This window comes from Lotus japonicus, chromosome 6 (assembly GCF_012489685.1).
Source record: "Lotus japonicus ecotype B-129 chromosome 6, LjGifu_v1.2".
NCBI lineage: Eukaryota > Viridiplantae > Streptophyta > Magnoliopsida > Fabales > Fabaceae > Lotus > Lotus japonicus.
The window spans coordinates 37,953,640-38,025,728 of NC_080046.1; the positions used below are offsets into that span (position 1 = coordinate 37,953,640).

At 38.0% G+C, this 72,089-nt stretch overlaps 4 protein-coding genes, 1 long non-coding RNA gene and 1 pseudogene across 6 annotated transcripts in view; 1 reads left to right on the forward strand and 5 right to left on the reverse strand.

Moving 5' to 3' along the window:
- The window catches only part of LOC130725262 (uncharacterized), a 678-nt gene extending 268 nt beyond the window's left edge, over positions 1–410 (reverse strand). The window contains exons 1-2 of the mRNA XM_057576508.1: positions 336–410; positions 1–156 (exon numbers count right to left, since the gene is read on the reverse strand). The exon at positions 1–156 is cut by the window's left edge and continues 104 nt beyond it. Of these exons, the coding sequence (XP_057432491.1) occupies positions 1–156; positions 336–410 (231 nt within the window). The remainder of the gene's footprint in view (positions 157–335) is intronic.
- Positions 411–4,214: 3,804 nt separating this feature from the next.
- LOC130726723 (uncharacterized) lies at positions 4,215–6,915 on the reverse strand. The gene is made up of 3 exons (XM_057578020.1): positions 5,956–6,915; positions 5,718–5,806; positions 4,215–4,507 (listed from the first exon to the last, which is right to left on the reverse strand). The coding sequence occupies exons 1-2, from the start codon at positions 6,858–6,860 to the stop codon at positions 5,728–5,730; spliced, it is 984 nt and encodes a 327-aa protein (XP_057434003.1). The 5' UTR covers positions 6,861–6,915; the 3' UTR covers positions 4,215–4,507; positions 5,718–5,727.
- A 4,731-nt stretch (positions 6,916–11,646) lies between these two features.
- Positions 11,647–16,427, reverse strand: LOC130724293 (uncharacterized). The gene is made up of 3 exons (XR_009014478.1): positions 15,377–16,427; positions 13,580–13,702; positions 11,647–12,227 (listed from the first exon to the last, which is right to left on the reverse strand). It is a non-coding gene; the product is annotated as an uncharacterized LOC130724293 (long non-coding RNA).
- A 34,613-nt stretch (positions 16,428–51,040) lies between these two features.
- LOC130724724 (uncharacterized) lies at positions 51,041–52,371 on the reverse strand. Its single transcript, XM_057576013.1, has one exon. The coding sequence runs from the start codon at positions 52,295–52,297 to the stop codon at positions 51,719–51,721; it is 579 nt and encodes a 192-aa protein (XP_057431996.1). The 5' UTR covers positions 52,298–52,371; the 3' UTR covers positions 51,041–51,718.
- A 4,841-nt stretch (positions 52,372–57,212) lies between these two features.
- Positions 57,213–57,791, forward strand: LOC130725263 (uncharacterized; annotated as a pseudogene).
- A 6,149-nt stretch (positions 57,792–63,940) lies between these two features.
- Positions 63,941–67,683, reverse strand: LOC130726307 (uncharacterized). Of its 2 annotated transcripts, none has more exons than XM_057577548.1 (2): positions 67,600–67,677; positions 63,941–65,529 (listed from the first exon to the last, which is right to left on the reverse strand). In XM_057577548.1, exon 2 carries the CDS (start codon positions 65,485–65,487, stop codon positions 64,396–64,398), a length of 1,092 nt encoding a protein of 363 aa, XP_057433531.1. In that variant the 5' UTR covers positions 65,488–65,529; positions 67,600–67,677; the 3' UTR covers positions 63,941–64,395. The 2 variants fall into 2 exon arrangements, with proteins under 2 accessions (XP_057433531.1, XP_057433530.1); XM_057577547.1 differs by having other exon boundaries at positions 63,942–65,533; positions 67,600–67,683.
- Positions 67,684–72,089: the final 4,406 nt, after the last annotated feature.

Genomic DNA, 72,089 nt, shown 5'->3' on the forward strand with positions numbered 1-72,089 from the left:
CTCAAAGATTATCTTGTGAGGATGAGACGTTGTACGAAAATCAAGAGCGTTATCACCAACAGTGAAATATGATAGCATGTATACACGACCCTCAACCAACAAAGGATTAAACTTATAAACATGAGTCCTTCGCACTGTGCCATGGATCTTGTCACCCTGTAGATTGAAAACAGGTAAGTGAGCGTGATAGACTTAGAAAATTTAAACCAACGTCGAGTGGAATAGATATATCCATTTTAAAACAACACGAAAGTCGAACCTTTGCATCTATTAAAATCAACTCCATTGAGTTAGGTTATACGATCGAAACGTGGAATCAACCACTTCCGCACCACCTTCACAATAACCCTCCACACATCCTTTTCCTTTGACATGGAAGGGAAATCGTCAACAGTAAGACTAAGAGCCATGATAATTTTTAGATGGAATTGTGATGGATGGATTGTGAAGACACATGAGGAATTTATAGAAGAAGTGTCATTGAAGGTAGTTATTTTTTTTACGGTTGAAAAGAAGTTTTTGGAACATGATGGGGAGCTTATACATCGTGGGTGGTTTTCAAAGTAGAAAGACATGGTGGAAGTTACATGAGTAGGTGGTTATTTCCTTTAACATGGTGGGAGGTTTAGTCTTTTTAGAAGGAAAAAATCTAATAAGAGGGTTCTACACTTTAAGTATTAAAAAAAGTGTCTATGGTAACAACACTTCTAGCTATTAAAATCCGTAATATCAATATACCATGTTTTCAATATTAAAAAAAAATATTTGTTAAAGTTAGGGTATATTTCCCTATTAACTTATATATTTTAAAATTATGTTCATGAGATCGATATGTGATCTTACATGAAATTAAGTGGCAAAAATATTGAAATTTATAGAAATGTGTGTTGTGAAAAACAAATTTAAAGCATAGAAGTTAGTGGGGTGTAGGAAATGATAGTTTGATCGTTCAATATTTACCACATCAATAAACCAAAGCAAGAGAGATGTGATCTTTGATGAGAGTGGGTGAGAAGTTAGAGTAGAAGTTATTTTTTTAATGGGTCTGAAGTTATATTTGAAGTGGGTGGGAACTTAATGGATAGGAATGATAACCGTTTCGTAAGAGAATGACACGTGGCTTGAAATCTCCTAAATTCACTCTCGTAGCAGAATCGTTGTGGTGTTGACACGTGGCAAAATAATTCTTGGAGTGATTTTGCTTTATATTATATATAGATTACAAAATTACAAAATAATGATAATGATTTTTATTTCTCTGAAAAATACTATATTTTTTTTTTAGATTTTTATGAAGAGTTTAAGTTGATCTGTTTTTGAAAATATTAATTAAATTCATTCTTTTTTTATCATTTTCTCTTTGTTATCACGATAGCTTTGCTAGTCATTTCAAACTAATTTAAAAATAATTTTTAATTAAAAAATGGTTTTTTATTAAAAAAACTAAAATAAGTGAACTCTTAAATAAGTTTTTTCCACTGTTCTTTAAAATAATAATTAGTTTTAAAAGTTGTGATAAACACACGTAAGAAAAAATGAAAAAAACTTATTTTAGAAGCATTTTATTAAGAGAGGATAAAAACGAGAAAAAACTACTACACTAAAACCACCAAGCAAACCGAAGCTATCATGGACGATGGAGGAAGCCCCCAAACACGATGAAGGGTACCTTCCCAAGATGGTGAATGTCTCTGACCACGAAACCTACTGCTGGTTTCCACATCATCTTCAGCTTCTCACAGAGTATTCCATATCCAATCGGTTTGCTCAGTAGCTTCACCACTAGGCACTGCTCCCATGGCTTACAAATTCGTTCGTAAACAGCCTCATCAGTGAAATCAAAATTGTGAAAGAAACAGTTATTTTCATTCTTTTTTTATCATTTTCTCTTTGTTTTTTTTTTTTTGATGATAACATTAGAACTTCAGTCAGTAGAAGACATTCACGATAGCTTTGCTAGTCATTTCAACTAATTTAAAAATAATTTTTAATTAAAATATATTTGTTTATTAAAAAAACTAAAATAAGTGAACTCTTAAATAAGTTTTTTTCAGTGTTCTTTAAAATAATAATTAGTTTTAAAAGTTGTGATAAACACATAAGAATTTTCTTCTTGTAACAAAAAAAACACACGTAAGAAAAAAATGAAAAAAAAAACTGATTTTAGAAGCATTTTATTAAGAGGAGGACAAAAAAGAGAAAAACTACTACACTAAAACCAGCAAGCAAACCGAAGCTATAATGGACGATGGAGGAAACCCCCAAACACGATGAAGGGTACCTTCCCAAGGTGCTCGATGAGTCAAGAAACTTGTCATATTATTCCCCTCACGAGAGATATGAACCGCCGAAGCATGTCAATCCCAAGTGAGTAACATCCTAACGCGCAAGAAAGTATACTTATCCCAAGATGTTGAGACATCGACGTTGTCCTGAACGACTTCAACTACTTGTAAGCAATTTGAGGCACAACTAATGGCCCTATAGCCATTATTCCAAGCATGCTTCAAGCTCATCTCTATGGCTAGTAATTCAGCGAGGACAACGCTACCATTATCATAGCTGTTGCAGGCACTAAAAATCCACATACTAGAGCATTCCCATAGAATCGTGTCGCAACTCATACGACGATGGGTTTCCATCGAAATACAATAGTGCTTGGGGAGTTCTCGGCGGCCTAAGGGTCATCCTCGTAAATCTGAGAGTGTGGAAGGCTTGGTGTCTTGCTAAAAATCCACAACGTTTGAGGGTTGGCCGCAGTTATTTATTTTTTTTGAAAAATAAAGGATCGTATATTATTGTCCACAAAAAACCCCTAAGGACAAACCCTTAGGGAGCAAGGAAAACCCATAAAAAAAAACGAGGCATCCCGTCGAACACAAAAAAAAAAAAAAAACCCCAATACGCCGCAAAACCCCCATCCAGGGCAAAAGCAAGGGCACCCTAAGACTACCCAACCACACCCGAGAGAAACAAACAAAAAATCAAGTTTTGAAATGTTCCTCATAAACCTTCTCCAACCCTTGAATATATAGCTTCAAAATCGCTTCCCTTAAATTCTAACCCCAAGACTTTTCCAACTAGCCACGTCTTTTTTGATCGCGTGAAGTAGCGCTTTTAAAGAGAATTTTTCTTCTAGGTGTTAGGAAGGTTGCGCTTTTCTCTTTTGGGTGGTTGTTTTTTGTTTCTTTGATGACTTGGTGTTTTTATTTCTCCCTCTTTTTGGGATGTTCCCTCTTTTGATTATTAATGAATAATCTTTTTTTTTTCTCTAAAAGAAAATTCTATTGTTTCTAGCATTCAATACCATGGAAGCAAAACTTATACATAGCCAAAATCAATCAACTATTTGATCTTCAACATGTTTAAATCAACTCCCTTTTTTCTCATAATCAATTATGATTCCAAAAGCTATTCACATAAGTTTCTTTCTAAAATTAATTGAATTGAATCAACTGTTTAAAGATTTACAAACATGTACTAAAAAACTTTAGGAAATTATTTGAATTTTATAATTTTCTTCTAAATAGTTATAATATTTGAGAATAATAGGAATTGGAGTGATTTGTGGTATATTTCTTCTAGTTAAATATAATAATAATGATAAAATATCTCTGCTTTATTTACTTTATTATTGTATTAGGTTATGAAAGTTAAAAATGCCATATAAATATATATATCCTTTGATGAGGACGTATCTTATGAGAATGATGTTTTTATGTGAGAAAATGAGAATAAATCACGACCGTTAGATCTAATTATGAATGGTTTAGATTAAAAGATTTAAATAGTCATGTGATAGTCACGTGATCACTTAAAAATGTCACATGACTTAATGTTTTAATCGGGACCGTTCATGATTAGATCTAACGGTCGGTGATTTATTCTCATGTTCTCACATAACATGACCTTTCTCATAAGATACATCCCCTCCTTTGATAAGCTTTATTTGAAACCTCCTGTGATAAGCTTACAGTCATCTTTGTTATTGGTTTGATGATAAAATATATTAGCTATGATTTGAGAAAGTAGACCGATGGTTTAAATTTCGTAATCTAATATAAGGTTAACTTCATTGTTTTATCATAAAAAATGATATTTTATCTTAAGTCAAACAAAAGTTTGAATTTAAACTAAGACAGTAAAAATGAAAAAAGGTAACATTAATGGAGTAATTTTTTAATTTATCTTTTTTTTATAAGAAGGGAATAAGCCTGAAAATGAAAATTACATGCGGGTAGAGCAAGGAGAACGACACTCCCAAAACATCAAACAAAATTTTGTTTGCATTTATATTTTGCTGATATCATTTGCACCAAAGATATCATTTGCACCAAAAACGGTTCCAAAGTCTGATAGACATTTAAGCCCATTCATTGTCATACAGCTAAAAACTGTACAAAAAGAAAAAATAGTTTCATTGTGACTAAATACACCTTCTGTTAACCAAAAAACGAATAATAGACCTTCTGAATGTCGCCACACGAACTTCCAACTATTCTGCCACCTGTTATAAGCATAGCATATTTCAATTAGAATCAGTTTAAAACATGAAGAAATTGAATCACCAAAACAGAGTTTCATTGTTGCAAACTCGTTGTTATAATGTCAATGGTTACTAAAGCCTGTTTGGAAGAGCTTATTTGATCTAAATTGATTTAATCTATAATATAAACGTTTACGTAAGTGTTTGAGAGGACTTACGTAAATAGCTTATGGCATAGGTTAGCTTATTTTCATAAGTTGTTTACATTAATAAGAGATTATGCTTACCTACAACTTATTTTTCTATTATTTCAATAACTAATCTCAAATTAGCTTATAAATAGATGCTTATTTTCATAAGTCCTTATTTAAGTTGTTGACCTAAATACACCTTAAATCATTATAATCAATAATGAAAAAACAAAATGCTTTGGATAAATACTCATGGAAATCATATTAATACTACTAGCCATGAATGGTAGTTGAATTGAATTTTACCAACTGTTCCTGCCAGCTCCATCGATGGAATTCAGTGGTAATTTCATTAATTTAACAGGAACTGCATTGGTAAAAAAAGAGCGAAAACTAGTACTTATAAGGAGGAATAGTTATTCATGGAAAACATTGGGATGGTGGTGAGAAGCAGCAAACAAAAAGATGAAATGTCACCTGAAAATAAGGAAAGCCTCAGCCATAAAAACGGCCAACCTATCAGCTACTATCACCACATACCATAATTTCCCTGTTCTGCTACTCAGATTCTATTTCCCCTCTTCCATTTCCCCTCACCTGATTACTTGCTATCTCTTTCTAGAATGACAAATCATGAGATATATAGGTGCCTAATTAACAAGTTTTTTTTATGCTACAGCTTATCAATGCCAAATAATGTCTATTGCCAAGTTTCCATAAACACCAAGACAATTATACAAACTACACTTTCTTTCTTTTCATTTACATGAGATCAGATGTGTAGCATAATTGGAAATTCAAACCCTATATGAAACTTGAAATCTCATTAATGACCAAATTAGCCATGGTCATACATGACAATTATATAAGAAATGCATACACAGCTACTGACCTACCATATAGATCTCAAGAATTTGGTGTATGAAAATACAAAAAGGAATATCTTATCCTAGAGAATTGATAATTGCAAATCTTTCATTTTTGACCATATTGATTATCAACCAAAATTTCAGTTATGTATGTCAAGAGTTCCAAGCTACCTGTGAAATCTTATGTGGAATTATGTTTATCACATATATGTCCATGCTTCCAATCCTTGCCACATTCGTAACAGAAGTTGCATCCACACCTGTAAAGAGAAAATGAGGAAACAAGCATAACCAGTTAATCACTCATACTTTCATTAATTATTACCAATCATTAATGAAATGCATCAATTGAAAGACAAGAGATACAAAAAAATGATTAAGGATCAGTAAGATTAAAGGTCACAAGTACCTGCATTTCATGTGTTCACATCCACTTCTTCTTTGGACATAGAAGCTGCATTTGGGACACCTCTGCCACTTTTTTCTTTTAGCCAACTTCAGAAACTTCTTCTCTAAATCTTCTTCACCTTTTACCCTTCCAGACTTCTGAAATTCCTCACAATTCATCCCTGCATGCCAAGGAACCATACATTGTGCACAGAACAGCCTGTGGCAAGAAGGGCACTCAGCATTGGTCACAATTTCACCCCCATCATCCACCATCAAAACTGAGCAATTCTTAAAGGGGCAATAACTCTTTTGCAACCCAGCAATCAAAGACTCACACCTCAATGATTCCCATCTAAAAACAACTTCTTTAGGCAAAATCAGGTTCAAATGTTCCGGCCCCAATTCGACGTCGCAATTAGGGTTTGGACAATTCACCTTGAGATTATTTTGCTGAATTTGAGCAGCGACATGCTTAGAAATGCAATCAGAGCAAAAGGGGTGTTCGCACTTGCTCCCTCTGAACATTTCAGAATCTTTCTTGTAATCGAAGCATATACCGCATAAGCAACGGTTGTTGAAATTTACGACGCCGTTGCTGTTGTTTTCTTCCGCCTTGATCACGTGTCTGTTCTTGCCTCCGTTCTGTTTCTCTGGCTTCACGACGACGCCAGAAGCTTCTTCTTCCGTCTCTATCACAGTGCCTGTTTTCTTCTTCTTGTTTTCATCACGATCGTTGGAACGAGATTTTCTCTTCGTCATCTTTTTCGCGGGTCCAGTCATTTCAATTGCATTCTTCTTCTGAAGACGTTCGCGGAGGGCAATTTGGTGGCGGTTGTTGCCGGCGACGGTTTGGTTTCTCCGAAGATGAGGAGGTCTTGGTGTTGTGTGTTTTGGAGGGTTTACGGTGTTTGAAGTGACTATCATGGTGAGCGGTGAAGCTCGTACACAGAGCAGAGCAGAGGGCACATCGATTATGGAAATGAATTAAATAAATTATTTAAAGATGTTAAAATGGGTCGGGTTTTTGTTGGTCCGGGGATATAAGGGTATTTTTGTCGGTCTATTATTTTATTTTTTAATTTATTTTCTAAGTTTTAATTAATTTTTATGGTATTTTTATATAATTTTTAATTAATTTAGGATTTTATAAGCTTTTATTTTAATTTGTTGGATTTTAGTAGTTTTTATCTTATTATTAATTAGTACTTTTTAAATTATAGATTTAGTTAGGATTTAGGTTGTTTATTTTTGGATTGTTATCTTTCTAGTATTTTATTTTGATATTTTTATTATATTTTATTTAAGATTTTCAGAATAAAAAGAAAAGAGAAAATCAGGAAAAGAGAGCTGTTCCGGCGCTGAGGGTCTACGGAAATAACCATGCACCCGCAGGAGATAAGATGGCTGTTGTTTTCCTCCATGCCACATGGCTCAACCACGCAAGAGGTCCACCATAAGGTTGTGAAGCGCGAAACGCTAGATTACTCACTTTAAAGCTTGGACTAATGGTAGCACGACACGTGGCAGTGGATGGGACGGAATTTGGCTTTTTCAAAGCCCGTGCATACGGAAAAGCAGATGAAGGAAAATATCTAATATATATACTAGTATGTATACCTGTGTCGATGCACGGGACATATTTCTGAACATATTAAAAATTGTTTTTAATATATGAATTATTTTTTTATATAAATTCAAATATAATTCTATGTTTAATTAATATGATTATGATATAAAAATTGAATATGTAATAAATTGCATGATTTTTATTTTTTTATTTCGTTTTTCTCATATCTAAATAATCTACACAATTTATAACATGTAAAAGATGTGATATTATTGGTACATCAGACTAATAAATTGAATCATTCAGGAATTGATCTCTGGACCTCTCCCGCTCAACCCATAAACTTATAATAAAATTTGTTCTTTTCTTATTTTTAATTGAAAATATTTTAATGTGAATGTTATTCCCCCATCGGATTCTATATCCACAATCAAATTGTAATGCTTCTGTATATCTGTTCCTAAAAATATTTAAAAAGTCTAGAAAAAGTTTAAAAATTATATTAAAACATTTTCAATTAGTTTCAACTTTAAGGTATTTTCATGCTAAATGTTCCCCATCGTATCAGTTTTTTACTATGTAACCTAAACATCAACAAATATACACTATATATTTTCAATCCTCGTGTGACAAATAGTTTCAAAGGTATTTTCATGCTAAATATTCATCATCGTATCAGCTTTTTACTATGTCACATAAACATAAACAAATATAGACTATATATTTTCAATTCCCTTGTGACAAATTGTTTTCTCTCTCTCTCTCTCTCTCTCTCATGTATAAATGACTTGTTTATTATTTTCAACTTGAAAATATTTTAATATAAATGTTCTTTACCGTGGAATCCTTATTTTCACCATCAAATTAAAATGGTTATGTATATACACTCTTAAAATTAAAATAGTTGGGCTGTTTAATTCATTATGGAATGAAGAGATCATTTCCCATGACAAAAGGATTAGAGGATAGTCTTTGATTTCAAAGCGTAAATCGTGCAACACAACTTAAAGTGTGCCCTCTCCAGCTTTTCACTCTGTTTTCAAAATTTAGTTTCCAAAAAAATTAGTAACCCTATAACTGATAATGTGTTAAATTAAGTAGTAGTTAATAAATTTCCCTAGAATAGTGGGAGTAATTGACTATATATATATATTCAATGCTCAAAAGTTTAAATTTACTTTTTTCAATCGAAACTTTAACATTAAAAAAAAAAATAAACAAACAGTTATTAACTTATTATTGAATTAGAGATTTCTTATCGTGATGGTCAAAATAGACCACATGTATAATTTCACACATCAGAAATTATTTGTTAGTAGCATCAGTAGTACTCCCTCCGTTCCTAAATATAAGACCTATTCCAAAAAATTGCGCTTATTAAGAAAGCACTTAATGTGACTAATTAGTGTATTGATTTTTTAAAAATGCATACATTCTTCCCTATTTACCCTTTGTCATTTTCTCCCACTAATAATCATTGCATTTATATCAAAAGTCATAGTTAGTTGGATTAGTAGTAATTAATGGTAGGTGGTAACTTTGGAATTGAAAACATACAATTAATGTGAGGGGGTAAATATGGAAGAATACAAAACCTTTTGCTAGATTATTGTAAGAGGTCTTATATTTAGGAACATGAAAATTTTAAAACTAGGTCTTATAATTAGGAACGGAGGAAGTATTATTTTAAATAAATAAAAAACAATTCATGAATCAAAGAATAATCAAAAAATAAATGTACAGTGTATTCAAAAAAAATTGCGGAGCAAGTTCAAGATAGAAACGTAAGTTTAAGTAATCAATCAGGTGAACAACGGGTTAGTATTAAAAGAATTAAGAGTTACAATTTTATTCCCAAATGATTCATCATAAAATTAAGAGAATTGAATTATTCCAAATGAAGCTTTTTTTTTTCTGCATTGGAAAAACTACAAAAGGGCTAAGGAATAAAAGCATAATCACTCAGCATAAGAGTCATAATCTCCAGCTGAGGATTGTCCCATACGTGAACACCGGGTTGCAAACTTTCCGCACCCAAACGAGCCAGACGGTCTGCCACCCTGTTGGCAATCCTGTTAACAGGTTGCAGCACCACAATCCAGTCTCTAAGAAGCCAATTGTTGATGTCCTGAAGCACTGGCATGAACCGGGTCCTCTCTTGGTCGCCAAGGGATGAGATCAACTCTTGACAATCAACCTCACATATGAGGTTTCTGAAGCCACGCTGCCACCCACACCACACTCCAATCCATCACGGAGCTTGGTAGACACAGAAGTAAGAAGGAAAAAAGTCATAAAACTGAGAATAAAATGAACACGAAAATAAATTACAAACTTTTAAAATTAATGATCTCAATTAACAAAAACACATTGACAGAGATGCCTCAACCAAACTTGGGGATCCAGTAATATCAATTATAGAGCCGAGTTTGAAAAGTTGGGGGTGTTTTTTGTAGCCACTGCGCGCCCTGCTTGAATGCCTTTATCAATCATGAACAATGGTCACATTATTTTCATTTAGTGCTGCACTGGAGTAGAGTTGTTAGTTTTGTAACAGCCTTTCCTTAGCTGTCTTCTCCATTTTTTGTTTCTTCTTGTACAGTCTTTTGGTTGAGGTATCCTTTAATACCTCCTATTAATATTATTATTTTGGCTTACAAAAAAAAAAATGGTCACATTATTTTCTGTCACAATACCATCTCTGCCTCAGGGGAGCATTTCAAGCGAAGCAGGAATTGAAGCACATGCAGACGCAGTGTGAGAATTCCTCTTTCAAAATGAACAGTAAAAGAACGCATTAAAATCATTCTATTCCCTAAGCCAGGTTAGAATTGACCGCCAAGAATCAACAGAAAGAAACATTATGGAAGAAAAACCAAATTATGATAATAGACTAAAAGGTCAACAATTTAAGAAGTCTTTTAAGATGTGTAGTCTATTTGAAGAAGTCTTTCAAACACTTCATCCTCAAACCTGTACAATTTTTTTCTGATTCATATTTTTATTGATTCTTTGATGTCCTTCATGTGCCTAACTTGCACGAACCACTAATATATGGATTGAATAATTATAATCTTCTTTAAAATGAAGTAAGACAATCATAGAATGAAAAGAATAGTCCATGCAAGTAAACTTCTTACATAGAAATAGTATTCAAAAGAACAAATATGGTCATCATGACATCATTGCAAGTATGAACTAATACAGTCACCAAATGACCACAAGACCAAAAAATAGAAGTGATACTTTATTGCTCTCCAACACCTTCATAATTAGAAAGGGTGAAATAGAAAGTTTGACCTAAGCATTCATAGCAAATGAAAGAATAAGTTACCTAGAATTGTGGCGATAATTAAGAAGAATCCTCCTTCTTTAATTTGAAGACAATTTCAGTATTTATCTATCTTATGTTGATCAAACCAAGAAATATAAGTAACGTTTTAAAACTTAAGTCAGTAATCCACCATTCTTGTCATCTTTCTAATTGAGGGGCTTAAATGACATACACGGATAGATTCCACTTCCTACAAAATTCAAGCTGTTACTAACAGGAAAAGATAGCAAATCTGCAATTTCATAAAAAGAAAAGGAAATTAAAGCCCCTAAGGCTGCTCAAATCACATGGTAACCATAACCAATGTCCCTCAAATTATTAAATGGCAGTTATGCCACTTGCTGAAGATACTGATTTGAGAATATAACAACCCACTCCAACTCTCCTGTGCATAAAATAGATTTTCAATCTGCCTCATCATTGCAGAAGTATCAACCAACTACATTCTTCACTTCTCTATGCTATTTTTAATCAGAGTTGAGAAACAGTGAAAATATAGGGAAGGAGAAGACACATAACGAACTAAGCAGGTATGTGAGGTTGATGATTAAAGTTGCATGTATGAGTCCATAATTTATAGAAACAAATTAAAGAGCAATGAAATTAAAGGCTCACACCTGTATTTAACTGCAATGACAGAGTCCAAGAACCTTCTCAACAATACCGACGATGAAACATTTCAAATTTCAAATATGGTGATGATGACCTTGCGCATGGAGTAATTCAATCTTGCAAGTAAAGGAAAATGTCTGTAACACCCCACATTTTCGGGTGCCACGGTAGTAACATGTTAAAGTAAATATGCAATCTTTTCCAAAAGGGATTTATAAATGTGAGTATTTATTTTTTTTTCCTTTTCGAAGTGTTTCTAAAATATGTAATGCATACTCCCAACCGTAAATAATTTACATCTGGCCTCGATCAAGGCACAGCATAGAGTACATGACAAATAAACTAAGATCCAACAACGGACTCACTATGCAATGACTCCATAAATCCGATATACTCCCTATGATTTCCACACTGAGTAACCATAGGAAAGCAATGCACCGGAACCTACCCGAAACCTTAAATACAAATCATAAAATGATCCTGCAAGCTTAAATCAATAACGGTAAGCTTTTCTACCCAAAGGCTCTAGCCCTACACCCGACTCTATTCTTCGAGTCTTCTATAGATCTTCCAAGTGGAGTAGCATCTGCTCACATCACCTCCTTTCGTCGTCGTCCACGCTCGTCAGTCCGGTCCTCCATGACCCTTCCCCGATACGTCGCCCGGTGACCAGCAACATCGATCACCCAAGCGGTGGGGCATCCCGATCCTGCAGCTCATATCTGATCCCCCCCCCCCCCGAGGGAGAGACCACCGAGAACCAGTCGGCCATCGACATCTGGCAGCAGGCCGACCGCCCAAACACAAACATACAAACAAAGCCAAGGCGCTAGGGTCAACTCACAGCAATAAGTACATATACACTCAGCATGTGACAGGGTATATATATATAAGTTGTTATATAAGCATATAAGTAATCCTAGCATGTTATGGCTCTAACATTGCTTCAATAAACAAACAGCACACAATCTCAGTCAGCATGAATGTATGCGTGAAATGCACAATATGAATCCGGATTTGTGACGCGTTCCCGTTCGCCACAAGTGAAGCATTCCCGTTCTTCACTATGGATGGACCATTCCCGTTATCCATCCTGGATGAAATCCATCCTGGATGAACCATTCCCGTTATTCATCCTTGGTGAACCATTCCCGTTATTCACCATATGATGAACCATTCCCGTTATTCATCATTTATGCAAGGTGAACCATTCCCGTTATTCACCATGATATGCACAGGTGAACCATTCCCGTTATTCACCCGATTGAATGCAACGTGGTTAGCCAAACAACGAATCGCCCTTACCACGAAAGTGTTTAGCTCACAACCCAATCTCAACAAACCCATGAGTTAGTGTCGGTTAATACAACACAACTCGGAGTAAGTGTCGGTCAATACAACACAGCTCCACCAACAAGAATACACAAGGGTCTAGTGTCGGTCAATACAACACAGCCCAAACAACAAGAGCGCTAAGTGTCGGTCAATACAACACCGCTCCAACAACAAGAGAACCCAAGGGATTAGTGTCGGTCAATACAACACAACCCCATCAACAAGAGTACGTAAAGTACTCGGTGACTTTCAATCATCACCATAGCTCACCTTAGTGGCTTTCCCCAATTCCAATAACTCACAACAAAGGTCGACTTTTCCCCGTCTTTCGTAAATATTTTCCCCTTCAGTTTTCCTATACTTAAACGTTAATAAAAATGATTTCAATTCAGATTAGTCAGGTTATGAGTTTATTTCTCAAAATCTAGGTTTCCCAAGTCTTTAGTTTTCGAAATTCTAATCCTTCTACGTTTTCCGAAAACCAACCACCCAAAAGAAGTTTCCCGGGAAAAGTCTAAGTAAACCAACAAATACCAACCAGGCTAGGTCTCAAACCCCTCATTTGGACTTGCCTAGGGTTGCTCATCCAACCCAAAATATCAAAGATCACCAGATCAATGAATCTCCACTCCGAAGTCGCGTCAAAACGCACAATCCAACAAAAGCACAACATCACAAGTTATGGAAAAGTATCATAACATCAACTCAACATCATAAACAACATCAGATAAAGCATAAGTCGAATTTATCGACGCCTATCATGCAATCATAGCTGATATAGTAAGTTGCCCTAACCTTAGGCGCTTTCCTTACTAAGTTGCGACTCCAATCAAATCCAGTCATATCTTTGCTTTCCCGTGTTGGCTCACTTCCGTCTGTTCTTTGGCTTCATCGTCAAGCGCTTCCGTTATTCATACCCTTCATAAGTACACATAACATAATCACTAATTGAGCTACCTACTTTCCAAGTCTAAAGCTACACTCTCAAGCAATTGACTCGGCGAAATCACAAGTTAAACTCAATCTCCTTAATGGTTATAAACCATCAAGATCAACCTCAGAAATTAAGATAAGTCATCATAATGACAACAAAGCAATAACAAAGCTTCAAAATCTTATGACTTAGTAAATCAACTTTAAAACCAAATACTCATATGCTTGTCAAAATAGATAAGTACACATTACTAGTACTTACTCCTCTCATTTTCCTTAGAGATCTCAGTCTCTAATAGGATACTCATTGAGGTATTTTCGCAATACTACACACCACTTCCCGTTAAAGCAATTAACACAACATCTGCAATAGCATTCTCCTATCATCCTCCTTAAGTAATCTCTTCCCGTTTTCTATTCCATAATCCTCTTTATCCTCAATACTTACTTATCAAGTCACCTACAACAACTTAATGTCTCAACTCGCTCTCACGATCTATTCCTCAAGCCAACGTTGTATCATTATCAATTCTTATCAAAACCACTAACTCTTATCAAGTAATCCATAAACCATAGTTAACTTCCAAGGCAACCAACTCTTCTTATCTAATGATTATGTACTTATTCATGACTCATAAGCTCCTTCAAAACGATCGAATCATTTCTCTTAAACTTAAACTCGCGATATCTCATTAGAAACACAACCCTAGTCTCTTCGAAACTCCACTTTGGTTCTACAAAAATCCCAACTTATAGATAAGTCATCAATCTCTAAGAAATAACTTCTAGTCCTCAATCAATCCCTTAATCACTTCTAAGTCCTTGAACTTCCAAAGTTTCAAATCTAGACCTTCTAGAACCAAGTATTTATAGTAAAGCTCATAGACTTCTTGGAATTCAAGATTCAATCCTAAGTCATCTTCCAACATCAAGATTGCAATCATAACTTAATCCATTCTAATTAATACCTTTCGGAGTCTAATTCCTCACTCGGAAATCCAAACTTAATTGCTCTCTATCCAATCTTTTTATTCCTAAGCATCCATCGACTAGCGAGATAGTATCAATACGCTTATTCCCTAACACTCCGACAACTTGTTCGACTTTCAAAACTTTTCGCAAAAGCTTTTCAAGCACATTAAGGCTTAAAACAAAATCCTTAAAACCCCCAAAACCACTTAACTCAAAGGAAACAACTTTTTAGAAAACTTAATACATTAACATAAAACTCTACTCAACCACTCAACCTTCGTAAAGAGATTAGTAAAACATATTACATTAGAAATATATATTTTCTTCAGCCAATTAGCAGTAGAAAGAGTTTCAAATGTGTTTTATATTAAAGTAGACTCTTGGGGCTTTCTAAAAAGTGATCATACACCTAAAACGGATAAAAGATGAGAGAGTTATGCAATTTTCAAGTTGGAGAACCGAAACAGGGAATTGTCCCCTGCAGGTTCTGTTAGTGACGGAAAAACAGAGCTTTGTGACGGAAAAACTGATGTTTGTGACGGACTTCATAACAGAACGTGGTTTTGAAATTTCCAACATGTTCTCAGCACCATAACACTATCTCAAACCATTTTGATTCATCTAAACCCCAGATAAATTTAGAAATCAAATATACAAACATACTAATCAAGAAATTAAGGCTTTTACCAAGGAAAATGAGAAGATGATGTGCCGGTGGCGTCCTCTGCGTGGTGGAGCTCACGGTGGTGGTGCTTGGGTCCTTTCATGGGGGTCTCCATTCAAAACCAGAAGAAGGAGAACAAAGATGGTGGATTGTTAGGCTCCATGGAGAGCAAGGAACGGTGGTGGTTAGAAGATGGAGCAAATATGTGATGAGAAGGGGTGTGTGTGGCTTTCATATTGGTGGTGGTGCCATGTTTGTTGCTGCAAGTTAGAAAGGAGAAGAATCATGGTGATAGTGATGGTGTGATCAGCGGTTGCAAGAGGGAGAGTAGAGGTGGTGGCTCATGGACTGGTTGTCCATGGAGAAGAAAAGGATGTGGAGATGCTGATCAAAAGAGAAAGAGGAACGGTGGGGAGTTGTTGCAGCAAATAAAAGAAGGAGATAAAGTAGGTAACCAAGAAAGAAAAGAAGAAGAAAAGGAGAAGAAAGGAAGAAAGAGCAGAAATGGGTCTGCTGAAGAAAGAAAGAAAACGTGAAGGAAGAAAAAGAAATAGTGAGGAAGAGAGAAATGAGAGTGAGTCGAGGATGAGGTGGATGGAGGGATAAGGATGGTGAGATATTTTCTAATTATATTTTGAGAAGATATATATTTTTTTAAAACCGATACGAATTGATTTAGACACTGAATGATTTAGCTCATAGAGTTAAGATAAAAATATAAGGGTGATATATTATTATCCCAAAAATTATGAGGAACTCTATGAAATGATAAAATATAAATTTGAATCACTTTGAGCAAAATAAAATGATTCATAGACCAAGAAAGAAGTAGAAACTGAGCTAAAGAATAACTGTGAGACAACTAGAACAAATATGACGTCGTCATATTATGCGTATAAGTCAAGTATAAATTATAAGAAAATGACAATAGTACTTATCATCATTTGAAAGAAAAAGACAATTGTCAGATAGCTCACGGAGCGTTGAATTGAGTTTATCGAATAAAACAAAAGTTATGGCTTATTAAAAATAAGAAGACTAATGATATTATTTCTATTTTCAATGAAACTATAGAAAATAAAATATTTTGAAATTAATTATCATTTAAATGATTTCCTTGATTCGTAATTAAAATCAAGTCAGGAAAATAACTTTAAAAATAATAATAGATTATAAACACTCAATTAATTAATATAATGAAATTAAATAAATAATCTAGTTATTTATTTCAGGGTCTTACAATACTACCCCCCAAAAAGAAAGTTTCGTCCTCGAAACTTGGTGTCAGAGAAAACTCGGGAATAACATTCCCTCACATTTCCTTCCACCCTAAGTAGTGTCAGAGCGCATCCCAAAACTGGGAGACGTCACAACGAATTCACCTCAAAGGTGACATACAAGACAAGAAGCACGACTTAGGTATCTACTAATCGTCCTCCACTAGATCTAGATATCATGCTCATAGTAGTGTTCTAAGCACCTACGTCAATCGCCTACATGAACGACCTCACATGTATCGTCATGCCCTCCCGCTAATAGTCCAACCATAATACTAACAATCATAACATCATGCTAATACTATTTTAATCTCGTCACAAGTTTCTTCTACCCAAAATCTCGCACTCAACATCCATTGACCAACAACTCTTAAGCAAATTCCCATCTTAATTAGAATCTAACAATCCATCAACCTAATCTTCTTTCCGAACTACCCTTATTCAAACCATAAAGTCAACCTTCCTCTTAGTCACAAATCAAATCATAACTTATCTCAAGTCTTAACACTCTACACAACTCGAGACTCAAAATCTCTAGCTTGATTAGTCTCACGTCAAACAATCCTTAGTCTTTAAACCTCCGAAGATCTAACTGATATCCTCAAAACTAAAACCACTAACTCTCTTATTCACCCATGATTCTCAACATACAAAATCAATCTCGACCATAAGATTCCAGTTCAACTTATAAACTCTCAGTTGCTAACCTCGTCGTGTTCCTCTAAAATCCAAAATCATTGTTTGATCATTACTTACTCCTCTAGAGTCTAACTAAGTGATAGTAAACCAACAAGTCTAGTCTCTCAGTGTATTTAGTACACAATCATATAACTTATGGGATTGGCCAATAATTTGTTAGTGGGATTGTAATTTGAATTAGTAATTAATGCATGCTATCTTTTTTTTTTATAAGCGCATGCTATCTTAGTGATTAAAAAAATTCAAAATCAAAATAAATTAGGTGAGCTATTACATGCTTACCCTTAACTAAAATTGCAATTATCAAGTGAGTCATTCCCAAGTTTCCAAAAGTAGAAATAAAATTTTCTTTTTAATTTATTTTAATCTTGGAAAATAGGCTGAAAGGTACTCCATTGCTTGCTAAGTGTCAAAAGTTTCCTTCTTATAGTTTCTCTTTTATATTGTATTTAGATAGGTGGAAGTATTATGATTTTGGGGGGGAAGCTTTTGGTGATTGGAATTGAGCACAAATTTTTTAGGGTTTTGTGAGCTTTTGCAAGTTCCTCCTGGAGATTGGTGCTATTTTTTCTTTCTCTTGAATTCTCGATTATGGTCATGCTTGACTAAATTTCTTTTAGTACTTGGGTTGTGAATCCGTTTTGAATTATGTTTTGATTTGAATCGTTATTTATATGAGTTATCTTTTCCAATCTTCGTAGTTGAATCAATTTATATTGTTTATTCTTGAGTCCACGCAAGGAACTTGCTAATTTCTATGAGAACGGAAGTTGATTAGGAATTAGGGAAATAAGGATTCAATTCGATTAGGCGTTCCCTACTGCTTGATTCAAGAGTAAAACCTAGTTGCGTTGGCTAGTTTAATTAGGACTTAATCTTCAATTCTCTGGTCTAGGTGCTCGTAAAACAGACTTAGTATTTGAATTGGAAGTCTAGGGCGTGTGAGTTATCAACATCCTAGAATAAAGGCTAGATCGCCGAAGAGAGGATTACTGAGTTCATATAAATATTGTTAAAGTTGAAGCATATGACAAATAGGTGAAACATACCTGAGTGCTATTTTCCCCAACTGAATTCTCAAATCTGTTTAATTTTCTCTATTGCTTATTGCATTCAACATCACTACTTCTAAAATCTGAAATTAGTTTTTATTTTTTTTTAAAGTCTAAATAAGAGAATTAATAGAAACTGTTATTGAATCACAATCCTTGAGGGATCGATAATTTATTACTACGGGCAACTTTGTACACTTGCAAAGGAGCTATCATAGCTCTTAATTACCACCTTTAATTTTCACCTATCACAACTCTCACTATTCACTTAACCAATAATAAGATTTCTCTCTCTTTAATATAACACAACTTTAAATAGGGGTATTTTAATCAAAAAAAAATTATCAATTAATGAGCTCTTAAACAATGTGCACAACCTAAAACAACCTATATTTTGGAACGGAGGGAGTATAAAGTTAACTTCATTGTTGTATCCTAAAAAATGATTTTTTTTTTATCTTAAGTCAAACAAAAGTTTGAATTTTAAGCTAAGACAGTCAACATGAAAAAAAAGGTAACATTAATGGAGTAATTTTTGAATTTAACTTTTTTTTTATAAGAAGAGAATAAGCCTGAAAAAGAAAATTACATGCGGGTAGAGCAAGGAGAACGACACTCCCAAAACATCAAACAAAAGCCAATTTTGTTTGCATTTATATTTTGCTGATATCATTTGCACCAAAAACGGTTCGAAAGCCCATTCATTGTCATACAGCTAAAAACTGTACAAAAAGAAAAAGGCTTAATAACACTTTTGGTCCTCATGTTTTCCTTATGTGCGAAAATCGTCCCCTAAGTTAGAAAATAGCAAAAAACGTCCCTCACTTTGTCAAACGGCAGCACTTTTGCTCCTTCATCACTGTTCCGTCAAGAAACTAACATTTTCTGTCAAATATTTAACGGTTTTTTTAGAAAAATTGATAAAATTAAAAAAAAATTGAAAACCCATACAAAATTTATGATGTTCTTCATCATAGCCATCACCCATCATGTTCTTCATCTTCCTCATTATTTTCCAGAAAAATAAAAACAAACCCATCATCAACAACAAGCCACCAAAACATTCTCCCTCAGCCTTTTCCCCTCCACCATAAGAACAAATTGATGTTGTTACTCGATTCAGGACTGAGAACAGGGAGGATTAAGGAGGTGCTTCAAATTGACCACTCACAATTGCTCAGATGGCTGCCATCACCGCACAAGATCAAGGCATGAAAGAGGGAACTTAAATGGAGGTGCAAACCGAGTTGATCCATGAATGAAACTACAGAAATTTCAGATCTGACTCTCACCCACACTTTGCATCCCTAACGCTTGAGAAATTTCATCTCAAACAAAATCCCTAATTTTCCAATGCCCGATTCAGTGTAATGTCATATCTGCTCTCTCCTCGACTTGCTTCTTCCTCAATATCATCCTCCCTGTTCTCGATTTCTTTTTCTCCAGCTTCAAATCGAGCACATTGTCAGGTCCAGAGGAAAAGGGCTGATTCTCCCTCATCCTCCCTGTTCTCGATCTCATCCTCCCTCTTTCCCTAGCGGATTGAAACTTTCCGTTGTCTCTCGTGGTGGTCGGAGGTGATGGAGTGTGTGTTGGTTACGGTGGGGGACATATGAGGCAGCGACAAAGCTTTGGTTCTGGGAAGGTAGGTGTGGAAGAAGAAGGTTGGAAGTGTTGGTGTGATGTTGTGAGGAAAGAAGCAGAGAGATTTTCTTGGGTTTTTTAGTGTTAAGAGATGGTGAGAAAAGAAGCATAGGATGAAGATGATGAAGACTATGTTTGAAGAAGATGAATATTCACACTTTTATGAGTTTGCATATTTTTTTTTTTAAACTGTTAAAATTTGGATGGAATTAAACGGAATAGTGATGTGGGACTGAAGGTGCTGTCGTTTGATAAAGTGAGGGACTATTTTTGCTATTTTTTAACTTAAGGGACGATTTTCGCACATATGACAAATGTGAGAGACCAGAAGTGCTATTAAGCCAAAGAAAAAATAGTTTCATTGTGACTAAATAGACCTTCTGTTGACAAAAAAGAAAGAATAATAGACCTTCTGAATGTCACCACACGAACTTCCAACTATTCTGCCACCTGTTCTAAGCATAGCACATTTCAATTAGAGTCAGTTTAAAACATGAAGAAATTGAATCACCAAAACAGAGTTTCATTGTAGCAAACTCGTACCTTAAACTCTGAGTGTATCCAGTTTATTGTTTAAGAATTGTTCATCAAAATACTTGGTTTTGCCATCATCAAAAAGGGGGAGATTATAAGACCAAGATTTGGTCAGGTGGTACAACTCTATGTTTTGATGATAACAAGTTTATTAGTGTGTATGAACAATTATGGTACTCTAACGTTTATCTTTTTAAAGTGTGATAAACAGGCTCTGACTCTGATTCAAAGTCTATATATATATATATATATATATATATATATATATCAGAACATGGAGACCCAAGAGTAACCAATTTAACGCTTCTGCATTCACTACGTTCTTCTGAATGGTAGAAAACGCTTCAGATGTTCTGAAGATTAAAGCTCTGATGTGGACTCTGAAAGATTCAAGCTCTGAAGTTCTGAAGACCAGATGTTCTGAGGAACGGTCCCGAAGCTGAAGACTTGGAAGCTCTGAAGTCCAAGAGTAAGCTGGCTCTCAAGACCAAAAGCCCTTCATGTTCTGAAGACCAGATGTTCTGATGAACGGTCCAGAAGCAGAAGTTCTAAAGGTCAGAGGATCCAAGCTTCCTTCTGACTCTGATCACACAGCTTCACAAGTTCCAACATGAAGCGTCGTCCAAGATCAAGAGTCAACTAGGCTAAGGCAATGCCATTGTCATTCGTACAAAAGCAAATGTACTATTCTGACCGCCTTACCTACAACGTTCAGCCACAGCAGGCTCTGGAAATTCCAGCACTGCCTTCCAACGGATAGATTCTTTCAAAGGAAACAACCTCAACAGCTTGGAGTATTTAAAAGGCTGAAGATAGAAGAAATTAGCTAAGAAACTATTTGTGCATACAAGTGAAAAACCTTCAAGCGAATACCTTAGCAATATTTTCTTCATTGTTCTTATAGTGTTTACTTCTGCTTGTCTTAGAAGCATTTCTGTGTAAACCAAACCTTCACAAACTCTGTTTGTAGTTCCTTGAGAGACCAGTGAGGTTAGTATTCTTGAGAAGACTAAGACAAGGTTGTCTTGGTGTTGCTATTTCTTAGATTTGTTAGTCACTTAGCAAGGTGTGCTAGTGCAGTTGTAACAATCTTTGAATAGTGGATTGCCTTCATTCTAAGAAGGAAGAAATCACCTTAACGGATGGACTGGACTAGCTTGAGTGATTCATCAAGTGAACCAGGATAAAATTCTTGTGTGCTTTTCTTTATCCCTCTTCTTTAGCACTTTATATTCTTTCACCGAAAAGATTGTCATTATCTTCGAGAGAAAGCGGTTAAACTTCAAAACCCTATTCAAATCCCCCTTTCTAGTGTTTTTCATACCTTCACACCATCCTTTACTCCATTCACGCTACTATCCAATCAGACGCAAGAAGCACGAAGCAGCCAAATGAAATCCTACAAATATTTAGTTTTTATGTCTTAATCTTTATTTCTAAAATGTAATCAAATATTATAATGTCTTTTTTTTTTTTTGAAAGAAACCAAATATATTGATTAAATGGAAGTAGGCATAGATGCCAAAGTATCGGAACTCACAAGAGGAGCCACCTCTTCCGACACCTCCTCAATCCAGACAGACCCTGGAAAAAAAGATGCATGCAGGGCGAGGAAGTCTGCGACCTTATTACCAGTGCGACGCCCAAAAGCAACAGAAACAGAAGAGAACTGAGAAACAAGAATGCGACAATCAGCTAAAATAGATGAAAAATAAGAGGTCCCATCCGGAGGAGTTTTCCAACCATTATAGAGCTGCAAGCAGTCAGTTTTAAAATAAGCATTCCGGAAACCAAGCTCAGTAGCCAAAACCATAGCCCAACGCAATCCCTGTGCCTCCACGAGCAACAACGACATCACCTGCACCAAGCTCGACATTGCTGCAGCAAGAATACCACCCTCATAATTCCGAGCAACCATGCCAAAGTATGCACCTCCACCCTCCTGAACCGACGTTGATCTTGATAATTCCTTCCCTTGGTCGACGCCAAACCGAGACCAACGCTTGTTGAACCGTAGCTTGGATCGGTTGTGCTAACATGCTAATACCTGAAAGAGCACCCACACGCACGAACAACGACTCCAAGGCAAGCTGTTTACCACTGAAAACCAAAGAATTTCTGGCCTCCCAAATCACATATAGCCAAACCTGAACCTGCATGGTGAACAGATCGTCGTCGGCCTCAAGCAACACCACCAACATATCCTGTAGCGTGACAAAATTATTCACCCGAAGGGACAATGGAGAAGCAAACCAGACGGGTTGAATGACTGAGCAGTGCATGAGGACATGATCAACGGTCTCCTCGACTAGGCCACAAAACGGACAACCAGCATCTACCTCCACACCATGGTATCTCAACTTCACACGAAACGGCAGAGCACCTTTGAACGCGCGCCAAGCCAGGTCCTTGCACCCGGGAATTCCATCAGAATGCCAAATTTTTTTCCACAGATGATGCGGCATGGTGGTTCCTCGTGAAGAAGAAGGAATTCCCTCATTGAAATGCGACTGAATGAACCTGTACCCAGACTTGCAAGTGTAGCATCCACTCACAACCAACGACCAAAAAAGATGGTCTTCAACATGAAAAATTGGTAATGGGACTGAAGTAATTCTCTGCACTATTGATGGGCAAAAAATCATGTCCAACAACGCTATATTCCACCCACCATGTGGCTGAACAAGCAGATCTGACAACATTGAGATTTTCCATTCACCCACCAAATCTTGACTAAAAACCATAGGCGATCCACCTGGTAGCCAATTATCATTTCAAACGTGAACTTGTTTACCATCCCTGATCCTCCAACCACCACCCTTTTCAAAGACCCATTTAGTTCGTAAGATACTGGTCCATGCATAGCTTGGCCTATAGCCTCGCTTAGCATTCCACATTGAGCCTCTAGGAAAGTACACTGCTTTGAACACTTGAGCCACCAACGTCTCTGGCCTTGAATAAAGTCTCCACCAATTTTTTTCCACTAAGGAAAGATTGAATGCCTCAAAATCCCGGAAACCAAGACCATCGTCATATTTATGACGACACATATGTTTCCAATTCACCCAATGAAGGCCTCGGCGGAAATCATCTCCACTCCAAAAGAAATTAGCCATCATACTGTCAATTTCTGCACACAAACCATCAGGCAAAATGAAACATGACATAAGATAAGATGGAATAGCTTGTGCTACTGATTTAATCAGGACCTTTCTACCAGCACCTGAAAGGAATTTCTCCTTCCACCCCTAAAGCTTTTTCCAAACTCTATCCTTGATAAAATTAAATATTTGAGTCTTCGACTTACCAATAATGGTTGGAAGACCCAGATACTTATCAAAACTCTCAACTGCCTTAACTCGCAAAAGCTGTTTAAGCTCAATAAAACAATTATCAGGCACATTGCGCCTCACAGAGAGCATAGAAATATCAAGATTGATAACCTATCCTGAAGCTCTTTCGTAGGTCGCCAGGATGTCAGAAATAACACCGGCTTCCTCTGGAGTAGCTTTGGAAAACATGTTACTATCGTCTACAAAAAGAAAATGGGAAATAACATGAGCCCTTCAACTTATTTTAATACCATGAAAAGAAGATGCCACTATTGCTTTCTCAACTCCGGAGTGCTTGTTTTGAAACTGACTGCTTGCAGCTCTATAATGGTTGGAAAACTCCTCCGGATGGGAGCTCTTGAGTGGATTAGCCTTTAAAGCGCTAGCACTGTGATGACCCTATTTTAGTAGTGTTTTTAGGGTCATTTCTTTGTGTGTTTTGAGTCTTTTTGTTGAGTCTCATGTAGTGTTTCATGCATTCTCATGCATTTTTTATCTTTTCTTTAGTCTTTATTTTGCTTTGGTAATTTAGTAGTTTTATAGGGAGTTTTCTTGCATTTTAGGTAAAGTTTAGGACTTGCATGGTTTTATTGTGTTAATTGAAGGATCTCTTGTGCTAATAAGCTCTTTGAGCTTCTAGAATTTTCCTTGGCTTGTTGGTTAAGTTTCAGATCAGGAACTGAAGAAGGAAGAAGGCCAATAAGCTTGGAATTGATGGAAAACTTAAAGAGGATTGAAAAGAGGAGTTTCAGAAGCCAAAAAGCCCTTTTCAGGCGAGCTTGAGCGCCTAGGCGCTGGGAATGGGCGCCTAGGCGCCAATTGGGTCCAGAGAGCATGTTTTTGCATGCAATTGGCGCTCAGGCGCTCTGAATTGGCGCCTGAGCGCCCAGACTCGACCTGTTTGCCTATAAATAGGCTTTTTGTCATTTCTTTTGTAACTTTTGTCATTTCTATACATTCCTAAATAAGTTAGAAGTAGGGTTAGGCTCTGGATCTTGAGGAGAAGCATTCTCCAAGTCCATGTTCCAGGTTTTATCCTTCTTTTCTTGTATGGATTCTATAGCCATGCTTGGCTAAAACCCCTTTTGCTTTGGGTTCTTTGTAAGACTTTGAATGTTTTAGCTATCAATCCTTTTCTATTCATGAAGTTTTGAGTAAACCCTTGAATCTCACCTCTATGCTTTATCTTTCAAGCTTGAATGCATGCTAGCTTCTTACTTTTCTATAATCATAACGATAGTTTGTTGTAGAATTGGGACTTGTTGTGAGATTACTCCTTCTATACTTGCTGCTAGGAATAGAGGAAGGGTTGGGGTTTGTTGGCCTGATTTGTATGCTTAGTGCTTCTAGCAAATGTTTAGGTTATCAAGGAATTGAACTTATCTTTTGATTAGGAAGGGTTTTCTTTGCGAGACATCGAAAGACAACTAACTAGGCTAGAACATCAAGGAGAGACTCCGGATTAATTGAATAGGAAGGTTTGCTAAAACTGAATTAGTTGAACAAGAACCCAAGGCCATCTCAACTCTGTTTTTCAATCGCTTTATTACGTGATTACTTGTCTTTTACAAACTCAAGAAACAACCAATTATTAAAACTGAATTTTACTTGCTTTTCAACCTTGAACTTGAATCTTAAACTAAACTTGCAATCTAATTCCTTGTGGTTCGATAATTTAAACCCGGAGGTATTCGTACACTTGCGAATTGACCAACACACTGCCTCCGGGGTCCCAAGCCCTTGGCAATTCAACAATAGGATCCTCATTGAGGTGGGTGGGGTTGCACTGCAGCCTTCGACGAGCCCAATCCACTATCAGAAGAAGTCTTTTTGAATGGAGGTGATGCCCCCATACTGCCACTAGCCGCTAAAGCACTCGGCCTTTTCTTCGCCCAGGCTCCTTCACCGGAGCTATTCTATTGCCAATATTGATACCACCTGGATTTTCACGGGAACCACCTCTCCTCCCAACACCCTTAGTACCACGCAAAGAGGGGCTATTGAAAGAGAAATCCCTATCTACCTTGCCTCTCCCCGAAGACGACGGGGATCCTAGAAAGGTGGAGGAATCTGTGTTACTCGCAGCAAAAATGTTCTTGCCCTCTTCCTTCGCTACCTCCACCTCACCATTCTCATCAGCCAAAGCAGGCAACCCACCATCACTTCCACCTTTATTCTCACCCACAAAACTATCCCCATCCGACCCCCTCCTTCTACAGACGCACCGCCACCACCCTCCTCCTTCTCAACTTATGTATCTGGATCACCATTAGGCTTATGCTCTCGGATCCTCCCACCTCCTGCCCTCCAATGCGGAGCAAAGAAGCGGTCTCCGTCAGCCCTTAGCCAAGGCCCAAAAAGGGGAGGAGCCTCTGACACCTCCACCTCGCAGTCACGCTGGACATGGTTCATTCTTGCACATCTATAGCAAAAATTAATCAGTTTCTCGTACTTAAATTTCACTTTGGCAGGGTCTCCAGAAGTTGGAGCGATCAACTGCCCATGCCGGAGCGGAGCCTCCACCTTGACCCATGCTCGTATACGGAAGTAGGATCCAAACCTGTTGGCCTCCCACTTATCCCAATCCAGGAATCCCCCAAAGGAGTTTCCAATTGACTTAGCAACCGCCTCTGTGCGTCCTATGAACGACATATTGTGAACTTGAATCTATAATGGTACTTGCGTAAGCGGCACTTGGCAAGGATTACCCTTAGCATCATAAGCGTTTAACGCCAGCATGTGTCGCTCAAAAAACTAGGGCCCTGACTTCAAAACCAGTTCTCTGTCCTTCGACGAAGAAAACTTGAAAGTGAAGAAGTTTTGGCCCACGTGCCTGATCTCGATACAATTCCTGGAACGCTAGAGTTCTAGCATGAAATTTTTGAAAGCCATTATACCAACCAGGTTGTTAGACAGCACCTTCCCGACCAACCATACATCGTCCTCTTTCTCTAGGATCTTTTCAAAGGACCCAACCTATAGAATCACAGCCTCGTCCCCTTCAAGATCGAAATCTGGTTCCTCTCCGTAAAAAGCCATGAACGAAACTCGTCCTAAAATAGCAACCTGACAACCGCACAAACTTGAACAAAGAAAACGTGGAAACTCACTTTATGCAAAAGCTGCAACACAAACAACAAGGGAGCAAAGGCCAATCCGTAGATCAAACACAGAATCCCAGGTGAAGATTTGAATTTTTTTTAAGCGGCGCACCAAACCCCAGGCAAAAGTCGCCAAACCCTAGCACAGTTGTGGGCCCTCATTCTATTAATGTTCTTAATTCTTATAATGTCTTAACCAAAAAAAAGTAAAAAAAAAACCCGTGCAAATGCACGAGCTAAATACTAGTAGACCTTCTGAATTTCGCCACGCGAACTTCCAACTATTATACCACTTGTTATAAGCATAACACATTTCAATTAGAGTCAGTTTAAAACATGAAGAAATTGAATCACCAAAACAGAGTTTCATTGTTGCAAACTCGTTGTTATAATGTCAATAGTTACTAAAGCCTCGTTTGGAAGAACTTATTTGATCTAAATTAATTTAATCTATAATATTAACGTTTATGTAAGTGTTTTAGAGGGCTTACGTAACTAGCTTATGGCATAAGTTAGATTATTTTCATAAGTCGCTTAGGTTAGGTTATAAATAAGAGATTATGCTTACCTACAACTTATTTTTCTATTATTTCAATAACTAATCTCAAATTAGCTTATAAATAAATGCTTATTTTCATAAGTGCTTATTTAAGTTGTTTACTCAAATACACCTTAAATCATTATGATTTTAATCAATAATAAAAAAACAAAATGCTTTATATATGTAAGGCCCAAGTTTTTCAGCTTATGCTAAGTGAATAAACTTTCTTATTCACGATTAGGGTTGATGTAATGGGAAGGGAAACCTGAACAAAAGTTCATTAAATGAAATATAATTATGAAGGAGAAAGTTCAGGAAAAGTTCAAGGCTTGCATTATGATCGATAAAAGTTATAGCACGATCGTTATACGTTTAAACCTAGGTCAGAAACCCTAGTAAATAACTAGTTTTCATGAAAAGTCACTATGGAAGTTAATTCCAAAAATCTTCAGAGAAATGTTAGAACTTCTCTTTTTCCATATATAACAATCGTTTCGAGGCGAAACTCTAGGATCTACGGACGTCCGATTCCAATCATCGGAAGTTTGCCGAAACCGAATCCCTGGTATTTCAAAACCCTAGAATCACTCGACAATGAAGACTTCTTCTATTCAGAGCTTCAAATGAAGATTCTACACGCGTACACCCATTTCTCTTGATGATTTCAATCTTTCTTCAGAAGGAAGTTTTCCATTCCGACATCCGATGCAAAAAGCAACTTATCGGGTAAAATAGTTTTATACCGATTATGCATTAGTCGCCAAAAATACAAGGAGACCTCTTTATAGTTTTGGAATTCTTTTGCCAAAACATATCTTAGAATTCACGGAGAATGACGCCGGAAAAATCAGATTCGCGAAACTTTCATTTTACCGCGATTTGCCAACCTCTATATATAGCCAAGAAAGGAAGAAAAATCACAAAAAACTACCCATTTTCCCCACCCAAACCCGCGGCCAAGAGAAGAAGAAGAAGGAGGAAGAGTTTTTCTTCATTACTTGCTTGATCGTCGATCAATCAGTTGCTGCTTCAAGGTTTCGAGGTATAGTCGCTAATCCTTACCTCTGATCGCTTTTTCCATAGCTTTTCTGTAGACTTTTCTGAGCTGATAGTTTTGAGGTTTTTGCAAAACTATCCTGAATATTTCATTTCTGATTCTAAACCTCTTCCTTATGTGCCCAAGATCACTTCTGCCGGATTAGATTTTCCGTTATGTCGCCGGATTTCCGCCGGAATCAATTTTAGCCTTAAATACCCATTTTTGGAGTTTTTGGAGTAAAGCTTCAACCTTTAGGCTAAAAACTATCGCCTTAGCTTAGTGCTAGTAGGATTAGTTGTCATAAACGTCGTTAGTAACGTCCCTGTCAAATTTGGTTTTTGGGATTTCAGTTTTGAAAATTCTAAGTTAAAAATCATGACCAAAATACCCCTGCGACAGTTTTTGATCCGATAATTTTTCCGAGTTCAGAATACCCTTAGTTACGGCTTATGATTGCATAGGAACCAAGTTTGATCGAAGAAAAATCGAGTTCCCTAATTACCAAAAGTGGCCGAACCTATTAGGGGGGGAGGAGGAAAATTTCCTTTTCCGAAAACTTGTCCTTTCGCGCTAGATTATCGTACCTTGGAGTATATATTACTTCGAGTAACCTTAGTAAGTATCGATAGCTTAGTTTCCGATAGATTCTGATAGTATTTCTGTGGTTTTGCTTTAAAGGAACTTTTGAGGATTTCCCGGAGGAACAACACTTTGATTGTGAGGAAGCGTTAGGCGATCATTCTGGAGAACCTACAGGTGAGGGCTTCTCACTGAATCTCTAGTTAATGCTTAGGGTCGATGCTTTCGACATTGTTTACTGTTTATGCACTGGATTGTGTGTGATTGGAAAATGTTTTTCTGAGGCTTCGGCTGACAATGTAGATGGTTCATCTACTGAATGTTTTTGAGATTGACTTACATGCTATGTGCTATGTGGGTAATCTAGGATGTGTGGTGCATGCTTTGTATGCTAAGTTCTAAGTGTTTATGATGAGATTTATTGATAAATGACATGTTGACTGATTGTGCTGAGTTATTTATGCTTATGCAATGAAATCTGAGTTTCTGAATGGTGAGAATAGCGGGCAGGTCATGCCGATTTTATTTTGAGAGTTTTGAGAAAGCTTGATAGGACGAATGAGATTCGGGCTTTGTTTTTGTTTAGTGGATCGAGACATTCTCTGGAAGTGATTTGGGATTTGGAGATCCTGAAAATGTATAAGATTTGCGATAAAACAAAATGGAATCTATTTTATAAGGAAAACTCATAAGACATTAAACAACCTCTAAAATCTTTAAGTAATGATATCAATCTCGAAAGGAAGGCTTGGAAGTCAAATCTTAGTTTTGGAAAACGAGAAGTGTCGTCGGATCCCAGTGTTGAGAAAGTTGAGAGGCTTCGAGTATGTAGATGTTGTGGTGCTGTTGGAGCAGCGTTGTTGTTGTGCTGTTGGAGCAGCTATTGTTGTTGTGCTGTTGGAGCAGCTATGTTGTTGGGCTATCCTGGGGATAAGTCCGGGGAATTGATAGTTCCTGAGTATGTTGATACTCTTGCTCGTTGAGCAGTTGTGACCATCGGATTGAGATGAGTCGGATGATTTGGAGATCATCGTGGGTTATGTGTTGTTGTGAAGAAGTGTCTTTTGTCGCAGAATCGACTTTACCTTAGGGTAAGCTTTTAGAGACTTTAATTTACCTAGAACACGTGGCGACGTGTCGAGTGAGATTCGGAGACGTTGTTTGACTAACCATCCTGCATTCATGCAACATTAATGAGGTATTAACACAGGACGTACTCTGGACCTCGTCGGTTTCCAAAATGGTCATAAGACCCGGAATGCCGTGTAAGAGCGTTTGTAGACGTCTCTTGTAGCAGACCGAAATGGCAGACCTACGGGTTACGGCTGATCTGACTACCGTTGTTGTTGGAGTAAGAGGCACGCGGGCCGAAATGGTCCCACCGTGGCTGGTGCTAGGGCTGATCCGTTGATGTCCATCCGTTCCGGATTGCATATTGGTTGACTGGGTTAACCTGCATGGCATATCATGCAACATGCATACTAATTTAGTTGTCGAATGTGATTGTTATTTGTTAATCATATTTGGAACATGTTAAGTGTTATCATTGTTGTTTATGTTATTGTGGAATACGCAACCCTAGGATGTTATCCCTAGCTATAAGCCTAAGTGGCTATCTATTATCTGTACCTATTGGGTTTATTATCTACATAGTTCTTTAGAGTTGACCCTCGCGTCTTCTGTGTGTGTTTTGGCGGACAACGCCTTTTGTCAGATGTCCATTGCGGATTGGTTCACAATGGTCCACCCTTCGGGGGGGATCAGATATGAGATGATCGACCAGGACGACCCCGGTTCGTGGGTGGTAGACCCCGCTAGCCACCGCGCGACCTATTCCGGGAGGATCATGGAGGATCGGGTTGATAGGGGAGGACTCTTGGTAGAGGGAGTATTGAGGAGGTGCTCTGTCAGCTTCAACTTGCCACCGGGCGTTCACTGTGGACCAGGACTTGGAGGACCACCACCGCCACCGTCATCTTCAGAGGACGAGGATCCCTCAGAGGAGGAGCCAGTGGGAGTGCCTTCGGCAGAGTCCAGTTCACCCACCGTTGTGATCATTGATGATCAGGGTTCGGGCCCTAAGCCCGTGAGTCCAGCATCGGAGCGCACTGCGGTTGCGAGGGGAGGACGGATAGGGTTGGTAGACTTAGTTGTTCTGGATTCTGATTCAGACGACGATCATGCTGACACATAGTTTTGAGTGTTAGTGTGAGCTCCTCGAGTTAGGATTAGTGTAGGAGTAGAGTTTAGCTCTGACAGTCTTTGCTTCATTCGTTTATTTGGGGGACAGGGTAGTTCCGCCTATAGCTTTTTGTGTGGTTTCCTTACGGGAATTACAGAGAGTTGGTTGGACTTAGGAGGTCTTATTTTCAGGCCATTGGGTCAGCTCATTCTCAGTTTTGAGGGATAGTGTTGCGGGCACTTACCTTTATATTTGGTTTGTACATATTGCCTACGGGCGTTACTCTTCTATTACCATCACTGGAGGTTTACTCGTGACGAGGTTGTTACTTACAGCGGGGGCTGTTTATATATTGTATATTAGTTCTATTGCTTTTCGCATTTGGGTTTTATTAAATTCAGTCTTGTCTTAGTTATTATCGAAAAAAAAAAAATATTCACGTTTTTCCGCATTAAGTTTATTTTTGGTTACTAAAGTGACGCCACCGAAATCGGGGTGTTACAATATAAATACTCCTGGAAAGCAAGTTAATACTAGGGTAAGGGTTAATGGTCAAATTAGTCCATGAGTTTGTAAACAAGTTTGATTTTAGTCATTCTGAGGAAAAAATGACGTATAATGGAGGTCCTCATTTTTCCTCAGAAGGACTAAAATCAAACTCCAGTTCCACAGCGCAACAACAAAAGGGGTTTGGACAACTACTTGTTCAGGCAAAATCGAGTTCAAATGTTCCGGCTCCAATTCCACAGCGCAATTAGGGTTTGGACAATTCACCTTGCGATTATTTTGCTGAATCTGAGCATCGACATGCTTGGAAATGCAATCAGAGCAAAAGGGGCGTTCACAGTTGCTCCCTCTGAACATTTCAGAATCTTTCTTGTAATCGAAGCACATACCACATAAGCAACAGTTGTTCAAATTTACGCCGTCGTTGCTGTTGTTTTCTTCCGCCTTGATCAGGTGCTTGTTACCTCCGTTCTTTTTTCTGTCTTCACAATGACGTGAGTGACTGTTTTCTTCTTCTTCTTCTTTTTCGCGGGTCCAGTAATTTCAATTTCATTCTTCTTCGTATTCTACAGGCGTTCGCGGAGGGAGATTCGGTGGCGGGTTTTGCTGGCGACGGTTTGGCTGCTCCGAGGTCTTGGTTTTGGAGGGTTTTGGGTGTTTGAAGTGACGACGTTCATGGTTTTGGTGTTTGAAGCACCCATGATGAAGCTGACAAACGAGTGCACATCAATCACAATTATTTTGCTTATTTTAAAAAACTATTTTTCTTTTATATTCCTGCTCCAATTTTTATTGTTATCTCCAATTTAGTTGCTTTTGAATCATTTCAAATTTCATAAGCCAAGAATACAAGAGGTACTCAACCCATAAGTGTTCAGAACATTAGTTAACTCATAATATCAATTCAAAATTTTATCTCTTTTTTTTTTTTCTCTACAGGGGTTCCTCTCCACAAACCCTTTTCTTATTCCGCTTCCCCTCTTCCTCTCTAAGCAACAAAGAAGTTCTCTCAAGCAAATGTTAATTTTGTTTTCTATCTATTTTAGTTCTGTAAGTCAAATGAGAAAATGCAGTTTTTTTCTTCCAGTGGCACTTAGGCTATGCTTGGATTGACGAAATATAATGGAGCGGAATAGAATATAATGAAATGGAATGGAGTGGAACGGAATGGTATAGAAATTTCATTCCATTGTTTGGATATTTTATGACGGAGCAGAACAAAATTACCACTCCATTGTTTGGATAATGGACGGAGCGGAATGAGTTATAACCTTTTTATTCCTATATTACCCTTTCTTATATTTCTTATTTATTTTGGTTTAAGCATATGATTTTTCAAATATAATTCCCAATTCATATAACCCAAATTCCTATTTCCTAATTAAGCTACTCTCAATTTAGTTGTCCGTAAAAAAAAAACTACTCTCAATTTTAAATAAAAAATACTCGATCCCAATGCTAGAGATCACGGGCTTTGGAAGAATCTTCTTCAAGATGATTTTTTTTAAAGTATGGTAAATATCATTAATCAATGAATCATTACAATCTCTAGAACACCAACACAGTCCCATCTGAAATGAAAAATAACATGGGAATTAAATTTAACAAATCAAAACTTGCGATGGCAAAAGGGGAGCAAAGGACATTCAGCTGTGGGAATCGCTTCTATAATGAGTAAATTTAACTTCCACAGAAGGAAGTAAGGAACTCACGGGCAACCTTTTCTAGACAAGGCGAGCATCATCTGGTTTGAGTTGATAGTATGAAGATCCAACAACGACGGCAGTAAGTGAAATGGAGTAAAAATGAAAAAGGGTAAAATTGTGTATTAATAGGTTGGCTTAAATGCACTTTTGGACCCTCATGTTTTAACTTTTTGCGATTGTCAACCCTTATCTTTTTATCTACGAATAGGAACCCTATTCTTTCAAAACGCTGCACCGTTCACCCTTTCGTCCAAATCCGATAAAAACTTGACGGAACACACTGATATGGCCTTCCACGTGGATAAAAAGGGGATTTAAAAAAATGGCTTAAATGCACTTTTGGACCCTCAAGTTTACATTTTTTGCGATTGTTGACCCTGATCTTATTTTTAGTTTGAATGGAGACCCTAATCTTTCAAAACGTTGCACCGTTTACCCTTCCGTCGGAAGGTCAGGTAAGTGGGTTCCGTCAAGTTTTTGACGGATTTGGACGGAAGGGTAAGCGGTGCAACATTTCGAAAGATTAGGGTCTCCATTCGTAGAAAATTAAGATCAGGGTCAACAATAGCAAAAAATATAAACTTGGGGGTCCAAAAGTGCATTTAAGCCTATATAAAACTATCACCTCATACAATTACGGCATATCAAACAATCCTTAAAATCACATAATGGCGATTTTAATTTCATTCCCCGGCTTGTCGGTCCTTGAGTCCCTCGATATCTCTTTGGGTGCGTCTCAAGGCTTTGGGGTTTTGGCGGGTGGTGAGGGTCCTGTTCAGGTTTCCCCAACACGTGAGGTGGTGAAACTGCTCAGGACAAGGGGTAGGCCTAAAAAGGATGGAGCAACGGGAAGCAAGAAGAAGAGCCTTTCTGAGCCGTCCCTATTTTGACAACAATGGATGACGGTGAAGCGACGACAACAGGGAAATAACTGATGGTGCTACCAGATGAGCTCTCACATGCTTATGGCATCTTGACGGGCAAGGAGCGCTGTCCTGATGGGGAAACGTCTTGGAATGGTGTATGACTGCTCAAATGACGCTGCCCGTGCCAGATTGTTGATCAGATCTCGGCTAGACGGTAGTAGAGTGTTTTGGGTTTATGTAGGGTTTTAGGTTTCTGTAGTGGCTTTGTTTGGCTGTGCATTTTTTTTTTGTAGGTTTCTTGTATAGGTTTTGTGGGTTGTTTGTTTGGATCATTTTGGGGAGGTTATTTCCTCATCTTTATATTAATACAGATTTCGTTTTCGAAAAAAAAAATGCGAGTTTCTATTATGTGCTCATTTTTCATCATTGACACCTATAGTTCTTTTGACTTTCATCATTGACAGATTAATTCTTTAAAAGTTATGCATTGAGATTTCATGCACATTTGGATGATAACTTTTTTTTTGTTCATCAACCAATAGTATAATACAATTAGGGTGGGCGGAGCCACCGGGGTGGCTTACCGGTGCTCCGCTCCCCCGGATATTTTAATTTTCCATGTTGATACTATGTAAATTTTTTTCTAGCACCTGTAATTAAGATAATATATATTAAATGTTAACACAAAGCAAGGATGTCATTGTGGCGCAACAACAAGGACTGCTACTTTTCTTATATAGGTTTCAAGTTCGATTCCTTGATACAACAGTTTCAAGTTTTTTTTCCCACGAAAAATGATTTCAAAAATACGCAAAACGATGTGAATGGGAATCGAACCCTTTCCAAGAAGAATATTATGAAAATGAATTACCATTATACTAGATGCAACTCTTGAATAGTAAATGATAGTTTTACATAACTTATTTAGTTGGTATCTCTTATGCTCAAACTATTTATATATTTATTTTATTTATAAAAAATATCAATTAATTTTTCATGTAGAGTCCGTTTGAATCACTATATAATAAAATTATGTTTGATATAATGAAATTTGATAAAATGAACTATAAAAAATTGAATTTGTATGTGGAAATGATACCCAAAAGTAAGTTGTAAGGCCCAAGTTTTAACGCTTTGGATAAGTGAATAAAATAAAAGAGTTATTTGATTAAGATAAATTTGGGAAGGAAAAAGGTTCAGGAAAAGTCCAAGAATTTATCGAAAAACCGAAAGAGTTATAGCACGACTAACATACGCTTAATCCTAGGTCAAAGGTATTAGTGAATAGTTAATTTACGCTTTAGGACACGATGGAAACTAATTCCAAAAAATCCTCAGAGAAATGTTAGAACTTCTCTTTTCCGTCCTTAAACAACCATTTCGATGCGAAATCCTGGAAAGTACGAACGTCAAATTCCAATTCTCGGAAGTTTGCCGAAACGGAATCCCTGATAGTTCGAGAAAACCTAAGATCGACAGACGATGAAGACTTTTCTATTCGGAGCTGCAAAAGAAGATTCCACCCGCGTTCTCCTATTTCTCTCGTCAATTCTGATCTTTCTTCAGAAGGAAGTTTTCTCATCCGACGATCACTGCAAAAAGTAGTTTTTCGGGATAAACCGACTTACACCGACTTATGCCGATCTTGGATCTTCTGGTTTAATTCCAAGAATCCTATTTTGAGTTCTGGAATTCTGTCGCCAGAACCTATCTTAGAATGCGCAGAGGAACGCGCAGGAAAAATCGGAATCGCAAAAAAATCATTTTTCCGTTTTTTCCAAAACCTATAAATAGCTTGAAAATTAGATTTTTTGCAAAAAAACCCATTTCCCCACCCCCAAAACCGCGAGTTCCTAGAGAGAGAGAGATCCGGATCTTCGTCGTTTCTTGCCCGTTTGCTTCACCGATCGTCACTAATCGAAGACCTCGAGGTAGGTAATCTATACTCTCCTTCGAATCGTCGTTTCTGTCCATTTCTCCTGCGACTTTCTGAGTTCAAAATTTTGAGGTTTTTGAAAAACTGTTCAAATCAGCTGATTTCAGCGTCTAAACTTCTTCCCTGCATGCTCCTGAGCGTGTTCTGCGGATTAGATTTTGTCAAATGTCGACGAAATGCCGCCGGGATCAATTTCTACCCTAAATACCCATTTTTCGGCAAAGTCGCAACCTTTACGCTCTAATCTATCGACTTGGCTTAGTGCTAGTAGGATTTGTCGTCATAAACGTCGTTGTGGACGTCCCCATCCAATTTGTTTTTCAAAAATCCAATTTTGAAATTCTGAGCTAAAAATAATGACCAAACTGCCCCTATATCAGTTTTCGATCCGAAAATTTTTCCGAGCCTAGAACCGTCTTAGTTACGGCTTATGTTAACCTAGGAACCAAGTTTGATCGAAGAAAAATCGACCCTCCCAATTAAGGAAAGTGGCCGAGAGCTATACCAAGGGGGGAGGAAATCCGACTTTTTCGAAAACTTGTCTTAACGCGTTAGATTGTCGTACCACAGAGTTTGTAGTGTACCGTGTAACCCTAGGACTTATTGCTTGCTGAGTTTCTGACTCAATGTGTTGATTTCTGTGATTTTGGCTTAAGGTTCTTTTGAGGAGTTTCCTGGAGATCAAGGCGAGGAACGTGAAGGAGGTTGTGAGGAAAACGCTGGAGGAGTTACAGGTGAGGGCTACTCTCTGAATTACTAGATAATGCTTTAGGTGTCGATGAAATTCGACTTGATTTATGTGTTATGCACCTAATTGCTAAATGTCTGAAATGATTTCTGAGGCTTCGGCCGAACTTGTTGAGTACTTGATGCCATGATATTGTGTGCTAAATGATTCACATGCTATGTGCTACATGGTTAACTTAGGATGTGTTGGAATATGCTGTTTATGCCTATTGGTTGAGCTGTTTCATTGATGCTATTCCACTCGTGCCTATGTTTCTGGAAAGTGAGGATTACGGGCAAGTCATGCCGAATTTTTATGAGATTTTGAGAGAGTTTTAAAGGACGAACGGAGTTCGGACCTTGTTATGTTTTAATGGATCGAGACCTTCTCAGGGAATTATTTGAGATTATGGGATCTCTAAAAACTCTTAGGAAGTATTATAAGATTAAAATGAAAACTATTTTATCACGGAAAACTCATAAGACATTAATCAATTTCTAAATCCTTTGAACAATAATGATACCCTTAGATAAGAGCTTAGAGCCTGAATATTAGTTTGGGAAATATGAGAAGTGTCGTCGAGTCCAAGTCTTGAGGAAACTTACAAGTTTCCGAGTATGCTTATACTTTTTCGCTCGATGAGCAGTTTAATGTTTGGCTATCTAAAGTTTAGCCGGAGACTATAAGTTTCCAAGTACTTCGGTACCTTTTCGCTCGATGAGCAGTTTATTGATTGGCTATCTAAAGTTTAGCCGGGAACCATGAGTTCCAAAGTATCTTCTTCTTCTTTTGATTAATTCATTTTGTCGCAGAATCGACGTTTGCCTTAGGGTAGGTTTTTTTAGAGACAATAAGTTAGCTAGAACACGTGACGACGTGTCGAGTGAGGTCGGAGACGTTGTTTGGCTAATCACTTGCATTCATGCACTCATTTTGAGGTTAATACACGGCGGATTACCGGACCTCGGTGGATTCCAAAATGGTCATAAGACCCGGATTTCCATATTTAGGACACTACGGTGGTCCTCAGTAGCAGACGGAATGGCAGACCTACGGGTTCACTGCTGATCTGACTACTTTTGTGTGGTGTAAGAGACGCCCGAGCGGAATGGTCCCACTTTGGCCGGTGTTAGGGCTGACTCGATGGTGTCCATCCTTCTTCCGGAATGCATTTTGTTACCCAGCATTGCATTTCATGCAACATACATGCTAACTTAGTTGCTGAGTGTGATTGGTAACTGTTTATCCTACTTGAGGCATGCTAATTGTTGTTATTATCTTTATATTCATTGTGATATATGCAACCCTAGGATGTTATCCCTAAACGTATAAGCCTGAGAGGCTAAATAATTATTACCCTATATATCTGGTTTTATTATTTATATAATTCTTTGGAGTTGACCCTCGCGTCTTCTGTGTGTGTTTGGGCGGACTACGCCATTGTCAGTTGAGTATGGCGGACCGGTTCACGATGGTTCACCCTTCAGGGGAAACTAGGTTGAAGAAGCTTGATCAGGAGGACTACGGTTCAGGGGTGGTCGACCCCGCTGGCCACCGAGCGACTTACTCGAGATGGGATTAGTGTAGGAGTAGTGTCGATGCTCTGACCGTCATGCTTCAGTTTTGGGGACAGGGTAGTTTCCTACCGGTAGCTTTTTGTGTGGTTTCCTATGGAGATCACAGAGAGCTGGTTGGATTTAGGGGGTCTTTTCTTAGGCCGCTGGGCCAACTTGTTCTCAGATTTTGAGGTTTAGTGTTGCGGACACAGTATTTTTACCTTGGTTTGTACTTTTGCCTACGGGCGTTACTCTCTTTTACTTTCCGTCACTGGAGGTTTACTCGTGACGTGGTTTACAACTTACAGTGGGGGCTGTAATCATATTGTATATTAGTTCTGTTATCTTCGTTTTAGAGTTTCATCTCTTTCTGTCTTTACTTACATTATCGAAAAAAAAATAATTCACGTTTTTCCGCTTAAGTTATTTCTTTGGTTACTAAAGTGACGCCACCGAAATCGGGGTGTTACATTGTGGTATCAGAGCTTAGTCGAGTCTTTCGGGAGTCTTTGGGGACTAGGTCTTCTGTGCTAGGTTGTGTGACTCTGCAAAGAGTAAAAATTGATTGTCTGCCAAGCGATTTCTCGCTTAGAATTGATTGAAGTTATTGCTTGATCATATTGTATAGTATGTTAGATGCTATCCGATGATGAGTACTAACTGTTTGTTTGACTAAGCATAGGATGGTAAGCCCTGACAGGATGGCAAAGGCAATAGCTACCATGATTGAGGCAATGATGAATCAGGCTGCTGAGGACGCTTACAGACGCGCTGAGGAGGCTGCACGTGAACGACCTCAACCGCTAATCGAGGCGTCCAAGTACCAGCATAGTGGATTGGATCGAGCTGGAGCTGGAGGACCAGTGAGGTCAGATCCACAGGAGTACCGGCAGTGGAAGCCATACCAGCATCCCGAGGGAAGAGACCCTACCCAAGGATCACGCAAGTTAACGACCGCAACTAATTTCCAGGAGGCTGTGACATGCTACCGTTGTGGGAGACTTGGACACTACGCCTTTCAGTGCTCAGTGACTGGACCACAATGCTTCAAGTGCAAACAACGTGGACATTTGGCCGTGAACTGTAGGACGTTCCAAGCGGGACCGTCTGACAACAAGATGAAGGGTAAACTTCCTGCCATATCTAAAGGGGCGAGGAAGCAAGTAACGTGTTACAGGTGCAAGAAGGTGGGGCACCACTCTAACAAGTGTCCAGACGGGAGACCTCTATGTTTTAACTGCAATCGCCCGGGGCATCAAGCCAAGGATTGCAATGTAACCAGGGTTGAGCCATCTGTGCCTACGGTAAGAGGAAGACATCCTGCTGCACGGGGAGGAGTCTATGTCTCGTGCGGCGAGGGAGCTGACGGACTAGTCAGAGGAGAGCGCACAAACGATGGTAACCTTCTAACTATTCCTTCTCATTCTAGTATAATACGCTCCATTACTCTCGTAGCACATGCGACGCACCAATTTTACTTAAATTGTTTAAGCATTGACTTTATAGTTATTACGCCTAATAATACTTTATTTGACCATTGCTCGTGTTTAAACTATAGAAGTTACACGAGGTTCAGAATAACACGTTAAGCCTAGAAAGTAGTCTTGCATCGATGCGTTTAACAAGAAGCTAGAAGCTGAAGGATGAATCTCAGAGAGATTCCGTATGGATAGTATATGTATGGTGTCGAGAGTGTGTAGTTCCGTAGCGGCATCATTGAGGATTTAATATCAAGATCTCTGTGACTACTGGATGTTAGGAACTCATCGACTGTTCCAGTGGGTTTTTCTAAATCTTCACCTTCGATGTATTAGGCCTGATCAACTTAATATTGAGGGGGTGATATTCGGAATCAGAACTGGCAATGGACTTTGATAGATGGATTGGTAAGATTAATTTGATTGGATCGAGGATTAGTTGAGTTGGGAAGTAAAGTTCTTGTTAAGTAGTTGATCTCCTTTGGGGAGGAGTTATAGTTTAAGAAATGGATATTCATTTAAGAAGTATTGAAGAATTAAAGGACATTTGAGGTCCAAACGTGGTGAAAGTTTAGGTTTTAAGTCTATGAATTCTTGTCTTAAGTGCGTAGGACTCAAGGTTTGTTGGGTTTTGATCGAGAGACTAAGTATCGGATTGATGGGAGGACGATCTAGTTACGGAAATAAAGAGTTAGTATTAAGATAAATACTTGAGGTTGTTATAGGTGGACAAATTTCTTAGAGTCTAAGAGTGAATGGAACTTTGTTATGGATTCCGATATTGCATGCTGGGGTTAGCAAGTGAATTTCACTAAGTTAAGTGAGGATTTAAGGGTTAAGATTGACCTTGGGAGGTGAAAATCATGTTCGAATCAGAGATTTAGTGGTGTTGGCATTAATGATTGTAGTTAAACCTCCGAATGTTGAGGGATCGGATGATAAAAATGACTAGTTAAGTTTCCTGAGGTACAGCTATGGTTTGATCTTCTAGGGAATAAGTTCGGATTTGGGGGAAGTGTTAAGGATTTTAGGTAATTGTAAAGTGGGTTGTGAATAAGTGAAGGTTGGTTTTATGGTTCAAGTAAGGGAAGTCTCGAAAAAGGGGAGATGACAATAATGGATTGTAAGATATTAAGATGGTGATTAGCTTATAAGTCGCTGATGAATGGATGTTAAAAGGGATTGGGTCTAGCGATGCACAAGGTATTAAGACTCACGTCGAGTTTTACTTGAGTGATGACTAAGTAGAAGATTGATCTCATGGTGCGAATGAGGATAGTTACGAAGTTGGAATCGACGTTAATGGACTAGTAGATTCCAAGGGAATAGTTCGTCTATGAGTTATAGAGCGATCGAGTTAAGTTTTGAATCATGAGTGGAGATCACGAGGACAGGTTGAACATTCACTTTGGAATGCCAGAGGTGTACTGATTTTAAGCAGAATTTTTGGACGAACAAAAGTAAAGGATCAAGTGGTTAAGGTTGTGCAATTGCACGTAGCGTCAACCAATGTTATTTCCAACATAGAACCGACACGAGTGGTCGAGCAGGACGACATAGAGCTTAAAGTACTTGTTTGACCAGAAGGAGTTGAACATGAGACAACGACGCTGGATGGAATTTCTCAAGGATTACGATTTTACCTTACAATACCATCCTGGAAAGGCTAATGTCGTTACTGATGCATTGAGCAGGAAGATGCATATCTCATCAATGATGGTTAAGGAGCTGCAACTGCTGGAACAATTTTGAGATTTGAGCTTAGATGTGAGAGCATCTGAGGGAGAACTGAAGTTTGGGACGATCAAGATCACCAATGGATTGATGGAAGAAATCCGAGACCAACAGTTACAAGATGAATTTTTACTCGGAAAATAAGAATTTAGTAATTCAGGGTAAGGACCCGGAATTCAAGGTAGGGAGTGACAATATCCTGCGATGCAAGGATAGAGTGTGCGTACCTAACAACCCTGACTTAAGGAGGTTGATTATGGACGAAGGTCACAAAAGCAAGTTGAGCATTCACCCTGGAATGAAAAAGATGTATCAGGACTTGAAGGTGAATTTTGGTGGCCAGGGATGAAGAGACAAGTGGCAGAATATGTAGCTGCATGTTTAATCTGTCAAAAGGCGAAGGTGGAACATCAGAAATCTTCGGGTATGCTACAAAGTTTGGATGTACCTCAATGGAAATGGGATAGCATATCGATGGATTTTGTCGTGGCGTTGCCAAGAACTCAAAAGGGATATGATTCGATTTGGGTAATCGTGGACCGATTGACTAAGTCAGCTCATTTCATACCTGTGAGAACTACGTACAACGTGGATAAGCTATCAGAGATTTATATAGCTGAGATTGTGCGACGTCATGGAGTGCCAACAAGTATCGTTTCCGATAGAGACCCGAAGTTTACTTCACATTTGTGGGGAGCTCTTCATAATGCTTTGGGAACGAGGCTGAGATTAAGTTCTGCTTATCATCCACAGACTGATGGGCAAACTGAGAGAACTATCCAATCATTGGAGGATTTGCTACGAGCTTGCGTGTTAGACAACAAGGGCAGTTGGGATACCCTATTGCCACTGATTGAGTTCACATACAACAACAGTTTTCATACGACCATAGGCATGGCACCGTATGAGGCTTTGTATGGCCGCAAGTGTAGAACACCTTTATGTTGGTATCAAGATGGAGAGAATTTGTTAGTAGGACCGGAACTTCTGCAACAGACAATTGAGAAGATTAAACAGATCAGAGAGAAGATGAAGGCTTCTCAGAGTAGACAGAAGAGCTATGCAGATCAAAGGCGCAGAACCCTGGAATTCGAAGAAGGAGATCATGTGTTTCTGCGAGTTACCCAGACTACAGGAGTTGGTCGAGCAATCAAGTCAAGAAAGCTGACGCCAAAGTTCATTGGACCTTATCAGATTACTCGTCGTGTAGGACCGGTAGTTTATCAGATCGCACTACCGCCTTTTCTATCAAACATTCACGATGTATTCCATGTGTCACAACTGCGGAAGTATATTTCTGATCCGACGCACGTCATCGAGCTGGATGACATTGAGTTGAAGGATAACTTGTCTTTCGAGACACCGCCAATCAGCATTGGTGACACAAGGATAAAGCAGTTGAGGGGAAAAGAGATCGAGTTAGTGAAGGTTATTTGGAACAAGGACACCGGCGATGCGACGTGGGAGCTGAAGGAAAAGATCAAGGAACAGTACCCAGAACTTTTTACTGACCCTTAAGTTTCGAGGTCGAAACTTTCTTTTTGGAGGGTAGTAATGTAAGGCCCAAGTTTTAACGCTTTGGATAAGTGAATAAAATAAAAGAGTTATTTGATTAAGATAAATTTGGGAAGGAAAAAGGTTCAGGAAAAGTCCAAGAATTTATCGAAAAACCGAAAGAGTTATAGCACGACTAACATACGCTTAATCCTAGGTCAAAGGTATTAGTGAATAGTTAATTTACGCTTTAGGACACGATGGAAACTAATTCCAAAAAATCCTCAGAGAAATGTTAGAACTTCTCTTTTCCGTCCTTAAACAACCATTTCGATGCGAAATCCTGGAAAGTACGAACGTCAAATTCCAATTCTCGGAAGTTTGCCGAAACGGAATCCCTGATAGTTCGAGAAAACCTAAGATCGACAGACGATGAAGACTTTTCTATTCGGAGCTGCAAAAGAAGATTCCACCCGCGTTCTCCTATTTCTCTCGTCAATTCTGATCTTTCTTCAGAAGGAAGTTTTCTCATCCGACGATCACTGCAAAAAGTAGTTTTTCGGGATAAACCGACTTACACCGACTTATGCCGATCTTGGATCTTCTGGTTTAATTCCAAGAATCCTATTTTGAGTTCTGGAATTCTGTCGCCAGAACCTATCTTAGAATGCGCAGAGGAACGCGCAGGAAAAATCGGAATCGCAAAAAAATCATTTTTCCGTTTTTTCCAAAACCTATAAATAGCTTGAAAATTAGATTTTTTGCAAAAAAACCCATTTCCCCACCCCCAAAACCGCGAGTTCCTAGAGAGAGAGAGAGATCCGGATCTTCGTCGTTTCTTGCCCGTTTGCTTCACCGATCGTCACTAATCGAAGACCTCGAGGTAGGTAATCTATACTCTCCTTCGAATCGTCGTTTCTGTCCATTTCTCCTGCGACTTTCTGAGTTCAAAATTTTGAGGTTTTTGAAAAACTGTTCAAATCAGCTGATTTCAGCGTCTAAACTTCTTCCCTGCATGCTCCTGAGCGTGTTCTGCGGATTAGATTTTGTCAAATGTCGACGAAATGCCGCCGGGATCAATTTCTACCCTAAATACCCATTTTTCGGCAAAGTCGCAACCTTTACGCTCTAATCTATCGACTTGGCTTAGTGCTAGTAGGATTTGTCGTCATAAACGTCGTTGTGGACGTCCCCATCCAATTTGTTTTTCAAAAATCCAATTTTGAAATTCTGAGCTAAAAATAATGACCAAACTGCCCCTATATCAGTTTTCGATCCGAAAATTTTTCCGAGCCTAGAACCGTCTTAGTTACGGCTTATGTTAACCTAGGAACCAAGTTTGATCGAAGAAAAATCGACCCTCCCAATTAAGGAAAGTGGCCGAGAGCTATACCAAGGGGGGAGGAAATCCGACTTTTTCGAAAACTTGTCTTAACGCGTTAGATTGTCGTACCACAGAGTTTGTAGTGTACCGTGTAACCCTAGGACTTATTGCTTGCTGAGTTTCTGACTCAATGTGTTGATTTCTGTGATTTTGGCTTAAGGTTCTTTTGAGGAGTTTCCTGGAGATCAAGGCGAGGAACGTGAAGGAGGTTGTGAGGAAAACGCTGGAGGAGTTACAGGTGAGGGCTACTCTCTGAATTACTAGATAATGCTTTAGGTGTCGATGAAATTCGACTTGATTTATGTGTTATGCACCTAATTGCTAAATGTCTGAAATGATTTCTGAGGCTTCGGCCGAACTTGTTGAGTACTTGATGCCATGATATTGTGTGCTAAATGATTCACATGCTATGTGCTACATGGTTAACTTAGGATGTGTTGGAATATGCTGTTTATGCCTATTGGTTGAGCTGTTTCATTGATGCTATTCCACTCGTGCCTATGTTTCTGGAAAGTGAGGATTACGGGCAAGTCATGCCGAATTTTTATGAGATTTTGAGAGAGTTTTAAAGGACGAACGGAGTTCGGACCTTGTTATGTTTTAATGGATCGAGACCTTCTCAGGGAATTATTTGAGATTATGGGATCTCTAAAAACTCTTAGGAAGTATTATAAGATTAAAATGAAAACTATTTTATCACGGAAAACTCATAAGACATTAATCAATTTCTAAATCCTTTGAACAATAATGATACCCTTAGATAAGAGCTTAGAGCCTGAATATTAGTTTGGGAAATATGAGAAGTGTCGTCGAGTCCAAGTCTTGAGGAAACTTACAAGTTTCCGAGTATGCTTATACTTTTTCGCTCGATGAGCAGTTTAATGTTTGGCTATCTAAAGTTTAGCCGGAGACTATAAGTTTCCAAGTACTTCGGTACCTTTTCGCTCGATGAGCAGTTTATTGATTGGCTATCTAAAGTTTAGCCGGGAACCATGAGTTCCAAAGTATCTTCTTCTTCTTTTGATTAATTCATTTTGTCGCAGAATCGACGTTTGCCTTAGGGTAGGTTTTTTTAGAGACAATAAGTTAGCTAGAACACGTGACGACGTGTCGAGTGAGGTCGGAGACGTTGTTTGGCTAATCACTTGCATTCATGCACTCATTTTGAGGTTAATACACGGCGGATTACCGGACCTCGGTGGATTCCAAAATGGTCATAAGACCCGGATTTCCATATTTAGGACACTACGGTGGTCCTCAGTAGCAGACGGAATGGCAGACCTACGGGTTCACTGCTGATCTGACTACTTTTGTGTGGTGTAAGAGACGCCCGAGCGGAATGGTCCCACTTTGGCCGGTGTTAGGGCTGACTCGATGGTGTCCATCCTTCTTCCGGAATGCATTTTGTTACCCAGCATTGCATTTCATGCAACATACATGCTAACTTAGTTGCTGAGTGTGATTGGTAACTGTTTATCCTACTTGAGGCATGCTAATTGTTGTTATTATCTTTATATTCATTGTGATATATGCAACCCTAGGATGTTATCCCTAAACGTATAAGCCTGAGAGGCTAAATAATTATTACCCTATATATCTGGTTTTATTATTTATATAATTCTTTGGAGTTGACCCTCGCGTCTTCTGTGTGTGTTTGGGCGGACTACGCCATTGTCAGTTGAGTATGGCGGACCGGTTCACGATGGTTCACCCTTCAGGGGAAACTAGGTTGAAGAAGCTTGATCAGGAGGACTACGGTTCAGGGGTGGTCGACCCCGCTGGCCACCGAGCGACTTACTCGAGATGGGATTAGTGTAGGAGTAGTGTCGATGCTCTGACCGTCATGCTTCAGTTTTGGGGACAGGGTAGTTTCCTACCGGTAGCTTTTTGTGTGGTTTCCTATGGAGATCACAGAGAGCTGGTTGGATTTAGGGGGTCTTTTCTTAGGCCGCTGGGCCAACTTGTTCTCAGATTTTGAGGTTTAGTGTTGCGGACACAGTATTTTTACCTTGGTTTGTACTTTTGCCTACGGGCGTTACTCTCTTTTACTTTCCGTCACTGGAGGTTTACTCGTGACGTGGTTTACAACTTACAGTGGGGGCTGTAATCATATTGTATATTAGTTCTGTTATCTTCGTTTTAGAGTTTCATCTCTTTCTGTCTTTACTTACATTATCGAAAAAAAAATAATTCACGTTTTTCCGCTTAAGTTATTTCTTTGGTTACTAAAGTGACGCCACCGAAATCGGGGTGTTACATAAGTTTAAAAACTGAATGTTGTTTGAATAAAATAAAGTAAAACTATTAGATATAAAATTACTAAAAAGTTCATTGCAAAATAAGAGATAAATATTGGATATAAATTTTGGTAATTTTGTAATTCATATGCTTAAACACAAAAGTGAAATAGAAAAAGTATCACTTTTCTACATTGTCATTAATTATGTTTTCACACTCATAACATACTTATTACGTTTACATTATTTTTTCAAGCAAGATAAAAAAACATAAATGTGCATTTTCTCCCTTCACATACTTAACGGAAAATATGTTTGATATATAAGCATACTCTTGTGTTCATGACGAAAAATATTATTTTTTCCTTATAATAACAGTGAATGTTTAGATACACAATAAAAATCACGCTAAACCAAAATTATAATCGATAAAAGTAATTTCACGTTATTTTTGTCCACAATAATTTTTCAATAGTTCCCCCGGTGTGAAAATTCTGGCTACGCCCCTGATTAGGGACAAAACAAATCTCGCAACTACTACTTGACGCAACTTGGATCATAGAATCTCATAATCATAATTAACCGCCCTCTGCTAATACCAACATATTTACATTAACAAAAACGGGAAATGTACATTTTTTGTTCCAAGGTCCATGTGTTCATTTCTCTGGACTTTCCCATTTTTAAACCACTTTCAATAAATTTATGATTGCAGCAAACTATTTAGTTCAATTAATTCACTTTCTTGATTAGGGGAAAAAATGTCACTCACATGGGAATCACAAAATTCATATGAAAAATGATATATGAATCAAGAAAAATACAAACCTATGAGTCTATATCACTACACAAAAAAATTGCATTTTAACCATTGAGCTAGTCATCTATAATAAAGTATTGCTGGCTGTAAAACTGAAAAAAGAAAAAAAGAAACATAAAAAATGATTAACCATGAGAAAAATAGCAGAAGAAACCTTTGCTGTCATTGATTTCCAGCAATGGAATCAGAGGACTTGTCCCCTGTTCTATCCATGAACATTGAGATGAGGTATAGTACCTAGAGTGTAATGAACGTGATGTGAGATTCCTAGAGAGAATGAGAACGTAATCGCTTTAGAGAGAGAAAGTAACAAGATTTCAATCTTGTTATTTCTCAAATGAGCTAAGAGTCCTTTACAATTGGTATTCATCCCCTATTTATAGATGTGGAGTTGGGCTTGACGCCTTTAACCCTTCCTAATGGGCCGATTGGGCCTCGGGGAGGAGGCCCAAGCCCCTGGTCCGCTCGTCGCCCTAAGCTGGCGCTCCTGAGCGAGGGACCCCCCTCGCACAGTCCATCCCATTTTGCTACTCTAATAATATAGCAGCACGTTTCTTGACATTATCATCATTAAGTCATTATCATTACTTTTCTAATGGTTTTATTCATCTTTGGGTTTCTTTCTCTTTTTATACAGAATCCCAGTTTAGGATTTTCCACCTTTTGTTGACACACAATTCTCACTCTCTCGAGAATTTGTTATAGTTCCACCCATTTTCAAGTTCCAAACTTCGTATTTATTCTAGCACACCCATCTTTTACTTTGCATAACAGTTTCTCCTCCTTGAATTTTATTAAACTGGATGAAGAGAACAATATTGAGACCAGTCATTAGAAGTCTTAGAAAACAATTGAAACTATTGAACAATCAAAGACTAACTGATAAAGACTTTGCAACCACATACCCAACAATGTCAAAGTCCAAGGATTGCAAGTTCTGCCAATAGCTAGAGGAAAGAGATTTTTACAGTCATAAGGCCTTATTTTTTCCCCTTTTAGCAGATTATTAACAAGGATCGAAAATCAAGTTTAAGCATGAATGACATTGGCATTACTAATATGCAGCGGCATAGATCTGAAGGTTTAGGGCCCGTTTGGCACGTCGTATTAGACATGATAGTATAAGCTTATACAATACATTATGAGTTTATCCATTGTTTGGTGATTACATTGTATTGTATAAGTTTATCCATCAAAGTCTCCTTATACGTTAAAATGACGTATAATTTAATCCATCATGTGAGTGAAGGATAAGGCATGATAAGGTTGTGACGTATAAGTCACCATCACCAACACCCTCCATTGCTGCCAACTTACACCACCATTGGCACCACCACCGCCACCGGTGTTGCCGCCACCATCCGATCACCACCGCCCTACCGTCACCAATGGTGTTGCCGCCACCACCACCACCGCCACCACCGACACCACAACCACCACCCTATCGCCACCGCCACCATAATCGCCGCCACCACTGACACCACAACCACCACCCTATCGTCACCACCACCACCATTGCCTCCACCCTCCACCGTCGCCACCATAATCGCCGCCACCACTCTATTGCCACCACCGCCACCACTGACACCACAACCACCACCCTATCGCCACCACCACCACCATTGCCTTCACCCTCCACCGTTGCCGCCACCATACTGCAGCCGCCACCGTCTTACCACCACCCTATCGTCGCCAACACCACAACCACGATCGCTGCCACCACCACCCTACCACCACCGACACCACAACGACCACCATATCGCCACCACAACCACCACCCTATCACTACCACCACCACCATTACCTCCACCATCCACCGTAGCCGCCACCCTACCGCAGCCGCCACCGCCTTACCACCACCACCCTATCATCGCCACCACCACAACCACCATCGTTGCCACCACCACCACCAACCTATCTCCACTGTCACCACCACCGCCACCAACACCAACCTACCACCATTGCCACCACCACCACCAACCTACCACTACTTCCATCACCACCGCCACCACCGTTATAATCACCTCCATATTTGATTTTTATTATATATGATTATTCAATACTTCACTAAACATAAAATTGCATTAATTTAAACGATATGGTAAATTATACTGAGTATGGCCAAACGCTGGATAGTATAAGAAAGTTATCAGGGCTTATACTATCAGGCCTAATACTATCAGGTCTTATACTATCAGGCCTTATACTATACGTCACACCGAACAGACCCTTAACATCAAAGATTAGAGCTACTAAATAAAGGGCCCACAATAGTATTAGTGATTTCAGGGTTTATATTACTATGTCTCATCAATAATCATCCAAAACAATCCCCCAAAAAGAAAAAGGACTCAAACTACTCCTTTCCTGGAATCCTCACTAACAAGAGTAGATCACATCCTACTTTTGGAGGTTCCGATTTCCCTAGTAATTGAAATGATCCATTCCCCAATAGTACCAAACGAATTAGATTTCCAAGACAAGCAGTAGCCATAATAATAGAGACTGTATTAACGGCTATAGCAACCCATTCAGTAAATTAAAAAACCAAACAAGCCCAAAATACAAGTGCAAGGCATCCAACACATTCTTGAATCACTCTTAACCATAAACTCACAAAATCAAACTACAAGACTAAAACAACAACAAAAATAAGAACAAGTTCACAAACCAGATTGTAAATCATAAGCAATTTAACAAAGACCAGACTTACTAAATGCAAACAATCTTAAACACTTTCCATTCCTCTTCTATTATCCCTTTGATATGAAGAGTAGACTTACTAAATGTCATTTAACAAAAGTAAAAGGTATGTCATTATTTAATTAAGGACCTCAAGCATCTCTAGATAACTGATCATCCCTCATGAAAATTGAAACATAGAATGGTCTAGAAGTCTACTTACTTGTAGGAAAAATCGGTAAGCTTCATGATAGACAACCAACTTAACTAATTCCTAATAGTAATAATACTCAAACTCAATTAATTGAGCAACAGAACAGAACCTCAGTAAGAGAACATTTCTCTATTATGCTGCCATGTGCAAACCAAGTTCACCAAAAGACTTTATCTATCTCATAGCAAAAGGCATGCAGTAAAATAAGGAGGCAAACCAAAGTGTGTAATTCAAGAGATAAACCAATGAAACATAGACAAACAACTCACCTCATTGATAATATAATACTCAAACTCAATTAATTGTGCAACAGAACATTTCTTTGTTATACTACCATGTGCAAACCAAGTTCATCAAATCCTCATAGATAACCAAGAACCAAGTTCATCAAGTTAATATGGACACATTAGGAGTTATAGACAAAATACTGTGCTGACCATTCCTTCCAAAATACAGCAGCATTTTGAATAGTTAATCATGTTTCCGCTTTCACTAATCACAAATTTGAATCCATCAGCCATCCATCTAACCAATTCACCACCCCTAGATACATGAAAAAGAAAACTTGAGTAAGATACCGTAACACATTAATTAATCTTCACCCTTCTTTGTTGTTGTCGCGTAGCTCAAACAGGTTGTTAATGCGGTGTTGGAGGATACCTAGTTGCAAGTTGGTATCCACGGCCAGCAACTTAAAACCTTTGGACTCCTTCTCCTGAAACGTTCACAGCTTGTTCTTCAATTCAATCCATAGCTCCTTGTGCTGCGGCCAATCTTCCATTAGCTGGTACAAGTTTTTGACAATCTCACAGTTGGAAGATAGTCTTGAGTTTGACAACTCCAATGCCAAGTCACAAATTTTCTCAGTCATCTCATTATGCCTTGTCATCTTTGTAATTGACATATCAATCTGCAGCAGCCCAATGCTCCGGCCGCTCTCGCGAAACTCCGTCGTCATCTCATTGATCTCTTCGTTGAGAGCCATTTTGGGCTCGAACAAAACCAATAACCGTTGCCGATCACTAGCAAACCTCTTATTCAAGCTCAACGCACTGGCCTTAAGGTGCTCAAGCTTGTGAACCAAGGAGTAGGTTGGGTTGGAGTTGGAGGACTCGCGCGGCGGCGCGTTTTGGTGGTGAGGTTTTTGGCAGTTGGGGGAAGGGTTGTAGGGGATGGTGGAGTAGTAGGCTGAGAAAGGGGGGAGGGGAGCTCGAAGGGTAACGTGGAGATGAATGGTTCGAGAAAGACATCACTCTCCGCGAGTTGTTTGAAAGCCTCCCTGATTTCTTTGACAAGGGAAGGGGAGGGGTGGTCACCGACGCCGGTGTCAGAGATGGGGATGAGGCGGCGGAGCAGAAATGTTTGGATTTTTGTCAGACTGGAGAGGAAGGGATGGTTTGTGTTGGAATCGTCGCTGTCACCGGAGTTGGAGGTGGAGTTGGAAAGGAGGCGGTGGTGGTGGAGCAGAGAAGGGGTTGTCAAAGAGTGGAATGTTCTCAGGCGGAGGAGGTCGCCGGCGCCGGAGCTGGAGGTGGAGAGGAGGCGTTGGTGGTGGAGCATAGAAACAGAACGAGAAGGGTTAGTTACAGTGTGGATTGTTCTGAGACGGACGAGGAATGCCATGGCTGAAGAAGAAGAAGGTGGAAGAAGAAAAGACAGAGCAGGGAGAGAAGTGTTTGTTGTACTATTTTTGTTTCTGTTGTGAGTGTGACTGTGAGAGAGTGGTGAAGAAGAAAAGATGACAAAAATTGAAAATTTTAATTATGAGAAGGAGGGCACACATTAATGAATTCCATGTGTTTACCTCTTGCACTTTCACATCTTTAAGTTAAGTAGGCTAATTTCAAAAAAAGAAGTTAAGTAGGCTTAAATAAGTTTTTCATCTCTGCAAAATCCGTAAATTTTGTTTTTCATTCTTGGCAAATATATTTTTTTATGAGTAAAATGACTAAACTATCATTTCTATTTTTTTAATTAATAAAATTTTTGGGTGATTTGTCTTCAATCATCATCACGGGTCAGAACATATCTCGAGGACCATAAGTCACTTACAGAAGTACATACAAATTTCTCACCAACATAAATCTCTTATCCACAACGGATATCAAACATATAACATTCTAAAAATAATTTTTTTGTCCTTACTAAGTGAGGCAACATGTGTTAGTAACTATGTTCTCTAATGGTAATTATTTTCTTTCCTCCCCTCCCATATGATTGTCTCTCTCCCTCCCCCATAAACTATGACCCAATTTATTTTAAAAATATTTTTTTCTAAAGCTGTTGACCGGTCGGTTTTGACCAGTTTTCCCAATTTTTTGCTGGTTGACCGGTCTAACTTCCAGTTCAATGACCTAATCAAACCGGGCAACAATCTGATGGTCCGATTTTCTTAACATTGATCCTAGCCCTAGGTCACAATTTAGTATTTACCATTTACAAATTACAATAAAAGTTAGAGAAGATTTTTTTGGATAAAATAAGGGTCCGTTTGGTACGTTGTATAGTATAAGGCCTGATTGTATTAGGCATGATATAATAATGCCTGATAAAATTTTAATACTATACAGCGTTTGGACATACATTGTATAATTTGGTGGCAACACTGGTGGTGTGGTAGTGGTGGTATTGGAAGATGATGAAGGTGGTAGTGGTGGTGGATGGTAGTGGCGGCGGCAGCAGTTGTGGTAGTTGTAACACCCCGTTTCTAATTAAAATAATATTGGTATTTTATTTTGATTAAGATTATATCGTATGGTGGTTTATTAGGCGGTATAATAATACTTTAATGAAATAAAATATTTTCTGTGATGTTGGGTGTGTTTTATGAAATGGAAGAGAGTTAGGGGGTGAAAGTTAGGATTAAAAATGGAGACAAGGACTAGGAGAGATTTTAGGGTTTTTAGTTTAGCCCTTGAGGAATTAGGTTTAGATGGTTACTTAAGGATGGGGGCACCAGCTAAAAAAAACAGAAGAAAACCGTGTTCTGCTCTCTCTCTCTCTTTCAATTTCGTTTTCCTTTCCTTTTGTGCACAGTAAGTAACGATTTTTCTTCCTCTCTCAATTTCTTCATCATTACTCGCCTTTTCCTCCACAAAACCCACACCAAATCTCACCTTAAACTACACACGATTGGTAGATTGAAGGAAGAACCTTGATTCAAGTGGAAGGTGGCCGAGAATCAAGAAGAAAAAGGTCTAGGAAGCTTTGTACCGGTTGTAAGATCAAGATTTGGTCATGTGGTACAACTCTATGTTTTGATGATAACAAGTATTTATTTGTGGATGAACAATTATGATACTCTAACGTTTGTCTTGAGTGTTTTGACAAACAGGTTTTGATTCTGACACCAGAAGATATATTCATCAGAAGATCTGAAGACCAGAAGATCTGAAGATCAGAAGTTCTGAAGATCAGAAGATCTGAAGACCAGAAGTTCTGAAGATCAGAAGTTCTGATGATCAGAAGATCTGAAGACCAGAAGATCTGATGTCCAGAAGCTTTGAAGGACCAGAAACTCTGAAGGTCCAGAAGCTCTGAAGGACCAGAGGCTCTTAAGGTCTAGAGGCTCTGAAGGTCCAGAAGCAGAAGTTACGAAGGTTAGAGGATCCAAGTTTCCCTCTGACTCTGATCACCAAGCTTCACAAGTTCCAACACGAAGCATTCCTCTGATCAGAAGTTAATGGTTAAAGGAAAATGTCTCTATCAAGAAGTACAAGAGCAGTGTACTACTCTGACAAGCCTACCTACCAAGGTTCAGCCACAGCAGGTTCTGGAAGTTCCAGAAATGCCCTCCAACGGTCATATTCTCTCAATAGAAATATCCTTTGCACCTTGGACTATTTAAGGCTGAAGAAAAGAAGAAAGAAGACAGAGAGAAAAACTAAGAGCTGCAATACAAGAAAAGATTCAAGCCTCTACTTTCTTCATCTGTTCTTATTTAGTTTACACTCAGCTTATTCAGAAGCAAACCTTTGTAAACACCAATCTCAAACAGTTGTTTGATTTTCCTTAAGGGACCGGTAGGTCAGTATCCTTAAGAAGACTAGGATCTGTGTATCTTAGTGGTGATTTCTTTAGGAGATCAAGGTTGATCGGATCCTAGAGAAGACTAAGAGAGTGAATCTTAGTGTGAGCTAAGTCAATGTATTGTTAGTCACTTGTAGGTTTCAAGTGCAGTTGTAACAATTATCTGATTAGTGGATTGCCTTCATTCTAAGAAGGAAGAAATCACCTTAACGGGTGGACTGGATTAGCTTGAGGGATTTATCAAGTGAACCAGGATAAAATACTTGTGTGCTTCTCTCTTCTCTCAATCTTTATCTGCTGCACCATCTATCTCAGATAAACCGAAAAGATTTACTTTATATCTTAAGGGGAAAGTTTTTATATTCAAAACTCTATTTAACCCCCCCTTCTAGTCGTTTTTCACACCTTCACCGGTGTCATAGAAGGTAAGCGTCTGAATTTACCTTGTGTAATTGTAGTGTAACAGAGGTTGAGTTTAACATAAACGAAACCCCAACCTATTTGAAAATTCAGAACTGAGATACTGTGTTGTGTGTTCACATGTGGTGAGAAAAATTGATTTTGAGTGAAATTGAGGTTCTGGGGGAAAATTGGGTTCTGTTTCTGCCCGCAGATACCCTAACGGCCTGTGCTGTAGAGAGCATAACTCTCTCTCTACAGAATTCCATATTAAGTGAAACAAATTTTGAATGAAAGCTAACTCATAGGGTTATATTGAGTAATATTTTCATAATTTTGGGATTGCTGGTTCAATACCAGAATTGTCTGCAAGTTCACTCTGTTTCTTCCCGCAGACACCCTAACAGCCTGTGCTGTAGAGAGTATAACTCTCTCTACAGAATTCCAAATTGGGTGAAATCAATTTTATATGAAAGCTAACGTATAAGGCTATGTTTGGTAAAATTTTCATAATTTTTGGACTGCTAGTTTAGTACCAGAATTATCTGCAAGGTTGCTATGTTTCTGCTTATTTCTGGGATTGATTATGGAACTGGTTCTGGTAATTGATGTTAGACATTTGGTGATTTTGTGTTGCTAGTTTGTCGGTGGATTAGTGAATTATTTGATAATTATATTGAAGGGTTATTTTGTGCAATTTTGGTGTGATTTCCGTTATGGAATTTGGTGAGAAAATGTGTTATATATTTGGGGCTGGAGTGGTCTCAAATTGCATGTTTTAATTTATGAGTTTTTGCACGAAATACACTTCATTTAGTCAAGAGGCAACGTGTCGGTTTTCCTCGAATAACTGAGGCTTGTCCCAGAACTGGAGTGGTTCTGGAAGTCTGGAGTGGACTTCATTGGTGGTTAACTGTCTGGAGTGGACGGGTGATACCACTAAGGTTAACAATTGGTACCACATGCATGCATTGGAGTCTCACACACTAAGTTTCACGTTTTCAGTGGTTTTATGTGTTTGGTGAATTGTTGGTGAATTGTTTTGCTGTTGTGGTGAAGTCGTGAAGTTGAATTATTATTCTTCTTAAAGCTTATAATTCTCCGAAACAATAATAAGAATTGTGAAACTGTCTTAAGAGCAAATATTATAATCACTCAGATTTTAAAGAAAAGGTGAAGAGTTTATAAAGCAGAATCTGAATTGTTTACTTGCTCTTTGTTATGCTATATTTTATACAATGTAAGTTCTTACCCTTCTATTGGAATGATTTTTTATGCGACATCGTACAGGTACTGGAGGAAGAGATGTGGCTCATGAGGAGTAGCTTCAGAGAGTCTTAGTTTATGTTATTATTATTGTTATAATAAAATAAAGTGTCTTACTCTGTAATGTAACACTGGGAAGATATTTTACGTTACTTTTGTATTTCTGTTGAGAGGATTTTATAACCTCTCCTTATGGAAGTTGTTGAATTATTTTCTAAATTATGGCGATGTCGTACTGTTGATGGCCGAAGTGCTTATGAAATTCATTTATGAGTATAATGAATTTTATTGGAATGTCATGAATGATAAATCTATTTAAATAAGTGATTTTATGCATCTTAGGATTATCTGCCTGGTTTAGAAATTTTATTGGCAGGTCTTGTTATTTTTTTTGCACAAGGTGTTTCCAGGAACTTCTCTGATCCATATTGTACCGTGCTCTGGTCTTGAGTTATTTTGGCTCAAGCAATTACTTAATATTCGCTTTTAAAAAAAAAACTTGCTCGTCTTTTTATATAAATCTTTGGGATACATATTTTGTCTGTTGTGCTATGCATGAAAGGTAGAAATAATTCTTTCTTTGAAAACCATATGAACTTATAAATTTTCAAACACAATCAGTGTTAATTTTAATGAGTTTTCGTGAAGAAGTGTAATACTCCCTAGATATGTTTTTTAAACTCTGATAAACATTTTTAAATAAAACAATGGGAAAAAGGGGGTGTTACATTAGTGGTATCAGAGCATGTCAGTTAGTGGACTAGGTTTATTAGCATGTTTAATTCCTTTTGTATTCGATATGTGTTTATGACACAATCGATACTGTTTTGGAATTCTCAGGACAATGGTCGCAGGAAGGAATGATGAAGCTATCGCTGAAGCATTGGCAATGTTGGCTAGCGCCTTTGGGCAAGGCCAGCAAGCAAACCTTGGGAACCAGAATCAGGATGAATTTCGTGCTTTGGTAAAGTTTCAGAGGAACAATCCGCCAACCTTTGAAGGAGCATACGACCCTGACAAAGCACAGGCATGGCTGAAAGCGATTGAGAAGATCTTTCGAGTCATGAATTGTACTGATGCGCAGAAGGTGCAGTTTGGCACCCATATGCTTCAGAAAGAAGCAGAAGATTGGTGGGACTACACTGTTCAGAGGTTTGAAGGTGATGGGATGTAGATTACTTGGGATCTTTTCAAGGGTGCATTTCTGGAGAAGTACTATCCAGAAGATGTGCGTGGAAAGAAAGAAATTGAGTTTCTTGAACTGAAGTAGGGTAATGGAACCGTGGCGGAGTACGCTGCAAAGTTTGAGGAATTGATTAAGTTTTGTCCCCACTACAATACTGTTGAAGCTGAGAGATCTAAGTGTAACAAGTTTACGAATGGTTTGAGACCTGAGATCAAGAAGGTTGTGGGCTATCAATAGATTTTCCGATTTTCTGAAATGGTTAACAAGAGTAGGATCTATGATGAGGATAGCAGGGAGAGTACTGCTCATTACAAGTCTTTGAAAGAGAAGAAAGAAAAGGAGCAATTCAGAGGAACACCGTATGGGATACCTGCTGATATGGGTAAACAAAAAGCTGGTCATGACAAGAAGCCGAATGGGGGAGGAGCTCCTAATCCGGTTAGGTTCTACAAGTGTGGTGTTGAAGGACATCGTTCTCCTGAGTGTCCAAATTCTGAGGTGAAATGTTTCAGGTGTGGCAAGCTAGGTCACAGGTCTTATGATTGCAAAGATGGCCCGGAGGTGGCTTTTTACAACTGTGGTGAGCAAGGTCACATTAGTACCAAGTGCGACAAGCCGAAGAAGGATCAGGCGAGAGGAAAGGTGTTTGCTTTATCTGGTGCTGAGACTACTGCTGAGGATAGACTAATTCGAGGTACGTGCTTTATTAATGGTACATCTTTGATTGCCATCATTATTACGGGTGTGACGCATTCTTCATTTCTTGGAATCTTGAGAGTCAAATGAGGGAGTCCTACCCTGAGTTGTTCGTTTATGGAAATTTTCGAGGGCGAAAATTCTTACGTGGGGGAGAGTTGTAACACCCCGTTTTTAATTAAAATATAATTAGTATTTTATTTTGATTAAGATTATATCGTATGGTGGTTTAATAGGCGATATAATAATACTTTAATGAAATAAAATATTTTCTGTGATGTTGGGTGTGTTTTATGAAATGGAAGAGAGTTAGGGGGTCAAAGTTAGGATTAAAATGGAGACAATGACTAGAAGAGATTTTAGGGTTTTTGTTTAGCCCTTGAGGAATTAGGTTTAGATGGTTACTTAAGGATGGGGGCAGCATCTTAAAAAAAAAACCGTGTTCTGCTCTCTCTCTCTCTCTTTCAATTTCGTTTTCATATCCTTTTGTGCACAGTAAGTAACGATTTTTCTTCCTCTCTCAATTTCTTCATCATTACTCGCCTTTTCCTCCACAAAATCCACACCAAATCTCACCTTAAACTACACACGATTGGTAGATTGAAGGAAGAACCCTGATTCAAGTGGAAGGAGGCCGAGAATCAAGAAGAAAAGGGTCTAGGAGGCTTTGTACCGGTGTCATAGAAGGTAAGGGTCTGAATTTACCTTATATAATTGTAGTATAACAGAGGTTGAGTTTAACATGAAGGAAACCCCAACCTCTTTCAAAATTCAGAACTGAGATACTGTGTTGTGTTTTAACATGTGGTGAGCAAAATTGATTTTGAGCGAAATTGAGGTTCTGGGGAAAAATTAGGTTCTGTTTCTGCCCGCAGATACCCTAACAGCCTGTGCTGTAGAGAGCATAACTCTCTCTACAGAATTCCAAATTTAGTGAAACCAATTTTTTATGAAAACTAACTCATAGGGTTATACTGGGTAATATTTTCATAATTTTTGAATATCTGGTTTAATACCAGAATTATCTGCCAGTTCACTCTGTTTCTGCCCGCAGACACCCTAACAGCCTGTGCTGTAGAGAGCATAACTCTCTCTACAGAATTCCAAATTGGGTGAAATCAATTTTATATGAAAGCTAACGTATAAGGCTATGTTTGGTAAAACTTTCATAATTTTGGGACTGCTCGTTTAGTACCAGAATTATCTGCAAGGTTGCTATGTTTCTGCTTATTTCTAGGATTGATTATGGAACTGGTTCTGGTAATTGATGTGAGACATTTGATGATTTTGTGTTGCTAGTTTGTCGGTGGAATAGTAAATGATTTGTTAATTATATTGAAGTGTTATTTTGTGCAATTTTGGTGTGATTTCCGTTATGGAATTTGGTGAGAAAATATTTTATATATTTGGGGCTGGAGTGGTCTCAAATTGCATGTTTTAATTAATGAGTTTTTGCACGAAATACACTTCATTTAGTCAAGAGGCAACGTGTCGGTTTTCCTCGGAAAATTGGGGCTTGTCCCAGAACTGGAGTGGTCCTGAAAGTCTGGAGTGGACTTCAACAGCTTCTACGACGATAGGCGTAAAGGCATGATTAGTTCCACAAATCTCACTGCACTGACCATAGTAAACCCCTTCTCGTTGTACCGAAATAGATATCTGATTTAAACGACCAGGTACAGCATCACATTTGACACCTAAGGAAGGTACAACCCAACTATGAGGTACATTAGCAGGTGTTACAATAATACGTAGATGAGTTTTGGCTGGTACAACCACTCTATTGTCAACTTCTAATAAACTCGGGGATACCTCTAAGGTTAACAATTGGTACCACAGGCATGCATTGAAGTCTCACACACTAAGTTTCACGTTTTCAGTGGTTTTATGTGGTTGGTGAATTATTTTGCTGTTGTGGTGAAGTCGTGAAGTTGAATTATTATTCTTCTTAAAGCTTATAATTTTCCGAAGCAATAATAAGAATTTTGAAACTGTCTTGAGAGCAAATATTATAATCACTCAGATTTTAAAGAAAAGGTGAAGAGTTTATAAAGCAGAATCTGAATTGTTTACTTGCTCTTTGCTATGCTATATTTTATACAATGTAAGTTCTTACCCTTCTGTTGGAATGATGTTCTATGCGACATCGTACATATACTGGAGGTAGAGATGGGGCTCATGAGGAGTAGCTTTGGAGAGTCTTAGTTTATGTTATTATTATTGTTATAATAAAATAAAGTGTCTTGCTCTGTAATGTAACACAGGGTAGATATTTTACGTTACTTTTGTATTTCTGTTGAGAGGATTTTATAACCTCTCCTTATGGAAGTTGTTGAATCATTTTCTAAATTATGGCGATGTCGTACTGTTGATGGCCGAAGTGCTTATGAAATTCATTTATGAGTATGATGAATTTTATTGGAATGTCATGAATGATAAATCTATTTAAATAAGTGATTTTATGCATCTTAGGATTATCTGGCTGGTTTAGAAATTTTATTGGCAGGTCTTCTTATTTTAGAAATGCTGAAAATACAGAGGAAACTCTATTTGTCTTTTTATATAAATCATTGGGATACATATTTTGTCTGTTGTGTTATGCATGAAAGGTAGAAACAATTCATTCTTTGAAAACTATATGAACTTATAAATTTTCAAACACAATCAGTGTTAATTTTAATGAGTTTTCGTGACGAAGTGTAATACTCCCTAGATATGTTTTTTAAACTCTGATAAACATTTTTAAATAAAACAATGGGGAAAGGGGGTGTTACAGTAGTGGCGGCAATGGCAATGGTGGTGACAGTGGTGGTGGATGGTTGTGTTGGTGGCGGCGGCGGTGGTGGTGGAGGGTGGGAGCGGCGGCAGTGGTTGTATGAAGGTCTCAACGATGGTGGTAGTGGTTGCGGCGACTACAGTGGTTGTGGTGGTGGCGGTAGTGGCAGCGGTGATGATGGAGGGTGGTAGCTGGCGGTTGATTAAATATATTGAAGTAGTTTATACAATGCACTCTTATCATGCCTTATCCCTCATCTATAGGGTGAATTAAATAATTCATCATTTTGATATATAAGAGAAGATTGATGTATAAGCTTATACAATACAATGTGAGCACCAAACAATAAATAAGTCCATAATGTATTGTATAAGCTTATACTATCATGCAGAATATGTCGTACCAAACGAGCCCTAAAAGACTTGAGAGTGGGTAATGGGAGTATGGGACAATCGGTTAAAAACGGTAAAACAAAAACAGAATTATATCCTTAAAGAAAAATTTGTTGAAACGATGGGTCAATCCAACTCGACTTGTTTAGCTTCCAACCCGTTTTAAAAGTGAATTATGTAGGTTGGGTCAAAATGGACTGAAGGATCTCAAACCACTTCACCCGTTTAGGGGATGTAGATTAACCTGACAAGTCAAATCCTTTTTGCCACCCCTATCAAAATGTAAGAAAATATAGGAGAGGACAAGACCAGGGAAAAAAAACATACAAATTTGTGAAGTTCTATGTTATCAAGAGCCCAATGGAGGCTTTGTGTGCATAAAATTGGAAACAACCACACCTCTAAGGTGTTGGTTATGCAATTTGGTGGCGACACTGGTGGTGTGGTAGTGGTGATATTGGAAGATGATGAAGGTGGCAGTGGTGGTGGATGGTAGTGGCGGCGGCAGCGGTGGTGGTAGTGGCGGTAGTGGCCATGGTGGTGACAGTGGTGGTGGATGGTTGTGTTGGTGGCGGCGGCGGTGGTGGTGGAGGGTGCGAGCGGCGGCAGTGGTTGTATGAAGGTATCAACGATGGTGGTAGTGGTGGCGGCGACAACTGTGGTTGTGGTGGTGGCGGTAGGGGCAGCGGTGATGGTGGAGGGTGGTAGCTGGCGGTTGATTAAATATATTGAAGTAGTTTATACATTGCACTATTATCATGCCTTATCCCTCATCTATAGGGTGAATTAAATAATTCATCATTTTGATGTATAAGAGAAGATTGATGTATAAGCTTATACAATACAATGTGAGCACCAAACAATGAATAAGTCCATAATGTATTGTATAAGCTTATACTATCATGCATAATATGGCGTACCAAACGAGCCCTAAAAGACTTGAGAGTGGGTAATGGGAGTATGGGACAATCGGTTAAAAACGGTAAAACAAAAACAGAATTATATCCTTAAAGAAAAATTTGTTGAAACGATGGGTCAACCAACTCGACTTGTTTAGCTTCCAACCCGTTTTAAAAGAAAATTATGTAGGTTGGGTCAAAATGGACTGAAGGATCTCAAACCACTTCACCCGTTTAAGAGGATGTAGATTAACCTGACAAGTCAAATCCTTTTTGCTACCCCTATCAAAATGTAAGAAAATTTAGGAGAGGACAAGACCAGGAAAAAAAAATACAAATTTGTGAAGTTCAATGATATCAAGAGCCAAATGGAGGCTTTGCGTGCATAAAACAACAAAAAACCACACCTCTAAGGTGCTGGTTATGCAATTTGAGGGTCTATTTCGTATATTGTATAGTATAAAATTTAATAGTATTAGATTTGATAATGTTAGGTCTGATAAGATAAAACTTGATAAAAATTTAATAATATCTCGCATTTGGTGATATATTGTATAAGTGTATAACGTATCATATTGTTTAAATTGATACAATCATATGTTTGGTGGTGGCGCTGACGTCAAAGGGTGGTAGTCGAGGCAATAATGTTGGTCGCGGTAGAGTGGTGGTGGAGAGGGTAGATTGGTGGTGGTGATAGTGGCGTTAGTGGCTGTGGTTGTAGCAATGACAGTGACAGCGGTGGTGGGGAGGGTTGTGGTGGTGATTGTGGCAATGAGTTAAATATTTTTAAGTAACTTATATTTCACAATCTTAACGGATCTTATATTTTTAAGTAAATAATATTATCAAGCCTAATACGGCGTACCGAACGAGTCCTGAAAATTGCCGATTTTAATTTTATTCCACATTGAATTTTAGAATCTATCATATGCTCATTTGTTACCATTGATAGTTTGATACCTATAATTCTTTTTGACTTTCATCATTGACAGATTAATTCTTTAAAAATTATGCATTGAGATTTCATGGAAATTTTGATGACAACTTTTTTTATTCATCAACAAATATCATAATACAATAATTAGGGACAAAACAAACCTCACCACTTCTATTTGACTCAACTTGGATCATAGACTCATAATCATAAGTAACCGCCCTCTGATTTTTTCTTTTTTCTTGTACCAACAGTTTTACATTAACAAAAACGGGAAAATTACATTTTTTTGTTGCAACGTGGTCCATGTGTTCATTTCTCTGGATTTTACCAGTTTTAAACCACTTTCAATAATTTTTTGATTGCAGCAAACTATTAAGTTCAATTAAATTACTTTCTTGATTTGGGAAAAACATGTCACTCACATGGGAATAACATTATTCATACGAAAAATGATACTATGAAGTAAGAAACACACAAACCTATGAACTGCATTTTAATTATTAAGCTAGTCATCTATAATAAAGTATTGCGGGCTGTAAAATTGGAAAAAAGGAAAAGAAACACCAAAAATGATTAATCAAGAGAAAAATAGTAGAAAAAATCTTCGCTGCCATTGATTTATTCATTGATTTCCAGCAATGGAATCAGAGGACTTGTCCCCTTTTGCTGCTCTGATAATATAGCAGCACTTTTCTTGCACATTATCATCATTAACTCATTACCATTACTTTTCCAATGGTTTTATTCATCTTTGGGTTTCTTTCTCTTTTAATACTGAGCCCAGTTCAGGATTTTCTACTTTTTTATGACACACAATTCTCACTCTCTAAAGAATTTTATATAGTTCCACCCATTTCAATAACCAATCATTAGAAGTCTTAGAAAGCAATTGAAACCATTAAACAACCAAAGACCAACTGATAAAGATCCCCAGTCCTTACTCCCCTAACAGCCACACTGGCCCAGCAACCACATACCCAACTCAACCATCACTACTCTCCCGGAAACATGAAGACCCAAGAATGGAAAAGTTCAAGGATTGCAAGTTCTGCAAATAGCTAGAGGAAAGGGATTTTTACAGTCATATGACCTTAATTTTCCCCTTCTAGCAGACTATTAACAAGGACGGAAAATCTATGTTTTAAGCACGAATTGACACTGCAGAAGGCATGCCTGCAGAACTGCTGGATTTCTTGTCTTGAGAAACGGCAGAAGTTCTTCCCAGATTGATGGGGTTATTCTTCTCCCGCGAAGTAATTGATGCAGCTCCTTCAAATTTTCTTTTCTCGCCTGAATGCTGCTTAAAACTTGCAGCAGTAACAGACGACGATCCATCTGGACCAACAAAACCAGGCATTCTTGAGGGAGGACCACGCTGGAAGCTTATATTGTTAAAAGAAGAAATGCCTGCAGAACTGCTGGATTTCTTGTCTTGAGAAACTGCAGAAGCTCTTCCCGGATTGATGGGGTGATTCTTTCCAGCATGATGTTGAGACTTCTGATCATGTTGCCGAGAAGCCGAATAAGATGACTTAACAGCATTAGGAGGCGGACTCTTCTCTATAGCCTTAAAAGCTTCCTTACAATTGGGACATAGGATAGTTTGATTCAAATAAACCCTGAGATGCTCAAAATGTACCTTGCACCTACACACAGTCCAAAAGGTACCCGGCATTTTATGTGGACGAGGAATGGAGGGTGAAGGTGGTGCCCGGGCATTATTATTTCCAGTTCTCCCATCTGAGGTTGCATTCTTCTTAGGATTATTAGAACCACTTGAACTGGGTGCTTTGGATTGAGCCCCAACATGGTTGCGAGCATTATGCTGAAGTCCACCCAAACCCCTGATGTTGTTGTATGCTAGTCTCTTGGCCTTATCAGATAGTAAGCTCCATGCCTCTGAAACAAGCTTAAATGCACCCTCTGCACCTAAAGACCTATTTTTGTCAGGGTGAAGACTGAGAGCCAATACCCTGTATTGCTTTCTAATTGTCTTCTCATCAGCAAAGGGATCCACCCCAAGTATACCATACCAATCCATTTGTCCATTTATTTTATTCTCAGCAGAGATATAAACATTCAGAATTGACAGAAACTGGGGAAGACCCTCCAGTGCAGGATACAAATTCCGAGCCTTGAGAGCCAACTTTTTTGCACCAGCATATTCCCTTAGAGAAAATTTCTTCTCAGCTATTTCCTTGGCCCTAGCTGCCTCATCTTTGTTGCAATCCATATATTCCCCGTTGTCTCAACTCTCAATATGTTGCTCTGTCACCTAGCTAAAAGACATGAAAGAATTTAACAATTAGAGCTTGATTCTATAAACATGAACACTTTGAATTAATGAACCTTCAATCATGCCACAGACCCAAAGAAGAACAAAAAAACATTGAGAGATGCCCCTAAAATTCTTTAGGTAGCGAATAAACAATTATAAGTAAGCCAGCATTTCAGAGTTCTCTGTCACAAATATAGCAAACTAGTAATGGATAAATCAATGGTGCAAGCAATTCAAGTATTCAACAGCAATTCAAGTATCCAACATGAACTACAGTCATGTTTTCTGTCATAAAAGATTCCTTGTCAATGCTAAAGGCTTTCCAAACACCAGAAACATAAAGTTCATACAGCATACTTCACAAGATTATTTTAACAAACGAGGCCCTACTCAACTTCTCACTCAAAAAATTTAGTCAGCAAGGGTATTTCTTATACAAGCAAGAGTATTGTTAATGGAGAATGACACTATGGCAGAAAGCCAAAAACAGAACATATTTGACAAAGGCAGATGCTGGATGGCAGATTATGACAGAATATCGGCCATGGCGACTTGCTAGAATTCTCCCATGAGAATCGGCCATGGCGGACATTTGACAACACTACAAGCAATCAAATTTAATTAAAAATCATGGAATCATAATGATGTGAAGACAAACTAGATTAAGCGTCTGGGAAGTAAATGGACAGTAAGTTCTACATTTTCTTTCTCTAAATATCTGGACAAGTCAATCCCTACCGGCAGTCAAAAAATAAAGAGAAGGGGAAAATTTTCAAAAATTTAATGAACCCATACATTCAGAGACGTTAGACACAAATAAGAACAGATGTTTCCAAAAAAGGGGCAAAAAAGATATGACCAATATTTATATGATTGAAGCATAAACTTATTATATATCTAACATCAAAACTCTAACATATTTACAAAACATGAAACTAGTAAATGTCAAATCTCAGAATTTATAAATATTGATTCTTGTTTACAAGAGTTCTTGTTTTTAAAAAACATACCATATATTAAGCAGCTCTTTCTTTCCACACTAGAAAAGAAGACAGAAACTATGACAACTGTTGGCAGCATTTTCAAGTATTGCCATCGGTTAAATTCGATTTTCCATAATGCAGCAACTAGTAAACCAAATATTCAACAAAATCCTATTCATAGATTACCATGAAATACTTTTATGGATTCTATTCATACTCACATATCGAATAACAAATGTCTACAATTCTATTCCCTCTGAGCTCACTAAGGCTGAGAGCTCACTGACTCTTTTAAAACTAAGGACATCTAAAGTAAATTTGTTTCAAAATCCCTCCTCTCCCCTCATAAACCAAACAAGAACTGAGTTATTTCCCCGCACTCCACTCATCTTAACCAAACATGATAACAATAAAAATCTCTCCTATCATGCCCTCTCTTCCCCTCCCCTCCATCAAAATCTCTCCCACCCCCTTCCTTCCAATGAACCAAACACACCATAAAAGGGGAAAACAGAACTGAACCACAAAATGTCATGAATATACAAAAGATTATACTTACTAGAACCATTTTAAAAATATTTTCAACCCATTTGAAAACTCAGCTCAATACAGCAAACCCTTATTTTTTCGGTTCCGTTGGAGACAATATCAAAGTCTAAAGTAACAACCAACAACACTAAGTCCTATCAATACCAGAGAAAAAAAGAAGTGAAATATCAATAAATAGACAAAACCCTAGAATTTAATTGTTGATAGCAATCACAAATCATCTGATAAACACAATTCTTGACCCACACAAACAGAACAAAGACAGGTACAGCAAAGAATTCAGACAAACTCATGTCTCACCCTAACGAAGAAACACGTTGAAAAACTAGGATCTACACTACAGGGATATCACATGCATTTTCAAAAAAACACACAACGGTCGAAATTCAAAATGAAGAATTTCTGCAGTTCAAACCCCAAATTTCGTTGCAACCCCCAATCTAACAAGCAATTCAAAAGCAAAAATGAAGCATTTTTGAAGGTGATAACAATGGGGAAGTGATGAAGGAAGTGAAATACAAGCATTTGAGAGTACCTGTGACTCTTTGAGTGTTTGGAATTTGAATATGAAAAGACACAATCACCATGTACAATGACCTCTCTATTGCTCCCAAATTACTTATGAGTTATGAGAATGGCCTTTTGTTTAACATTTTAACCCAAACACAACTAACTATGGTTAAATTTTAACTCATGGTTTATTTAACTATGGTTAGAAGATATTAACAAATAGGAGAATGGGCCAAAATGTTACTTACCTCATTTTCCTTGGACTAAGTAACATTTTGTTCCATGTGAAATGAACGAATTTTTATTTTAATTTTTCTCTACACTTAAGGAAATAAGAAGAGAGTAAAACATATAAAGAAGACACAAATAATAAAATAAAATAAAGGAGAAATGTGATTAAAAAAAAGACATGCCTTGAAGAGAGCACTCCTAAGATTACCCTGCAGCGCAATAGTAGCACTTTATTTGTGTCACGCAAACTCTCAAAGAAGTGTTAATCTTAAGCTTTTGTCTTAGATTTTCTTGGATGATCCGAAAATATGAAAAAAAAAAAAAAAACTCCCTTTATATACAGGAAGAAGAAGAAAGAGGTCAGAAGTTTTGGCAATGTGGGACTAAAAGGAGTTGACTAATGGTTGACTTCACTATAAAATTTCAAATTTTTTTGTTAATTTTGGTGTGTCTTTTAACTATCCAAACATTGGAATCACGTCTTTGTCTCCAAATTATAATTGTAGATGACAACAACATCTTTCAAATGTCACAAGTTTCAAGCAAAACGGTGGTCTACAACTCTATACGTGCCCTTGAATACATCTCCTCCATGAACATGTTGTAGCAACATCTTAATTTTGTCTTATAATCCGAACATCACTGAGAGTATACACCTAATTTAGCTCTTGGATTATTCATAACAATTGTAGAATTTTGTCCTAACTTTTCAACTAGATAAAGATCACCCCAATATCATTTATATGGCGTAAAATACGCTCAAAATAGTGAAAGTGCACCCATTTTCCTTTTCAAAATAGAACATGTGCAATTCATTCAAATTTAATACTTTTAAGATCAAATTTATAATTGAAGATCTCACTCCAAGCTTAGGAAGCACTTCACACCTCTTCACACCTTCCTTTCTAGTTACTTTTTTTATTTCCATATTTTTCTTCTTAAAAAACTTGGACAATTCATTCAAATTTAATTTTTTTACATGAAGTTTATAAATGCAGATCAAGACACACTAAAATAAGCTTAAGAAACACTTGAAATCATTTCGCACCTTTCCTTCGTTGGAAGCTTTTTGATCCAACAGCCCTCCAAAATGGGGGAAGGAAGAGATCCCACTAAGCTTCCTCCACGAGTTCCAACAAGAATGCCTTCGGATTTGCGATGTCGTAAGAGAAGAATGAGGAGAACATGACCTCGATGATGCGGAAGGAGGTCTAGTACATGGCGACGCTGCAAACAACCACTCTCTTCTATGCCTGTGAGGACTTTGTTGAAGGTGGTTGGGGTATGGTTAGGGTTACGATTTCTACTATACTAGAGCATAGCAAAGACTAATCATAGTTGTTATAGTTAGTGGGTTCCCCCTTTCAATTTTCCTAATTAATTTTGTTATTTTTAACTAATTATAAGCTAGGCTTAAATGCACTTTTGGACTCCCAAGTTTACATTTTTTGCGATTGTTGACCCTGATCTTATTTTTCTACGAAACGAGACCCTCTCCAGGCAATTTACATGCAGAAGATGGCTAGTCTTTTTTCTTGGAGAGGGTCTCGGTTCGTAGAAAAATAAGATAAGGGTCAACAATCGCAAAAAATGTAAACTTGAGGGTCCAAAAGTGCATTTAAGCCTATAAGCTATTATAAAGTGTGTGTAGGATTAGCTTACTTTATATGAACTCTACTACGAGTCTAAATAGCATACATGTATGAAGTTACATTTTGTTGAATAATAATAAGAGTTTTATCTCAGTTCACATGAGTCACACTTACTTTAATGGTACTACAGCTTATCTTTTAGATCTACCTTCTTTGAGTAATGACAAAGAACATAAACGAAGGAAGAAGATCTACTAATCTAGGTGGAAGAGGACATGGTATCATGGATCTAGGGATGTCAAAATTACCCACACCCGTGGATACCCGCGGATAAAAACCCACTATGGGTAAAATTACCCGCGCCCACGGGTATCCACAGATTTATTTAATGGATATTTCCACTATTCATTTATTAATGGGGCGGGTATGAATATTGATGTTTCCATACCCATGGATACCCACCCGATGTATAAAATGCTAAATATCTTTTATAAATATAGATAGATGTTTATTAAGTCTAATATCTAATGAATTTGTGTGAGTTATAGTTCTCCTTCAAGTAAACTTATACAATGATAATGGTAAAAAGAAGCCCTTAGACCCAAAAAAGAGGTAGAAAATAAGTATTTTCCTTTACACATTGATTGACAGTAAAGTTCAATCTTAAATTTTATTTTTAATATAATTTTCTTTTGAACAAATATATGTGAATTCATTTATGTTCATGGGTGTCGGGTGCCCATAAATATCCACGAATATTTTAAAATTTGATTAAAACCCACTTAATGAATATCCATGTGGGTATGGAGCGGGTATGGGTATAAATTTTTACATGTGGAGCGGGTGGTGGGTATATGCTATCCATGCCCACCCGTACCCATTGACATCCCTACATGGATCCAATTATTATGTAACACCCAGATTCTTAATTCTAAATGATTTTAAAGAATTTTAGAGTTTTAGTATTTAATAAATAATCATTTAATGAAAGATATGAGTTAAATTTTAGTAGAGACTACAATATGAGAAAGTATAGAGAAGAGGTTTAGATGCAATTAAGAGAATAATAAAAAATAAAAATAAAAGAGAGAGATAGAGAGAGAGCATCATTATGAAGAAAAAAAGGAAAAGGAAGAAGAGAAAAGGAAGAGAAAAGAAGACATTAAAAGGAAGAATGGACTGGGCGAGACCTGATAAGTGCTCACTTTACGTATATTTGAATATCATTTTAAACACTTATTTGACTTGTATGCTTGCATTTTTTATCATTTTATCCCCAAAGTAATTGATTTAGTAAGTACTTAGTTTTAACTTGGAAATAGTATAAATATTATATATTTCATGAGCTTAACTTGGACTTTTGATGCAGGGAAGAAATTCATGAAGAATCCAAGTTTAAAGTGAAAATTTGATTTTTTAGAGTTGCAGAGCGCTGAGCACCCAAAAAGGGGTGCTGAGCGCCCAAGTAGCTGAAGAAACCCAATGCTGAAGGAAGCAGAGCGCCCGACGGCCTCTGATGAGCGCCCAACACCCTATGACCGCCCTAAACACTTATTAAAGGGCAGAAACTCGTTTTTTGACCTATCTCTCCCATTCTCTTCGATTTTCTCCCAACTTTGGCACCATAACAGAGCAAGGGAGCTGGGCTTCATGGAGGAGGGGTCCTTGGGCTAGGATTGGATGGATTGGAGCTTCAAGATGGTGATGGCAGCCATGGGAGGACGGTGACAACCTCTCGGAAGCCATGGAAAGCTTGGGAATTCCATGGTCGTGGTTACGTCGTCTCCTCTTGGGTTTCAGTTCTTTCTTCCCTTTCCCTTGTAGTTTTTGTTTTCTATTTGTGTATTTAGATTGTATAACTTGACTCTTTGATTGTTCTAAGTTTGTTCATTGATGTAAGTGAAAATCTTTCATGTATGGTGTTGCTCTTTGTACTTCATGCTTCTAACCAATCAATTGATAATCAAAAGAGCTTCACTAATTCATAAATAGATCGAGAGGTTGATATGAATTAGTGCATGCTTAGTTCAGTGAAGGTAGACTGCCTATGTCTTAGGTCACAATTTGTGTGTTAAAGTTTTACTTTCTTCGCTTCAAGTATTGATTGTTTGTGTTAGATTTCTATGGACTAGCATGAGATCGGGAGATAATTGTGGGTCCGGTTTAAGAGAGAAACCACTCAGTGAACTAGTTGTCCTAAAATGAGAATATCTTGGGTAGGAGCAATAGTGGATTTCCACGTGACAGGTGGGGTTCTGAGTTCTAACAGGAGTTTCCGGAGTGACAACGGAGATTTGCAAACCTAGGGTACCTTGTCTTAGGATGAATTGGTCATTGGGAATGTCTTTGAGAGATAACTCGAGCTATATTATTCCTTTTTGATTTTCTAGATGGTAAGGGATTACGTCTAGGAATTTCAACTGATAGATTCACCTAGGCTAGGGATAGTTAGGTGGATAGCTCTCGGTATCATAAATGAAATGAACCATTACAAAAGTGTTTGAGTTGAAAGCAATTAGAGGATTAGGTGACTGCATTCTAAATATGTTTTCTCCTTCGTTACCTCTGTAAACTTTATTTTATATTGAAAATCACAAAAACAATTAATCAAACGTTTTTTTATCCGCTCAGATCGATATTTAACTGGTTGAACTGATGTTCACACAATCCCTGAGGACGATAAACCCGTATC

Coding starts and splice junctions, on each gene's coding strand:
- LOC130726723 (XM_057578020.1), bottom strand. CDS start 6,860: ATGATAGTCACTTCAAACACCGTAAACCCTCCAAAACACACAACACCA. Junction 5,807..5,955: donor TGTGAACACATGAAATGCAG/GTACTTGTGACC, acceptor TTCTCTTTACAG/GTGTGGATGCAACTTCTGTT.
- LOC130724724 (XM_057576013.1), bottom strand. CDS start 52,297: ATGGCATTCCTCGTCCGTCTCAGAACAATCCACACTGTAACTAACCCT.
- LOC130726307 (XM_057577548.1), bottom strand. CDS start 65,487: ATGGATTGCAACAAAGATGAGGCAGCTAGGGCCAAGGAAATAGCTGAG.